The 54049-nt window shown below is 37.4% G+C and overlaps 3 protein-coding genes across 4 annotated transcripts in view; 1 reads left to right on the top strand and 2 right to left on the bottom strand.

The window, feature by feature from the left end:
• Positions 1-6311: 6311 nt before the first annotated feature.
• LOC107091361 (protein FAM53B-like) lies at positions 6312-36030 on the bottom strand. The gene is made up of 5 exons (XM_015385221.1): positions 35895-36030; positions 21445-21719; positions 18474-18528; positions 15852-16672; positions 6312-6762 (listed from the first exon to the last, which is right to left on the bottom strand). Exons 2-5 carry the CDS (start codon positions 21523-21525, stop codon positions 6406-6408), a joined length of 1314 nt encoding a protein of 437 aa, XP_015240707.1. The 5' UTR covers positions 21526-21719; positions 35895-36030; the 3' UTR covers positions 6312-6405.
• Positions 36031-39167: 3137 nt separating this feature from the next.
• Positions 39168-52118, bottom strand: mettl10 (methyltransferase like 10). The gene is made up of 6 exons (XM_015385188.1): positions 51977-52118; positions 51586-51651; positions 46569-46683; positions 46064-46171; positions 42973-43189; positions 39168-40647 (listed from the first exon to the last, which is right to left on the bottom strand). Exons 1-6 carry the CDS (start codon positions 52069-52071, stop codon positions 40547-40549), a joined length of 702 nt encoding a protein of 233 aa, XP_015240674.1. The 5' UTR covers positions 52072-52118; the 3' UTR covers positions 39168-40546.
• Positions 52119-52732: 614 nt separating this feature from the next.
• Positions 52733-54049, top strand: part of fam175b (family with sequence similarity 175 member B) — a 13752-nt gene continuing 12435 nt past the window's right edge. For both annotated transcript variants that reach the window (XM_015385213.1, XM_015385212.1), the window contains exon 1: positions 52733-52835. In XM_015385213.1, the coding sequence (XP_015240699.1) occupies positions 52764-52835 (72 nt within the window). In that variant the 5' untranslated portion in view covers positions 52733-52763. The remainder of the gene's footprint in view (positions 52836-54049) is intronic.

The following is a 54049-nucleotide window of genomic DNA, read 5'->3' as shown; positions in this document are numbered from 1 at the left end:
TATAGTATTCTAGAAAATACCAATCAACATCTACCCCAGGATAAATAGGACAATCCAACCAGAACATACTATATGTTGTGTGTACGTACTCACCTATTCACCTTACTATTTAACACTGAACTCTCACCTTATATTTTAAAATTAAGCAGATTCTTATTATCACGCTTCCATAGATCTGCTTCCCTGTCAGAGTTTTACTAAACAGCTGCCGCACACATCTAGGCACAAATGATTCATAAATTAATCCCTTTCACTTTGGAATATGCCTCCAGGGTACTACTGCATTTATGTTTATAAAGAACTGTAGAGGATCATAGATCCTCTTAAAGATATGCGTTTGTCCGAGCTCCAAGGAAATTGCATATTGGTGAGAAAAGCCAAACTCTTTAGTCAAGATAAAAGAAAAGAAAATCACAAGACAACAATCCACTCAGTGTTCTGAAACAGGAAACCAGAAATCACACACAGTGAGATGTAAACTAAGGGATGCATGAGACACCTGAAGCAATCAGCTACCTGAACACTTGATCAAGGAGCTTGAATTTGTTTTTAAAGAACTAATAGAGATTAAGCAGAAATAAATAAATTATTAACGGCTCAGCACTCAGGTCAAAATCAATATTAGTTGTGTTGTTACAGTAAAAGGTTCTTTTATTGCCATGTTTATTTTGGTGAATCAAAAGTGTCATGACTGTTGTTTCAGTGATCTAAGGTTCAGTGATCTTGGGTTTATTGACCTTTATTGACTGATGTCTGCTACTATCCTGGGCTTTTTGAGGCTTCATTACTTTAACACTTTCAATATTTTACAAGTGGAAACCATTAATTTTTGTAATTAGACAAAAATATGGTAGTATAAAGTAGTATGAATATGATCTATGTTTTTGTTTTTCTTTAATTTTAACTAACAATCTTACCTGAGATTCATGTACATATCCAGCTGCATTTACTATGATGCTCCTGAATTAAAATCAGTGCTGCCTCCAAAGTTCACCTCTGTTTAATCTAATCTCATTCTCAATCCAGCTTCTCTGTATCAAACAGGCAGACTCACAAAGACATATCAGACATTTTTCCCAGAGCTGTGAAAGCAATCACCCCAATTTAAACCCAAAAAAGTCCATTTAATTACTAATGTATTAAACTCATTCTAGCATGAGCTGCACTTTATATAAATACATCCTGCTACGTATACATGTACATATTTTTCTATTTATCTTCAGGGATGCCTTTCACTTGCTATTAGTGATCCCTTTCTTGCTGATTTAATAACAAGTGGTGGCAACATAAGCATAAATCCAGAAATAATTAATCAAGGATCCTTGGAACCTGAACATTGAGGAACGCATAGGTTAAGAAGGGAATGAAGAGAATCCAGCAAACAGTGACTGCAGAGGGGGAGTATAAATGCAAAACAAGACAATGGATGGAGTAATCAACTGATTGGGAGCAGGTGTGGAGAGAAGGATCTAGAAGGGAGCTACACTGCAAAAACTTACAATAAGTGTATTTAGCCTTCATTTTAATAGGTAAATCAGATGATTTGCCAATGGAATGAGTATTTTTAATCTTCAAATAAGAAAATAAGATATTATTTGCTTGAAAGAAGACAATGCAATTACTTTATCTTATTTTAAATGTAAATTGTCTTGTTCCATTGGCAAAGTATCTCACTTAACTCCTCAATTCAAGAAAAATGCATTTATTCTAAGAAAAAATGACATATTGAGATTTCATTTTTTTGCAGTAGGAGAAAGGACACTGATGCAACGGGGCAACAGAGGATAACCAAGAAATGCAACAGAAAACATCTTATGTGACACCTGACGGAAATCAAACTTTGAATCAGACTTTGAAAACACAGAATGACATAAATCAATGTGTAACTGAAAAGCCAAAGTGAAACTTGGAACAGAACCAAAGATCACAATCAGGAGATTATGACAGACACGTCAGGGAGAAGGCTATGATGAGGTTTAAGGCTTAATTAAAATCTAAAACAAGATTCCATGTTTTGTAAATTTGAGCTGTTTAATAAAATCATCAAACCTCGGGAAGAAAATGATCAAACTGCAAACAGCCAAATTCATCAAGCTGACCAAGGAGAACGTTGATCAGAAAGTAACCATGGTCATTCTGGAGGAGCTGCACCTCAAGTGAGGAAATCAGTTTTGGGATGAGTGTTAGTCATTCAATCTTTACAGAACCAAAAAAACACAATATAACACCCTGAATACACCATTCTAATACTAACACACTGGGGTAGCAAATCATGCCAAATGGATATTATTCTTCAGCAGATGTAAGAAAAAGATCATCAGAGCTGATGTGAACATGAATGGAGTAAAACAGAGAGCAACCTTAGAAGGAAACCTGTTCGAGGCTGCGAAACATTTAAGATTAGGAAAGATGTCCCAGCAGGCTGAAACCCAGAGCTGCAGTAGAAATGTTCAGATCCAATCTGAGCTTAATCTGATTTGCAAACAAGAATGGACAGAAATTTGAGTCTCTAGATGTCTAAAGTTGATAGAGACATACCGCTATAGTTTTATTTTTGTTGTAATATCACCAGTATGTGATTCTGCAGAGTACTGACCCATGTGGGCAAAATAAATATACATTCTGTGTACTTTGCAGATCTTTATATGTAAAATCATTTTTCTATCTGCCCTTCCTTGAAAGGCCTATATTCCTTACCTCCCAAGTCTGCTATTATGTGTTGGCATTATTTCTAACAAATGAAAACACTTTCTTTAAGTACCGTATATCAATTAAGTTTTTGGACCTTCTAGATGCAATGTAACATAAAGCCAAGCATTGTGGGCCTAAAATCCACAGATCTACAAATTCATTGTATAGATAACCAATTTCAATAAGCATAAGGGTACATAAATAATTACAGCGTCATCAATCTAGCAATCACTGAGTGCTCAAAGTAAAGTTAAAGCAAGTTTGCAAAGACTCAGACTCAGCCCTTTGCTCAGCCAGTGTTTTCCCACATGTAATCGAGGTCGAGCAGTAAATTGCTCTAACATGGCCTTTCCTGTCTCCCTCTCTCCATCCACCTCTGCCAACTACAACTACAATGCTCCCTATTTATAGTGTTTTTAATGCAGATATTAACTCTCTCCCCCGGTTTTTCCTGCTGCTTCCCCTGAGAGAGGAAGTGTGTGTGTGTGTGTATGCGTGCATGAAATACAAACCTAGAGGAGCAATGCGTCATTTTTATTTTTTTTATAGAAACATCATGCTGTATTTCCAGCAATGAACTGATGTCTGACAGAGATTTTCTTTGGTCCAGGTCATAAGTTGTATATGTGTCTGAATCTGTTTTCAGGTTCTTCTGAATGTGTTTGGGTGTATTGTGTAAGCCAAAAGCTGAGTGCTCAGATGCCGGAGTTCACTTTTCTCCAAGGGCAGTGTGGAGGAAAAGCTGAAACTGGTTGCAACATCCTGTTTTCAGCATAAACACTTTTCATCAAGGCTGTGCTTTTTTATCCCATGTGTTGGAACAATAATCAGTCCTCTCTCTGTTTGACTCTCTATCCCTGGTGTCCAATAATGATGATGATAGAAACCCCCCTACAGCCTGGATGCAGACATATGAGTACGTGCTGCAGAGGCAGCAGGTGCTGTAAGTTTGTCTGGCCTGACATCAGACATGATAGGAAATCCCAGAGAGGAAAAACCTCGCCTTGCTGACGTGTCTCACTGTCTGCCTTACTTTAGAAGTTTGGAGGTATTTTCTCCTTATGTCATCTCCTCTGGTCACTGCTAGGTTGCGGGCCAGGGATATTCCAAGCCTGGACTTCCTGCCTTTTATTTCAGGGTCATGGGCAACCTTATAGGAAAGTACTGAATGTAATCATCCCTGATCATGTGAATAAAACAGTAGCTCTGAATAATTGTTATAACTCATGAACTATCACCAGTCCAACCACTCTATGATCACTAATAGTTTCAGAATCAGTCACTTTTAACTCCATATGAATACACACCATTCTCTGATATTGAAAAACATCCCATCTTACTATTCTCACCCCAAGCATAGTGATGATCTGTGGGTGGACAGTGATTCAGTATTGGATAAGTGAATGCCAACACTCACAAATGTAGTGAAGAGTTGTGAAAGGTTGAAATTTGAGCCAAACCAGGATCAGTCCTTGAAAAAACAGTCCTTTTGCCAGGAGAGTCAAAAGTATTAAAATGGACTCAATTCTAAAGCCTCTTAGATAAAGTTTTTTCTCCTTCCATTTTGCTTTTCACATGCATATAGTGTCTGCTTCATGTCACCAACCCAAAATGACTTGTTAAAGTATCCGCCCCCCTTAGTTCTTATGCATTTATATAAAATCTAATTACTTAGGGCCATTCCAACACATGACTATATTTGATCTGAACCACTCTATTGTAGCTTTGGTTTTGTTTTTCACTCATAATTATTTGGTTCCTACTAGGATGAAAAAAAAAAACAAAACGTATATGCCTTTGCTTATTTCTAGATTTAATAATCTTAAAAGTAAAATTATCTTGCTGCATGGACAGATATTTTCACTTAGTTTGAATAGCCTATCCTTGGGATTTACTTTACTACCCCTTTTTCAAAGTATTTGAGGCTTTTTAACTCCATTTTTTACACCATCAGCTGTGATCACTGTTCTTGTCTATGCTGAAGAAAACCAAACCCATAGCACCCTGCTGTCACTTCTATATATTACCTTGGTGATTCCTGCCACACCCTTTTTCCATTTACATTGAAATACATGTATTTTCCATCTAATCAGAGAACCCTTTTTTACACACTCTCTTTGTGTTGCAAATTAAACAAGCAAAATTAGAACTGGATTCTTTTGGCTACTTTTTTGTAAAGATCAGATTAATTGATTGTATAAGTAATGATTGTCCAGTCAACAAGTTCCCCACTCGGGCTGTGGATCTCTGCAGCATAGAGTGACTAAAAGCCTCTTAGCTGCTTCTCTGGTGATCTTTTTCTATGTCCGGAGTGTTAGTGTTGGTTAATGATAGATTCAGAACATGTATTTTCTACTTTTGGATGGATATTGTTGTGGTTTGGTTGTTTGTTTTTTTAAACCAGAACTGCTTAAATTTATTCACAACCTTATCTCTGCCAAGGTCTTCATGAAGCTGTTTGATGAGACAGTGAAAACTGTTTACTACGGTAATTAGACCACTTTTAAAGGAAACATTTTTCTATTTAGGGGTGTCCGTGACAAGTAGGGAAGTCCCTGCTATACTTTAACAATAGTTTTATTCATTTATTTAAATCAGTCTTAATGAGATCCCCGTATAACACAGTAAAGCTTGTGGTTTCCATGTGTAAAAAAAAAAAAAAAAAAATTATAATGCAAGAGCCTTTGTTTTTACAAAGCAAATTACATGAAACATTACAAGCTAACCATAATCTGAAAAAAGGCTGCAGAGAGGTTTAAAGAGGGGAGCTTCTAACACCAAGGTTAGAAACGTGATGCAGGAAGTGACTGTGGGGGAGTGGGTGCAGCTTCTACAGAGCACCTGGAAACTCTCCCCAATTCAACTTTTGATCTAGAAATCTGTCCTGTGCAGAAATGAAACAAATAAATACATCAGACGTATGAGTGCAGGTTGTGAATTTATTTCCATTCTGTTCGAAGAAAGGCCATGAAATCTCCCTCCTTCTCAAACAACACATAAAAACCCCCAAAATGTAGAAAAATACACGCTGCTGTTTGAACCCAAAAGGAGATTCAGTGTTTAATTCAAATATACTTTGCACATAAACGTCAGAGACAGTGGCTTTAAGGTAAGGCATTTCTCCTTGAAGAGAACTACAACAAGCATTCAAAAGAAGGCACTTTTTGATTTTTTTTTTTTTGATTTCCAACTCTTCATAAAGCTTATGGAGCCTACATTCAAACATAAAATATTTATGTGTGTGCTCAACAAATCAGGGAGAAAGACAAGACGAAAACATCTGATAGAATACTTCTTTCTCCTTTTACTCCAAACCCTCAGATTACTCTGAAAAATAGCAAATCTGAGCTGAATACAGTTGAGCCCAGCTACTACTACAGTACTAAAAAAACCTAAGGTGAGCTGACTTTGGAAAGAGCCTCAGGTTGGAAAAGATTGAGAGTTAGGAGATGCTTTTTAAGACAGAAACCCCCCAATTTTCCGCTCCTGAGGCAGGTCAAATTACGAACTCATACAAAATATCAAAGGATGCTGCTTTTCTTTTGTTAAAGCAGAATGTTCAAGGCATATGTGAAATTCAGAAGCTAATCTTCAGCAACATACTTAATCTTTCATTTTCCATTACTTTCTTAATCCTTTCAACATTTCATCCCTTTCATATCATCTCTTTAGTCACCTCTTAAAACATGAAATGTGACATTCAACAAGAAATGTTCAGTTTCTTTCAATTTGCTCAAGATCTAGCTCCCCGCCAAGCTGGAAAATGTCCCTCTGCTTCCCGCGATCACCCTTCCAGAGGGTGCATTTACTGTCCTCAATGCAGCATTCAGGGGAACCGGACCGCGAGTCCACACTGCATGCAGAATCACTGTCCAGTTCCCCGTAGGATGAGTCCTCTTCCCCGTCGTCTGCGATCATATCCGCCCGCGACTTCAGCGACAGCTCTGAGACAGCAGCGAAGTCAGTCTCCGATTGGCCGGCGAAATCAAACGAAGGCGCGCTCAGGTTGGATTTGAAGCTGTCGGAGGATGAGAATCCAGGCCAGCTTAAGCTTTGAAAGGTTTGTAGTTTCTGGATGGAAAAAAAAAAGATTGGGAGAAAAATTGTGACTTGACGGAAACAATAAAAATGCTGTCACAGTTTATATTTAAACAGAGGTTTTTGTTTTCCCTTAAAGATGGGGAGGATTTGCTTTTTGTTAGGGCAGCTAAATGGGAGCTTTTCCTTTTATCAATAGCATGTGTAAATGTAAATGCAAGGGCACACAGAAGCCATTTGAGAACATAGACACAAATCTACCCCATCTGGGTTAATATAAAAAAAAAAAAAAAAGAAACTGGGATGAGCTACAAACCATAGAAAGTATGTTTTGTCAAAATGTGGTCTGGGATTACTCATCGCTAGAGCAAAAGCAAGTACACTAAAGACATTTTTATTCATATTACTCTACATTTCTAGGAGTTTCTGCTCAATGTTTGTCATGGGAGTACATCAAACGTGATGTAAAAGAGATTCAAAGTTGTGTGTTTCCTCTCTAAAGCAAACAAAGGCAGTAGCACGGTGCATGTAGGGGTTAATGATCTCTGGAGCGCCTTCAGACAGCAGATGTTCAAGGCATGGAGGTGAATAGAAATGAGGGTTGCTCCGCAAAACCTAATCTCACACAATAGACACCTGTAACGTTCTCTTAACACGTGTCATGGATTTTGCCGTTATAAGCTGGAGCTCTTGGGTTTTGGTGATGTAGCTGAATCTAAAAGAAGAAAGTAAGGCTGGAGTTTGCTGTCTGGGTTTAAAGTTTGCAGGATTAACATGCTTCATTCATCTGCAAACACTTGAGATGATCATGTTTAAGTGGGAGGCATTTTTGCTGTAGCTACACCAGTGGAGTGGAAAAGGGGATTTCTAAGCTCTGAAGCTCAGGCTTCAGCCCCCCAGTATTACCCCACTACTAATTATCGCAGCAGAGGAAGAGAAGAGGGCAAAGAAAAGGAGAAAGGAGGGGCAGCAGCTTCTGCACAATATGCTTTCTATAAAATCTAGAGGCAGACTGTGCTTTGAGTGGGTGTGGTGGTGAAATGGAGGAGCAGTTACATTTCTTCTATATAACAAGCTCCTAAATGCAGTTTTTAAATGACGTCTTCCCCATAGGAAATTTCCAAATCACAGAGGCACTAAATTTGGTCACATTACATTTAACCAGAGAAAGACACTATATTTTCCTCAAAAGTCTAGAGGCCAATCTTTCTGAGTGGATCATCTAAATCAGTGGTCCTCCTAATTGTCAATCATTCTGATGATATGTTTACGTAAGGCCGTGCTCGTTCTGTTATCTTTTTCTGCGTATGCACACTTTCAGCAGCATATGTGTGGTGAGCTGCGGTTTCAGACAGTCATTGAAGCTCACCTTTCTCACCGCGGTTCTTTGAAAATGGCCGAGGCCAAAAGAGAAAAAGTGTCTACGAAGTGTATGAGAAGAAAGGAAAGGTTTCAGAAGAGGCAGATATATCCCAGAATGCTTTGAGCGGAGAGCTCTCCTCGCAAAGCATTATGGGATTTGCTGTCACAGTGGCCCGCGGTCGCCATAGGCTGTCGCTACCCCACAGCGGCAACTGATAAAAAAAAATGGTGCAGGCACAGCACAGTGGAGGAGGAGTTAGGTGACCGACGGAGCAAAGAGCAGTGATCATCTGTCCGAACGTTCAGTTAACTGAGTTGGCTATAAAGCCCACTATATAATCCCAGCTCTATATAGTAATTGAGGGATATAGGGGTTAGGGCAGAAGTTCAAGCACAGTAAGCTTGTATAAGCTATGAGAACAGCAACTTTTAAACAGAGCGTGCAGGAGGAGAAATGGGCTGCTGCATGCTCCCGCGCACGTTTAATAGGCGTTCCCTCTCGGAAGAAGGTACACGGCTGTGCAGGTGCATTTTTTTGGAGGTCTTGTAAAAATATTGCGAAAATCCTCAACAATAACTTTTAAGTGGGTTTGCCACCATGCAAAACGGTAGTAAGAGTTGCAGCTAGCATGCAAATCCATGCATGCTAGTAAAAGGAAGCAGTTTTTCACAACAAGGTTACAATACTGTCCTGCAACAACGGATTCTGAAAAGTCAAACTGGTTCCAGAAAGAGCCGTGTGGCTGCAGGTTTTCTTTCCAACCAAGCAATAGCACACCAGACTCCAGTCATCTCATCAAGTCATCATGTTCAGATTGGACTCACTCAATGAGATGACTGGAGTCAGGTGTGCTATTGCTTGGTTGGAAAGAAAACCTGCAGCCACACGGCTCTTTCTGGAACCGGTTTGACACCCCTGGTTTAAGGTCGTGAACAAAACTGAAACCCTAAAATATTTCATCTACAAGCTTATGGTTAGTGCAAAGGAAAATCAAAATAAAACCACAATCTCAATCTTGGTTAAAAATAATCGCAATTTAGATTTTTCGTTCAGCCCTAATCTAAACCTTATCTGCTGCTAGATAAGAGTGGCAGTAATAGCTCTCATCAACATTTGTGTTAACACGCGATAAAGGCAATTTTATTTTTATTTAGCACTGCAGGGTTTCCGGCATCAACAGTCAGTGAACCATGCACATTAAAGACTTATGGTCACAAACTAAAGACTAGACATTCTTCTGAAGGATTTTTCAGGTAAACTCATAATTTAATCAACTATGAAAAGTCCTTAAGTGCATGAAAGATATTATAAGATCAACTATGAATATTTAATTGAGAACTGATTTGCCATCAAGGAAGAGACTGCTGATAATATTTATGCTTCCTCTTTCCCTGCTATGAATTCACCAGTATAAGCTGAAGGCACATACCTTAAGCATCAAAAGGTATGTTTTATGCTTTCTTCTTACTGCGCTCAGGTTATGTCTCTATTGTGCACCAGCCTGCTGCAGGCAGAGTGTAAAAGGAGGAGGTGTGGGTTTGCAGGTACATCATAAACAAGATGAGATATAAAGCTGCAGCTTCATAACTTTTTCATACTGCAAACTTTTCTTTTTGATAATTTAAGTAGTCCAAACTAAAAAAACAGAACAAATGCTGCCTTTAAAGAGAAACACAATCTTTGCAATGCATTGAAAATGGAAAAAGACAATTTTCTATTTTGTTTTTTCCAGACAATTCAGATTTTCCTATCTGATAATTAAAGTATGTAGATGAGAAATTTCAACCGTATTAAAACACCCCTTAAAATAAGAAAAAAAAACTGCTATAGGCACATAAATTTAGGATATATCATAAGAACAGATTTGTGTTGTGCATGTAATGAATGTAGCACTGGATATCTTATTGATACACCATGAAAATGACTAAATTAAATCTGTTTAAACTGAATGCAAATTACGTTTTTGTAAAAAGTTCACAATAAAGTTGCACAATACTCTCAGCTAGAAGGCTGTTTTGCAAGTCAGGCATTCAGAACAGTAAAAAGATAACATTGCTACAAGCTATACTGGTATAGAGGTGACAGGGTTGTCAACAGGGTTATAGTCACAAGACATAGGAACAACTAAATCATATCTAATGACAGTCTGAGTTAAGATGTCTTACAACCATGTTTGCAGAGAAAGCAGGAACAGACAGTTCAGACACCTGCTATGCTGAAAGCCTCTTTCTCTGCTAAAAATTACAAGGAGAGGTTATTGGGTTTGGTCCGATCTACATTTTTATGTCAACATCAAGCTAAATCCTAAAAAACAAATAACTGAACACTGAAAGGGACAACACGTAATACGTAGTTAATTTTTGTACATATTGTCACTGAAGATTTTAGGGTAGAATAAATCCTTATTGAAAAAAGGAAGGAATTCTTTCTAAAATTGTGAAAATAACCAGTAATCATTATACATTTTTTCAAAGCACACGTTAAAGGAGCACAATCTATAAATGTAAACATGCCATCTACAACACAGGATGGGAAGCCAGCTGCACAGGCACCCGCTAAGACGTTAGGCAAATTTTCTCCTGATAATTCAGGCAAACAAAAGCATGTTAAGAGAAAAGATAAAAGTCCCACACTGTTAACTGAAGAGTCATGCATTTTGAGCACAGATATAATCTAAGCATTGTTAAACTAAAATCGGTAGGAAATAAAAAAATAAATTATCTGGGTTTTAGTCTGTAGAGGACTTGGTTTTTTTTGTGAGTAATATTCTGGACAATCAAACATTTCTTTGGGTGAGATAGAGGCAAACATTTTAACCAGTATACGATCCTCGCAGTATGACCACTATGAGTCTACACAATATGCGTACATGGTATCACTGCATCCACACATTAATTCGTCAACAAAAATTCCTTATACCGGTATCTAAAATAGATATTCAGAAAAAAATATATTTTTTTTCTGAATATATATAAGGTATTGACTACTCTTGGGTTAGGATTACCAACCCTGACATGACAATTATAATGACCTACTACTTTAACCTGCAGTCTGCTGCTAGGCAGAAACGCGTGTAGTTTGCTAGCAACTTTCAAACCAGCATTATATCAAATGGAGTCATGGGAAGCGTTCCTTATGGTTTCATATTATGACAGTCCTTGTTTTGAAAAATATTGCCAAAAAATTACTATAGTAGTCCTTCTTGCAAGTGAAGAAAAAAAAAAAAGGGAACCAATCTTTAAAGTTATTTTTTCCCTTTATTTTCCTTTATTCGTCAAGTATCTTAAATTAAAATGTTTATGAATTGTGTTGAACATGTAACAACGCATCATCTTTCAGCCTGTTGACTACCAGGGTGCAGCAACAAGTGGAGGAGGGCCAGTAATTTATTATCCTTAGCTTCATGCAGCCAGAAAAAGCTGTTCATTACAGAAACTGCAGCTTTGAAAACCGTTGTATACCCAATGCCCAGTTGGTTGGGTGTTGAAAACAATTAGGCCTACATAACATGCATGACTTTACACAAGTAAAGCAGATTCATACATAGTGTAGCTGCAAGCATGTGCACTATGCACATATACGACAAGCTGAAGCATGCAATTGTTTTTACAGTAAAGATGCACCTTGAGACACCCAAAGAGGTGCTTCCACAAGCCTCCAGGACTTGTAACTCAACAATGATCACCATGTCTGCAATCCCAGAAATGAAAGGAGACGAAAGGAGAGGGGGGGTGAGAAAGAGAGAGCTTGGGCTATGTTGGGCCAGCAGGAAGATATAAATAGGAAAGAAGAGTTGGTCTGCCGCCTTCTATGCAGAAATAACATCTCTTAATCAGATGGTTTGTGACCCTGAGCTCATAGAAAAATGCACTCACATGAAAAGACAGTGAATTTGCTCAACAAATCTTGTTTTACCACCTGACACAACGATTGCCTGTCATTGTTATCAGAGACTGCAATGACCCGACTCAAGTTATCAAGTGGCCAGACTGACCCTGAAAAATCACTTTTCTGAAAAGCAAAGTGTACACAGATATCAATAATCATTCAGCAAGTGATCTGCACTCAAGATATAAAATACAGCTGCTGACAGTCTGTAACGTGCATCGTTCTGTGGAAAAGAAAAGTGTTGCTCCAAGGTGAAAGAGCAGCCAGGGATAAAAACAAGAGCAGTGAACTGAGCTGTGACCTGACACACACTGCTGGCAAAAAGGATATTCAAGGAATTCTGTTGGTGAGAGCATACAAATCCCCCCAGCGTTCAAGTTATAGCCAATTAGCATGACATGCATCCCCAGAATTCACACCCTGCTTCATTGACGTAGTCCAGTGAATCTAGAGGCCAATGTTCCACTGACAAAACACTCATGAGACTTGACCTGCCACAATCCTCCTTCCCACTGAACCACAAACACACCTTTTTATTTTAACTCTCCCAAGTTTTCTGTGCCAAACATTATCAACGGTTTCCCTCTAAGGTGCCAAGTTACTCATCTGCACACCTTCAAAACTAATAAATCCTTATCAACAGTCCGAGGCAGTGCCTTTTTAGGACTCTATTTGTGTCGGATAGTTTAGTGTGAAGCAAATCCACTTTTAAAGAAGCGCTAATGAAGATCTGAGCAACAGAATGAGTCAATGCCAATTCTGCTCTGAGGTTTTATTTCAAAACAGACGAGGATTCTTTAGGTAAGACATCATGTCAAAGATAAACACGACTCAGTTACCAACAACATGGTAGTCTGAGGTTTCAAATATGATTTCAAAAACTGAAGGAATTATGTTATACCATTTTTGTCAAAGCTGCTTAAGATATCAAATTGCAGGGAAAAAAATAAAACAAAATATTGACGTGTTTAGCTTACAAATTAAAAAGCACTTCAAGAAATATTTACTTGCATATTACATTTCAAGCGTCACGTGTTAGTTCTGCCAAACCATAATGTTTTAGATCGACTTTAACTTTTATTTCACACGCCTGATATATTTTTTTACTGATCAAGCTGCTAAAGCTCAGAAAATGTGTAAAAATGTCTTCCATTCCTAATCACTCAGCAGCTGCGTTTCCGTTACATATGTGTGCAAAACTGGAGGCTATGTTGACGTTCTGCAAAATTCAAATCATCCGATTATTAATTGAAAAAAATTATTGACAGATTAATTGATTTGCAAAATATTTGTTAGTTGCAGCCCTAATTATGTAGTTACTAATCTCCCAAAAATTACTTTTCAGTCTTACTTGGACTACATCCAATCCTAATATGTCGACTCGTTAGGCCTTCATAAAGATTGCATGAAGAAGCAATGTAATCTCATCATTGTAATCTCATCAATCACCGACTATCACCATTTTAAGCATGCACACACTAGCAGCCATATATAAAGGTCCTTAGTTTGTTTTGGTGGAACCTGGTAGAATAAATGTTAGCCTATCCAAAGGGTGGGGCTAGCGTGCACCTGCTTGACTTTGCCATAAGAGAATTTGTACCGCATTATGCCCCCATCCAGTCAGAAATGCTTCTTCAGCGCTTTGTGCAGTGGGGGTGCATGACCTCATCGAGCATTTAAAATCTTTATAACGGTATATCGCTTGAAAAAAAGGGTTTCTTACACATAAAACTAACCAGAATTGACCAACACTAATTTATAATACGACTTGTGCTTGACAGATATGCCCTCTCCTCCTGATTGCGCATATAGGCTAATTGTTAAGAGGTCAAAAAAAAGAATCAAACTTTCCACATTGCACTTGTATAAGTTGTTAAGTTTCTAGAAAAAAAAATGTATCCGATTGTTTAGTGTACAGGACAAAAAAAATGAATTTAGAGGCAGAAAAACACCAATTATTAATACATACAAACCAGGTATTAATAGAACTGGGATTGCGTAAAAGCTATAAAAATGATTAACAGTATTCACATGCATGCAGGGGAATAAGGGTCAAGGAAATCTTGAAATTCCATTAACCGTGGAAAACCTCCCTTGCTTAAACAATGCGGGTTTCAGTTGTGCAAGTAAAGAAAGATGTTCTGGCAAAACTGTCAGAACACCCAGTTCCTCAACAATAACCTGGAGTCAGCAAATGTATTGGAAGCGGAGATAAAACAGACTCCATGTGTTTGTGTACTCTTATAATGTGTGTATTTATGTGTCATCAGCATGCTTGTTTACACCCTTTCAGCAGTTGGCATGACTGGAGGAAACATGCCTGCTAGGCTCCATTACCAAGGCCTGGTTGATCCAGCACTGGCTGAGTCCAGAGGGCGACTGGCTGGGAACACGTTTACTTGTGAAAAAGGAAGGGAGGGTAGATGGATAAAATGATGATGGTTTCTAATCAGGGGACAGGAAGAGGACAAATTCCCCTGACAAGAAGTCTTATGGAAATACATTTTAGAGGCCCAGGTGGAAGTTGTACTCGGGAAAAGAGAGTTAAAACAGACACGGTCTGCATTCTTGCATTGATTATGCGGATTTGGTCCAGCATTTCAGCATTTTATGAAAAAAATAAATAAAAAATAGACTAAACTAGAGAAGATAAGCTCCTTACACCCATAAGAGCAAGATTTAAAAACAATGCATGTGATGAAGCAACTTATGCCGCTCTATTTTAGGTCTGTCCAGGCTTCATCTATACTGTTCCACTGCTTCCTTTGACTTTAGAAAAGAACAAACAAACTCTGAACATGGGGAAGGCAAGATGGAGATCAGCACATCCAAATAACCTAACAATTAATCACCTATTGTTTCTTTCACTGGCTTGACAGCAGACCAAATACACTTAAATTACCAAAACAATTTCATGTTTTTTTATTCTCCTACAGAGTTATAAAAAAAAAAAGATCATAACTTTCACGTGTGCAGGTGCAATGCAAAACAAACTGAAATAATACATCCTAAGTAGAATGCTGCATTATGTAGATTTGCTCAGCTTAGAAACCCTAAAATGGTTTTTTTTCAGGAATATTTAATATTGCATAATACTAATAAAGATATATTAACATGACAGAAATGCTCTATCCATGGGCTAAGTGATCATTGGCAAGAACTATGACCTGACAGCCGTCCAAAGCTGTTTGAGACGCTCCACAAGTAGAAAAGGCTACATGAGGTAATTGTTTTAAAAAAGATAGCTGTTTAAAGTGCTACATCCAAGAATATGAATGAAAAATTAGGTGGAAGGAAAATGAAAAAATGCAACCTGAAGAGGATTGCGAAATAAATTGCAGGTAGAGTGGAGAAGGTAGAGTGGAGAAGCCTAAAATCTAAATTGTTCACCAAGTTTCTGCAGTCAGTGGTGATTTGGGAAGCCATGTCATCTACTGGTGCCCATTATTGACAGAACCTTTCAAAGACGTTAAAACTTGGTTGAGATGCACTTGTATAGACCTAAGTAGTGTGGATGCACACAGGTGACGCCCCTACATGGGTTAAAGGGAAATTTCATTAGGAAAGCTTTACTCAGGTTGACCTAAACCAGGCTAATTACATGCAGATTTAATATTACCTAATGCTGTATGATGATTATCTTTAGTCAGAACACGGGGGAAAGCATTTTTCCCGTATGTTGGCTAAATTTAATAATGGGCCTTTTTTAGGATAACTTAGAAATTAGATGGAGACTGACACCAACTCTTGCTAAATGAATTGAATCATGTTTAACAGATTGTTACTAAACCTTGATCTTCATCCCTGTATTCTTTCCAATGAATCCATGCTTGTGTGTTCTTGTCAGTGAGTGTTATTATTTCCAGCTTACCTGAGTCATCTTTGCCAAATCCAGGGAGGGACGCTGCTCCTGGGCATCCTCTGGTCTTCGGCGCTTCATAGCAATCTTTTTGTCATTCAGCACACAGGGCTGAGACCTGCTTCGAGACAGACTCCCCTTTCCGGCACCTCTCCTTCCCAGCTCTGGGGTGGAGTCTGGCGAGCTGCTCTCAGATGCCTCTTCTTGCTGAAGCTCTGTCAGGCTGATTTGCTCGTGGGAAAGGGATAAAGGCCGGAGAAAGGCCTGACTGTGTGAGTGGTGCGAGAAAACTGAGTTAGGGGACACAGAGGAGGCAGTGAACTGAAGGTGAAGAGGCAGCTGCTGGTTGAAGAGTGGTGGGTCCCGGGTTCCCTCTGGGGCTGAGCTCGAGCATGAAGGCAAACTGAAGCTGGAGCTGCGCTGCATTGGAGGGAAATGGCTTGATCCTCCTCTCACGCTCCCTCCACTATGGTACCTACGCTTCTCCACAGATGTCCACACTCTGGAGCCTTGAGGCCTCCAGGATGAGCGGGACCCACTGAACTCATCTGAGAACGACAGGGAGCGACACTGCCGTTTGCTCGGAGGGGCCGCAGGAGTCTGGGTGCCGCTTATGAAATGTGTTGGGGTAGGGGGGGTCCCATGAGAGCTGATCCTGTTTCCCAGGGTGAGATCTCTTATCAGACTGGTGATAGCGGTAGTGCTGCCTGGTTCTTTGGCCCAGTGCAAGCCCCCAGGTTCAGGCCCCACATCCCACAGGCTCTCCAAACTGGAATCTCGAGCTTTCTCCTGGATGGCACAGCTTCGTCCCAGGTCCAACCATCTATCTGCCTCTGAAATCAATCATAAGCAACAGACTCAGCCTGACTGGCATAAACAGAGATATGAAAAACATAACATTAGCAATACAATGAACTTTATCTTTTACATGAGTAATACCTTAAATGACACAGTTGTATTTAAAGAAAACAAAGCTTTAAATAGATTAAATCATGTTTATATTGGATTGTTGTTTTTTTTTATGAGCAGCTAGTAAATAATCAGAAAAATCTCAGGTAAAACTTGTTTCTTAAGCATTTTTAGGATTAATTATAAATAAATATGATCCAAATAAAAAAAAGAAAATGTGGAATAGGAAACTAAGGATAAGTCTTTATTTCCCTTAACATTAAATAGCAGGAAGTTTGCCCACAGTTTTTAGGGAAAAATCTAAGGAATTCAGAAGATAAAAAAGCAAAACATTCCAGATTATTTGAAAATCTGACTGCCTCTAGTGCAGGTTTCAGAGTTATAATCCATAATAACCATCAAGTGATAGAACTAGACACAAGTATGCTTTGAAAACCCGTAAAAGTGGTAGTATTCACAGTGATCTCATCGTCAGCATGGAGGTCTACCGCACAACAGGAGGAGATAATACCCAGACAGTAAATTGCCACAGTTGCTTAAGATGCTAAGCTAAATAAATCAACTGGGGCTTTTTGTAAAGAGATCCTCTTGCAGACCTAAATCCTATCATCATGGGTACCTGGTCTTAAAGCTAGGCAGGCTTTCATCGCTTATTGAAACAACTGTTTTGGTCAGACTAAAAACATATATTGGAGGCAGTGATTATTTCGTGGAATGTCTGAAAATAACTCGACAAAATGATATTTAGATTTACTCCAAGAGGAAACCAAGTAGACGCACGAATGGGAGGGTAAAAGCGGGAAAAGTCGGCCGCTCTAATACCAGTGACGTCAACGCCTTTCTCGCTAAAGAGAAAAGAAGTGATAGTGCATGCTTGTGTTTACAGTGGCACGTCTTTTAACACGGGGAGTAATTACTGCAACTCTAATACAGCCTAAGAGAAATTGTTGACATAGGCAACGGCGTATTCAATTACAGCTCCCTCCCATGAGAACCCTGTGCAACGTTGTATGGAGGCAGGTGCAGCCTTATCATGAGAAGGGGATGAGTAACAGATGGAGAAAGTGAGAAGTGAGAGACCAAGCTAAACAACAAGACAGTTAATCAGGATCACTGAACTTCATAGTCGGACTTATCAAGGAGGCAGTAAATTAGACCGATGCTTCTAAAGCGATGTATTGGCACTCATTCATTAGTAGAAATATGCTTTTCAATTATGCATTTAATTCTTAGTTGAAATTCTTAGTTTTGTTTTGGAAAACTCAAAGAGAAAAGCCAGTGGGACGTCAGAAGTCCAAGTGGAAAAACAGCTTTGTCACCAATCATGAATTTGAAACTCTACACAGCTGCCTCCTAGAGAAAACCTGCTGAGATTCATGATTAAAATAGTTTATTTATAACTCTGATAATCTGAGTATAATATAATCTCTCAACTTTGAAGTTTCCGAGTTTGAACTCCAAGTAAAAATAGATCACATCCGTTTTGTTTTTTTACTGGGAGTTTTCCAAATGTTCCTCATCTATCATTAGGCTGTTAGTGCTCATTATCTCCTCATTTCAGCAGATTGACTCATATTTGCCTTAGAAATAATTAAACAGGAAGTAAAGGATCATCGCTGGTATCTGCTCCATAGTTTTTTAAAATGGAAATATTAAACTACTGTGCTGGGAATGCAAAAATTAGAAATTTTAAATATAAAGGCAGAAAAAGCAAGAACAACTGACCGACTGTTCCACAGGAGAAGAGGGTGGTCCCTCTGCTCATGGTGCGGAGATCACTCTGCAGAGAATAAATAAACAGTCAGTAAGACACTAAAACTAAAAAGTAGGAAAGAAAATTCCACAAATATTGCTCCTGAAATAAATATAAATATTAATATAAATTTAACGCATTTAGTAGCAATATAAACATACCCTGTGTAAACTTCTTATGTAAACATTAATATACCTGATGTTGGTTTATGTTTTGCTAAATTATTATCGTTTTAGTACACAAGCCTTTCCCATCCTTACCACAGTTTATTTTTAAAAGTGGGTAAACATTTTTAATTTTTAAAAACATAAACCACTCAGAGCCAAGGAGAACTGAGACAAGGAAGTAGTTCCTTCTCGGACCAATGATTTTAACCTCTGAAACAGTCATGTCTCTGAAGATTGAGGGAAAGAAAGCAGAACCAAAAAATGAATACATATCATCAAGACAACTGAAACCAGCAGCAAATTAAAACTACCCAGGTGGCCAAAGTAGTTTGGTGCTACAACAACCTGACTCACCCTATGTACAGTATTAATTAAATTCAGTGGCTCAGTCTGAGGACCACACATGGCTCACCGTTAGTCTGGTTGAAAGTGGCTATGTGGGTGAGTTCTCATTTGAAGGTGGATTACACATTCTGAACAAAGCCCAAAACGGACTAACCTTCAGAGTCTGCTGACCAGAAACTCCAGAAACGTGGAACGTCTACCCGTGGCATTAAATTTACACATTATACAATATCCTAATCCACATAAAGTCTTGGACAGATTTTCAAGCTAAGTTAAGCAAATGTTTGATATCAGCATGCCTTTTTAAAATGTTATTTTTGTGGAATAACAGGTGCTTAATATTGCGATTCCCATGCTCTCCTTTAATAATATATATTTTTTTAAATACCATGGCAAGTCCTATGTAATGTAACCACCGGAGTACAGCGGTGTGTTCAATAAATAAAAAAAGAAATAAAATAACAAAAAGATATACTTGTACATGGGTGATTCATTATAAAAATCCTGAAAAAGCAAAGCTGAACTGTGACAAATAAAAATGTTAATATCTCAGCAGTAATGAGTTTGAAGCCTTTTTCTGATCACTTGTTTAATACGGCCATGAAAGCAGCACTTTAGGCCTGATATCTGCATCTACACCCGAGACTGTTATTTTATAGCAAGACAAGAAGTAGCTCTTGTGTTGTTTTACTATAGTGTTGACAGAGATGACTAATAAAGACAGCTGGTAAGTGCAAGTATAAATAATTTGTAACCATTAACCACTAAGTGCAAAGGTTAAAGCTGTTTGGCATATATATACATATTCTATCTCAAGGCAGGTTTTCACAATTTTAAAAAATGTAGATTGTTTTTGACCACCCTTAATTTAAAATCTAAATTACTTCAATAAATCCAAAGTGAACTGGAATAGCTTTTACAATCAACATGGAGAAAGTGTAATTAACCATTTCAAAACTAAAGTACAGGTAGAGTGGAGAAGCCCAAAATCCAAATTGCTGACTAAGGCTACGTTCACACTGCAGGCCTTGATGCTAATATTCAGGGTTTTTTTTGCTAAATCCGATTTTTTTGCTTCGCCGTTCACATTTCCAAATATATGTGACTTGTATGTGATCTCCTGTGTGAACTACAGTCATACAACGCAAGTGTCCCGCATGCGGAGTAGAGGACGCAATGACATCACAGGTCAGCATGCTCTGTGTTTACGGAAGTAAACATGGATGGTAGTGCCGGAGCGCATCTAGCGATCTTTTCCAACCTTAAAAACTCAATCTTTTCAAGATGGTTAAACATAAATACTGCTCTCCGCATCATCTTCCACCATGGTTGTTATTTTTCTTGCCGCCTCTTCATAGCAGGACCCAGAATAGAGACCTTTGTTGGGTATTAATTGCGTTCAGGTCGGATTAATGCAACCTTGCTGTTCAGACACAGGTCGCATTTGAAAAGGTCAGATTCGTATTGGATTCAGGACCACATAGCCAAGCGGCCTGGGTCGCATTGGAAAACATCGGATCTGTTTTGTTCAGACAGCCACGAAAAGATCAGATCCAGGTCGCATATGGGCCAAAAAAAAATCAGATTTGAGTCACTTCAGGCTGCAGTGTGAACGTAGCCTAAGATTCTGCAGTTTCTACTGGTGGCGATTACTGACAGAACATTACAAAGACGTTAAAAATTGGTTGAGGTGCAATAAACAGCTAAAAAATAAATGGCAGAACTCAGACACATCAGATTTTGGTGACTGATGGAAGTGGAATATTTTGTATTATGAGCTAAACAGCTCAGATTTCCAGCTTTTTTTATTTTATTTGCAGATTTGGGCTGCGGCGGTGATCTCCAGCAGAACAACCCACTGACGACCTTTTATTATGCTCTCAGGTATGGATGTCACAACCATGGCGTCTTGAGTTCATTTTATAAAATATGTAATCTTAAATACACATTTGAATGGTTGAGGTTTTGTGAAGCAAACTTCCCTTTTTGAATGTTAAGTATTTAAAGCCTGTTTGACTTTTCTTGAGAAATGATCAGGGTAATTAAAATACGTAAGACGCTGACACACACATCCACCCACCTACCTACACACAAATAATCCAAACGGTTGAAGTTCAAACAAACACAAGGTCCTGTTTTAGCAATCTGGCCGGTCTACTTTCAAACTAGGTGTAGTCTTGATTTAGTGACACAGTTACATAATTAGGGTTCTAACTTAACATTTGCTTTTCATGAAGCAAAATCAATGAAGACTTTCAACTAAAATAGCACTTTATTTTACTTCTTTATTATAAGTGGACTACTAGCTTCAGGCCTTGAATACTCAAGATGGTGACAGTAGGTAGAGTATATGAGACTACCTCTGTGATTACTTCTTATACCAAATGTAAAAGTTTGTTTTCTGTGAACCGGGATGTGAAGTTTCTCTCACCAGCTGTCTGTTGGAGCTCTTGGACGTTACATCATTCGCACCCTTCTTCTTTTCCAGTGTTTTTGAGAAAATGATCACCATGGTAGCGCACAGCTCTGCTCCGGGGTGTTCAGGTGCAAGAAAAGGCCACGGGCGGCCATCTTTATATGAGGGCGGAATGCAGATTGTGCATTTGGGTGAAGCGGACCAGCAGATTGTGACCTCCCATCTGAAGAGAGCAGTGCTGATGAAGCCAGTCGAGGTAGGAGGGTCTCTGTTATTGCTTCAGCTGATCCCTGTGTAATAAATAAATAAATAAATAAATAAATAAATAAAGAGGCATGAGATTTAAATGAAAGAAAATCAATACCAAACAGGATGCACATTTTTAACTCTTTATTCCCTTCCTGCAAAGAGGTATGCTTAAACAGTTGTATCGCCTTCAGCGTTATTCGACAAATAGAGGCTTGTGAGGGAAACTTTGTCTAGCAGACTGTACAAGGTCGAGGCTTTGAATGAATTCGAATGAAATCAAAACAATTTTCCATGTTACCTATATAACCCACCTCCTCCCACAAATCCAGTAGGGCCATGCAGAAAATGTATGAAACAGTTTTTGCTGAATACAGCAACTCATAACCTTATAAATGTTCTAACCCTTTGAACATTTCTATTACACAAGCCAGAACTTTATCATATTTTATGGAAGTTTTATGTGATACAGCAAAACAATGCAGAGAATAATTATCAAGGGAGATAACATTCTGGAAGTAGGTAGCATCAACCTGCTCAGTATTAATCCAGCCGTCTTTCTGCAGGCCTTAGAGGTTTTTAGAGAACATAAAGAAAAAATATAATGAGAACCCATATGCAGGAGAACATTCTATTTGAAAATGCAAAAGAGTACAGCAAATCTCCCCATGAGACAAAGAAAGAGGTCCATGGTAACTCTGGAGGAGCTGTAGAGATCCTCAGCTCCACTAAAAGAAATGCAAGTGTTTAAGTCTATTCCACCCATGCAAAAACAACTGTTAAAAGAAAGCCATAGGATGCCTCTCTTTTAAGTTCTCCCTGAGCCATGTGTTAGAAACAGGAAAAGTTATTTCTAAAACTAAAGTTTTATTTTTGGCCAGCATGTAACACACAAGCATTTGGTAGGAAACCAACTTTATAAACTCATCGGTACAAACTATTTCTGCAGAGCATGGTGGTAGTTGAGGTTGTTTTTCTTAGACAGGAACCCTAAACTGATCAGAGTTGATGGGAAAATGTATGCAGCTAAATTTTAGATGTCATTCTGTTTCAGTCATGCAACCATTTTAATTCCACCTCATAATACTGCTCATAAAGAAGTAGAAAATTATTTTTTTTTAAATATGTAGAGGCCAAATAGATAAAGTCTACACTTGCAGGTGTAGTATCTGTTAATCCACAATGTAAAAATATATGATAATACATTCGGTTTAACACCCTAACACTTAGAAATGTTTAACCACCCAGTTACCAAAAGAACTTCACGCTTATAGTAGTGCTACTGTCCTGGTAAACAAAACACCCTGTAGTGTGCTGAACTGCTTCCTCATCGTTGTAAATAAAAGGAACGGTTTATACGTGGGAATCCCAACATGCTGAAACACAAGGCGGAGTTTAACTAATGCCAGAAAAAAACAGGACTCTCGTCAAACGACTACAGATGTGGTTAGCAGACCCAAGCAGTGGAGGAACATATATGAAGCGGCGGTCTCCTGCACCCGCATTTGGCAAAGCACGACTGCGGCAAACAAGCCTCTTAAAACCCATGGAGGGTAGATGGAGCATTTGTGGCTCTAATTTGCTTAAATGGGAGAAAGCTCATTCATGCTTTTCTCAGGAGAAATAGCTCCAGTAACTTGAGGCTTAAGGCCAACTCCTTCATCAACCAGCCACTAAGCGTACTGACAGCATCCAAATAGAGAATACCATCATAGCTCAGGTCAAATGTTGGGTAATGACAGCTTTCTAATGTGGAACAACACATGAAGCTAATGGCTCTTCCAGGCTTGCAATGTTACCCTGACTGTGTAACATGTGGTTTAGCATTAAGTAAGGGTTACTGCACTCCACATTCTCGGGTGTGAGGCTGTGCACGCAGTGCTGAATTAGCTTTGAGGGACAGCAAGTCTAGCAAAGAACACCCTAAAACAAAACATATGAGGGAATTGTTTACACGGGAACTGGATAAAACAATTTTGGACCACCGTTGAAATGTCCTTTACTACACAATGCCATCTTTGTCTGTTTTTTTTTTTTTTGTTTGTTTGTTTTTCCGCAGGCCTCATGACAACATAAAGAATATAAATGTTTCATGTTAGTTTGCCCGTTGAACCAACTGCTAGCATATGACTCCCATTATCTCCATTTACCCAAGAGAGTCAGTGGAGCACAACTGGCCTCGGCAGACGAGGGACGCTGGTTCTGGTGGAGAGAGCTGAAGGAGAGGGAAATGTTTTCCTGGCTCAGTTTTTTTTTTTTTTGCAGACTGTTTTACTGATTAGGGCCGACACCAAAGTTTTGGGTGGAGCAGCATAGCAGGGTTTATGTGTATACGAGAGGTAATCAGGGTGAGGGCTGAGGCGCGTTGTGATCATGCATGAAGGTTGTTACAGTGTGAGGTCAGGGTGCTTTGAGGATGTTCATAAAGGCTGAAACTGCAGCATATGCTTATGTGCCGGTACAGATTGTCTGTTTATGCTAACCTGCACTAGTTAGGAGACAAGCAAATAGGGTCATGGGAGAGGGCAAGAGGGAGTGTGAATTCAGCCCTGGAGCCAAGCCTACTTAATGAACCAACCTGTCATGATGAGGAAACCAGGGCTTAGTGCAGATGTGGTTCACTTGTGTTAGACCTGTGCTGATCAGATCACAACCATTATTTTTCTGTCGCAAAGCACCTAAAATCCGATGAATCACTTTTCCACTGATCCCTTTAACTGTGTGATTTCTCTGCGGTAGTGTGTGAAATATGACTACACAAAGCCAATCATTAATCTCACAAGCTCAACTGGACACCCCTTCACAAAAACTAGGATAAGTTAAAACTGGCATAATCAACCTTTTATACTACACTATATTATACTATTCCACAAAAGGCTACCCATACTTTAAATGGTGCATGCTGCTGCACTTTCTCACCAGCTTTCTGTTGAATTGTTAGAACACCTCATTAAGCATTTCTAGTTTTGAAACCAGCTACAATTACATCTGCTTGCATATGTTAGACTGCAGATGGCAACTCTATGCTCCAAGTAAGTGACTCAGGAGGGCACAAGAAAAGGGCAGCTAAGATAACATGGCTCTTTGCCCAGACAGTGATTTGCACAGGCAGATGAATAGAAGACCATTTGGGCCCCCAATAAAGTTCTCTGATTGGACGTTCGCTGTCAGTCACCCAGCTGGCTCTGGCTGCCGCATACTTGTGCGGAGCCCGTCTGGTGTCAAGACTTTGATCAGTGGCTTTGGTTGAAATAAAAAGAAAAGAATTCATTTCCCACCAAACTAGATTACGATGAGCAAACAAAGCACTGCTTGGGTGTCTTACTTTACACTTCTTCGACTTTTTCCATGCTTTTGTCATGGGCTGAATTGAGGATTGTTAATTCTAGGAAAAGACAGAGCCAACCCTCTTCAAGATAATGTGGCTGAGGTTGTAAAAATGGTCCAAAGTGGGCCATGACATACCACTGACTACTTTAGCCATCACCTTAGTACCCACATGCGTAGGAAGGCAGGCCTAATACTGCCCACTATCACACCAATAGCTCTTCACAAGTGCAAAAACAAAAGCCACGATCCATCACTTGAACATTCTGTGTTGTCAGTGTTAATGTTAGGCATTTGGGGTTGTGACTTTTAGAAGCTTTTTTTCTTTTTAATAAAAGGCCCTGTTCCAGACACAAAAGAACCTATCAAAATGGCTAAGGTAAGGAGTTATAAATGCAGAATCTTACTTTTGTAGGTAACTGGTACCTGTCCAAATCAGGCCAAAACAAGGAAACAGAAAATCAGGCTGGGATTGGTTTTGTGATTAACCTCAACCATCCCTTAATAACACTTGGTCAGCAACAATTTCCTTTATAGGGACATTTCTAAGATTTATTTTTTAAAGGCATAATTTAATGGTTCTATGAATGAAGTTTGTGCCTAAATAGGTAGACCCCTGCTGGTTTTAGCATGTTAAATAATCATTAGCATCCTACTAAATCATTAATCAGATAAAAATGTATTGAATAAGTGCAAGACATAGAATAACCAACATAAATCTGACCTACACTTTGTAAGATCTGAATCGAAAGGCAGTTATAACCATTTTATACCATTAGATGGTAATATTTACGACATTAATGAAATAAAATATAAATTCAGGTCATCCTAAGCATGGCTAAAGTAGTGACAGGCCATTGATTGTTAGAAATTCTTTTATTTTTATTGTTTATCTTTTCTTCTTAGTCAATAACTTCTTGACCTTATGTTAAAAGTTATACAGAAACAGAGTAAATGACAGATGTTGAAAAATCTACAAAAAGGAAAATAAAGAAAATAAACCTAACAACTAAGATGTCAAAAGTACTTAAGAAAAAAAAGGTTTCTACAAGTGAAAAGTTTGCCTTAATTAAAAAAAAACTACTCTTCAAAATGTGTAATGCACAGAAAATTTCCCAGTTTTGCTCACTGTTTGTATAGAGTGCATAAAAAGAACTAGTTAGGTTAGTTTTGCTCTAAATTAGTTTCAGACAACATAATATGAATTGAACTAAACAGAAGCCAGTCATATACGGCTGATTACTTGAAGCTCTGATATTTACAGCATTTTGAAATAGAAGTTAAAACATGACCAACATACACATTTAAAATGAATAAAAGGGGTAATGGATGGAGAGTATTGCATCTCACAATCTGAGTTATTTTCTATAATATTTCCCAGCTCCCGTCCTTAGTCCATGTCACTATCTTTATTTTTCTAGAAACAAAATGTGATTCAACTGAACAGGTTTTATTTAAGCCCTTCAGTTTCCCTCTTTTGTGCAGCTGTTACATCATACCACTATCATTATCTGTAAAGTAATGAGCCAATTCATACCAAAAAAAAAAAAAAATCTACTCAAGTATAGTAAGTATGTATTAATACTTACTTATTTTTACAAAATATTTATACTTAGTAACTTTACGCATTTGCTTACTACCGATTACTGGTTCCTGGCACACACAAAAAAAGTTATACATGAGTTGAGAAGGATACCCATCAGACAGATGCAGCACAGACTATAACTATTATATTATCAACTACTCAACAGAGCAAATCCTCTAAACCTTTGTTCTGAAATACATATAGCCACAGATCTGCACAGAAGAAGGCGAAATAACCAATCACCATTTTAGATCTGGGCCCAACCATTTCTTGAAAGCCTGTTTAAATGCAATTCATACCACCACATCTTATTACATGGCTGACACAGAGATACACTGACATAATTCGCAGATCTAAGCATACTTTGCGATATATGAGGCTTACTTCCCTTGTGGTAAGACTATGCTGCTGCTGAACTGGGTGTGGAGCACAATGACTATTACCAAAAACCCAAAGAGAGAAATCCCCAAATGAGCTCGACATACACAGCATATGTCACTCCTGCTTTAACAAAAAGAAGAACTCGTTGAAAGAGGACAGCAAATACTGATGATTACATTACATCAAGATTTATTACAAAGGACACCAATGTGGGAAATATGCCTCACTTTGGCAAGAAGGAAAACAATTTTTTGGTATTATAAAAAATGAAGAGAGATGTTGCTCTTCATTTTCATGTTGCAATTCACAAAACCTTTAAAACATATTTTTTCTTCTTTTGCTCAATTTTCTCCTGTTGTTTTTAAGGTATTATTTGAATGTTTGCAGTCTTTTTGATTATTTCTAATCCAGTTTGTGTAATTGCAATGACAGCATACAGCATGGAGGACTAAAGAAAGCATAAGAAGTCTCAGCAGTGGATTAATGCAATTGACAATCGCAGCAGGTAAAAGGAGAGACCAAACTTAATATGATTATCAACATGGGGGGGAAAAGTGTTTTTTTAATGGCAGCTGAACGTGTCTAAAGATCTGTTTTATGATTGGCTGTTTTGCAGATTTTTTATTTTGATACCGCAGGCATGTTTTAAAGAAAACCTTTGCAAGACTGTTTTAAGAAGTCACGAGAGTTTGATGTCTTAATTCAAATATCTAAGTCTCACACTCATACAAAACTGCCGGAAAGTGATTTGAAATTTGCAGCAAGAAAGCTTGAAACTTTAGAGAGCTTGAAAACTTGACGACTAAATGAAAAACCGACAAGGAGGTTTAACACCTTAGGGGCCAAACACATCCTATATCACACTGAGTGACAGAAAGTAACAGTTTTCTTCATCCCATGTAACAGTTAATTTACAGAATATTGTTGTTTTGCAGATGAATGAAACATGATTCATAAGAAGTTTAAATTGATGCTACATTCGAAGACCTGTTTTTTTGTGTGCGTGTCTCCTACTGTGCTCTTTAATCATACCCAGTCTAAATTACCATCATGCATGTATTTACACAGAGAATTAAATATGCTGGGTGGTTAAGGACCAAATTGGTCACTCTACTTATGATCATCTTCAATGATCTCATGCTGTTATTCTTGCAATAGATGAACATTTAGCATATCACTGGGTTTGAGCCTTGATTATTACACAAACATAATTACAGAAAAGTTTTAAGTGCAGAAAATATAAATCCCTGAATTAAAGATATATCTATCTATATATATCTATCTATATGGATGTGAACAAACTTTGATTTCTTAATCAATAGCTTAATAATTTGCCAATAGTTTTTTTTCTTCATTTACATCGTAGATAGACTGACTAAAAGTATTGTTGCCCTGTATAAAATAGTAGCAAAGTTAAACACTGTTTCGAGGAAGTGAATTGGTAGCCATAGCAGCCATTCACAAACAGACATCAATATTGGCAAATGGTGATTTGGAGAGGGCACGTGTCACCCAAGTTGCTAAAACGAATGTCTGGACAGCTCATCAGTTCCTTATCAGTGTGTGTGTTTGTTATAGGAAATTGCCCCAATGAGAAACGTTATTTGATTTAGGTAGGTGTAACCTGCAAACTAAAAGCTGTTTTTTAGAGTCTAAAATGTATTCAGGCTTTGATCTCTGTGTGTTAGAGCAGAAATGCGCCAACTGAAAACTTGACAGGCATTGGATCAGGTGTTTGAGTTCAAGTAAAGAAAGGTATGAGGCCTCCTGCCCCCTGGAGCAACTCTTTAAAGCCATGGCTACCCATACATCAGGTAGTCCACTAATTACACTGCTCCCTCCCAATCAATCCCTGCCATTCTCCATGAGTGTCTGGCTCTGGCTCCATTTTCCAAACACAAACCAAGGCCTTAATCCATCAGAGATGCATTACATGGGAGCCTCCAGTGCTCCTGGCAATCCCTTACAATTGTTCAGCTAAAAAAAAAAAAAAGAAAAACGGAGGGGGAACCAACTCCCGAGTTGCAAAACAAAGTTATATTACACATCCTGTCACAACTGATCAGCCAATAAAGTATCCTTTTATTGTTACATAACACCATATTCCCACCGTGGAGCTGTAGCGGGTTATGGGATTGTGTACAGATGGGAGTATGTCAGAATGAAAACTATGTAGCATTCCATCGGCCCATTCATTCATTCGTGACGAGGCTCACTTAACCACATGGACCCTCTGACTGCTCAGCACACTGTGAAACAGGAGTGTTAAACAGAACGAGATCTAACAGTAAGCTGAAGGTGTGCTCTAAGTTTTTCTTTTTTTTTCATTAAGGAGCCAACCACAATATCTACAGCTATAAATAGGGGAAATGTACAACAATCTGTGAGTGTTCTACATTCTGCACAGCAAAACAGGAAGGACCGTTTCTATTCTGTTGAAAATAGTATGTATTCGAATTGGTCAACTGCAAGCTTGGAATTTACCAATATTTTTTGTAGCTTTCCCTTCCTCTTACAGCTCTAAGATAGCGATGGAGAACAGAAAACTTAACTAAAAGTGGATCATTTCTATTATTAAATAATAATGAAGAAGAAAAAGAGAAATTCTTCTTATTCTCAGCAGAGAGGGACTAGTTTATAAAAATTTTCAGCTTTCATTGTTAATCCCAGCACAGCCTAAAAAGCATAGCAAGGTTTGACAAATTAAAAGCTAAAAGAATCTCTGCAACATTCCGGCCATAACATTCCTACAGTTGAAAGTCTATTTCTTGAGTTGCCAAAGAGAGTCAGAGTGACCAGCACTAAACTTATAGAGGACCACACCCCCATTCTCAACCCATTTACTGCATAGTACTCAGTCAGCTGACAGCAACTCTTCCCTTGCTTGGCAGTTAAAATAATAAAATAAAATAATTTCTAGACATGAAATATGGGGATGTTATAATGCTAAAGTTAGTGGACCAGAAGTTGCACTAAATGCTTTACTTCTATGATAAGAAATGTTGCATATTCTGTGAAATTAATAATAATAATCAGAAACTTTATTGATCTCACATTGGAAAAATGTACCCCTGCATTTAAACTATCGCCTAGGGGAGCAGTGGGCTGCCATTGTGGGGCACCCAGGGAGCAATCGGAGGGTAAAGGTCTTGCTAGGCTGACATTCCCCTTAAATTAGAATACAAATTTAAAAACTAATAAATTTGGAAGGTGCTCATTTCTATATTCATTAAAAAAGGATGGGAATAAGACCTAAATGAGGTCATAAACATAGAGTAACATCACATTTAGCCTACTAATATAACCTAAGTAATATAGAGAAGTTCCTAACAAAGAACAAATTTGCATTATGAATTCTTATAAAACAATAAGTTGAATACCTAAAATAAATATGACCGCATAATATGACTGCATTTGCAGAACTTTTGAGTAGTAACACACAAATAATAAGTACATGTTATATTATTAGATATTACACATTAATTCATAAACTATTTTAAGGGCCTTATAAAGACCAGTTTTGTTTATTTATATACCACCATTCAGGACAAAGGAAAGACAAAAGAACAAAGAAACATCCATATAAAATCATTGTATATAACAAAATAAAGGGAATGATTGTTGTTGTTCTATACTGAAATAAAAGCAATTAAATATAGAAATGATTTGCATCTGCAATTGGATTGATACTCTAAAGCTTTTGAGCACAAGTGAGCACAATCTTTGTTTTAAGATGTGTAATACAAATATATTAAAAAAGGGAAATCCATAACAGAATTTAGCTTTAGTCACAAAAGTCTTTGCAACACGTCTGTCACATCTGGATTTATTTCTCAGAAATATCTGAACTGCAGCCAGCCAGCCGGGTTGTAAATCAGTTAAAATGTTTATTCTACCGATGCTGGGAATAACCTGCAGCTTTGTGTAAAATAAAAATGTAAAACACGCAGACAGACTCAAACACAATATGTCACAAGAGTATAAAGACTGTAGATCATTACACGATTGGTAAGAGCAGGATTATCTGGTCACACTGGCTTTGTTATCAAGCCTAAGCTTGTAGAGAAAGACGCTGTTAAGGATGCAGCAAAGTGTCAAAAAAAATGACACAAACCAGGAAAACCAGGTTTTATTTCTAATGCTGAAGGTTTAATAAAAAGCATTTAGAGTTTTCCTACAGATGCAAAAATGCCTTACAATCTCAATCAACAAATGAAAAGCTGGTATATAATAAACTTGTAATTTATTTATCTCACTATGTTACTTCATCACCTGATCTCATCACACAGATGATACGAATCATAAAAGAAAAAGTTTGCTAAGGTTTTAAACACAGAAAAAAAAAAAAAAAAGTTATTAAGAAGAGAGTGTTCGATCAAGTGCAGAAAATAATGTTTGACTTTGAAATGTCAGATTAAAGTCTTACTCGCACTTACACTAAAGTGAAAATGACACCAACGCCCATAAACATCTGGGCTGTCTTTTCTCTGGAAAATCTAGCTCACTGTTAAATATTACAGGTATTTCTTGGCCAAACTACTGATCAACACTGATGGAAATTTGGCACCAGGCTTGACGGAAGTGCTGCCTTTGTTAAACCTGCAGTGGTGAGACGAGTCTGCTGAGTCAGACCTTTTTAAGACAAAAATAAAAAAATATATATATATGGTCCCAAAAAAAAGCTGGTTCTTCTCTCCAGCAAATTTCTGTTAACAAAAATCTTATTTATGTAAAACTATAAGTGAAAAGTAGTAAAACACCGGAAAGAGAACCTTAAGGCTCTAGTTTAAGGTGTTTTCCTGCTTTTAGAAATAGAGTAAAGGTTTTTATTTTCACAAATCTCAGTAGTTTCAAATAAAGACTATCCCTTTATTTTTAAAAAAAAGTTTAAATAAGTTCTGTCTTACCAGCGGATAAAAAACAAGCTCTAAAAATACACAAAATAAGGCTGTCTGTGCTGAACGCTAACCGAAGCTTTCAGTTCTCTGTTTCTAAACGGAGGCAAATGGGAGATGGTATCAGAAAAAGGGGGTAGGTATAGAAATGCCCGTCCCTCATTGAACCATCTAGAAAGATACCATGGGGTCAAGTTTCGAGGAAAGCTCATTCCAGCGTAGCCAGGAAATAGAGAGACAGGAATGCAAAACGCTGTTGTTCATAAACCGCAGAATACAATAAGAAAAATAAACAAAATGCAAAAAACATCAGCTCACCTGGACTATGGGGGGTTTTTCAGTAAGAAACAGGTTAAGCGCACACAAAGCATACAATAGCATCCCAGTGGATATGCAAAGGAACTAACAAAAACTATGCCTGAGGGGACAGATCCTCATTTGAGAGTCAAAAACTTTGCTCTACTTTATTTTCTCCTCAGACTCGAGATGCTTCCTCATGGTCACCATGTATAAACACAGGAGTGAGATGAGTGGATGGGGACATTTCAATTGCAACCCCAGAAATCCTTTCATCTAAGCAGTCTGCTTTTTAGGGGGTTGGGGGAGTTCCTGTGTATGCGAGTCTGCCTCTTTTCTTTTCTACGCCATTCTTTTCTTTTCTTTTCAGATGCAGGTCTTAGGCTCTGTGGGTGACAAGACGCCAGACTCTCAAATCTGTTATGTTAATGAGGAAGAAACATGTTCATTGGAGAAGGGAAGAATTCATATAAATACAGAGCATGGAGTAAATATACGTTGCAGCTTGTCTGGACTGGAGCACAGGTCACTGAAACGTAAATCTAACATGGAGACATGGCAAACAATCCAGTTGTGTTATCTTTGCAGGAACATCACAGGGCGGTATGAAATATAAAGAGAGACAAAAAAACAGCAATGGGTGGAGGTGAAATAGGCCGACTGGAATAAAGAATGCAAAAAGGAGTGGGTTGAAGGTGGCAGCATGTGCGTCAGAGTGCAGACAGAGTTTGAGCTCTACGCAGAGACGCTGAATGGACCAGAGGCTGGCTCAGCCACAGGCACACAGCTGCCCACTGGCAGAATGGAGCTCTAATAGGACCTTTTGCTTGCAACACAAAGGCTTTGTGAATGTTAGCATCTTAAGCACACACTGCAGCGCAGAGCGATCCCCTTAGAAAAAAAACCCAACCCACCAGCCTAAGATTGCTGCCATAAATTATGCTTCCAGCATGTCCAAAACAGGCCCGCTGTCTAACAGCGCCAGAGCTGTTGTCGAGTACAAGTGCTGCACGCCAAAGCTGCACTTCATTAAAGTGACTGCCAGTCACTGTGAACAATGATTTGCCAGGGTATCTGGCCACTTTTGAGTACCGCCGCTCAAAAACAAAAAACAAAAAAAAGCAAGAAGCAGTCTCTGTTAAATGGTTGATTGCATTTCCTTTACTAATTCAGTAATCAGATACTTCAAGGGCTGAGTGAGATTGTTCTTATTTTAGACTTCTGGCGTCACTCAGAAAAAACTGGGAAGACCGACATGAGTTGAACATCTTCATTCATTGAAATGTTAAGGTAAAACATTTTGCATATGATCAAAACTTTTTGCACAGTGGTAAAAAAAAACCTAAATGTTGGACTGGGTTAAGGGGGGGTAATCATCAGACAAACTGCAGCAGCAGGTTTGCAGATTCACATGACACCAATTTATAGATTTGGAGGGCTTGTTCTCACCAAGCTGTGACCAGACACGAGATTCTCACAGTGTGATAATGTTGATTAAAAATGTCACAGTTCGACTCTTTTATGGTATGTAAGGATTTCACAATGTGTAAAAATGGATTAAATGCCTTTATTTAAAGGAAACAACTTCTTTCTATAGATGCAAAACCATTAATGGTATAGTGGAGGGTTTTTTTTATCCCAGGTGGATCGTGAAAATAAGCGGTCCTAATTGTCGTTCATTCTGGTGATATGTTTACGTAAGGCCGTCCTACCTGCTCGACACTTTTTTCACTTACCGGTGTCGAGTCTGACGTAGTGGAAAAATTGTAAATCTTCTTTTTGAAAGTAAGCTTGTATGAGCGATGCAAACAGCAACTTTCTAAATAGAGTGTGCATAAGGAGAAATGGTGTCATGCACACTCTTGCACGCGTTTAAGGATTGTGATTAAAAGTGGAGATCAAAATTTTGTGAAAATCCTCCACTATACCTTTAAGATACGCATTATAATTGTTCAAAAAGCATACTCTACACAATATTATGTATATTATTTAAATATTACTGATTAAAATTTTGTTTTTTTAGATTGTTTTTTTTTTAATCACATTTGTGTGTGTACGCTCTTTTTCCCAAAAAAAACAATGAAAACCACACTGATTTTTTGGAACTGGGAAACATTCAAGAACAAAAGGACAGTTCCTGTGTATAAGTTTTTTCTTTCAGGCAGTGCAAAGCAACAGGTGTTGAAAAGGAGGAACTGTTAAAGACAATTCTGTTACTTTAAAACTTTTTCTGCCATCTTATTAAAAGTACTTTAATACATAATAGGTGTAACTTTTTTTTTAACAACCTGGCCTTAACTGGAATCTGTGACTCCAGATTCCAGAAGCAGTTTATTTTGGAAACCTCAGCAATGAGTAGCCATCAAAGTTGTTTTTTTTTTCTTTTCAAAAAGATAAGAGCTCCTCTGAGCAAGTTTTCTTCAACATGAACTATTTCTGTTCGCTGTAAGGAACCCCTATCAACATCTGAAATGCAATTAGACACTAGAGCTGGCGTGAGATTTAATCTTCTGCCTTTCTGTGGTTAAGTGTCGACCTTAAACTTGTAGCCATATTTACTATTCATGAGGGCCATTTACAAGAGCAGGATCTTTGAAGGAGCCTGTGACATTTCCTGTTTTGCAGACCAAATTTGTCCCTCGTCCTTGCACGTTATGGGCCAAGCACTGCTGGGAAGGAGGGGGGATTAAAAAGCATCCATCTAGGAATTTCAGATAATTGCAAAAAGAAAAAAAAACGGTTCTCTGTGAAGGTGTGTTTTTGGTATCCACCATAGATCAACCAACAGTCATAAAATGTTAAGCAAAGCGAAACATAAGTTGGCATGCTTACTTCCTAAACTCAGAAACAATGAAACTAAGGGGAGACGAGCTACTGAATGGTTTCTGAGTGCCCTCATTTTGATTATGATCCGAGACTGCAATAAAGAGGCTGCAAAATGACCCTGGCGTAGGCGGCTTGTTCAGTATAGCTGCAGATGATTCATTCAATGTATGTTATGGTTTCTTGCTCCTAGTGGTTTGCTTTCATATGTAACAACACATGTTTAGGTTATATATATATTCATATAGAAGTACAATCATAATAGAACAAAGCTGAATATTTGTAATTTGGCTGCAACTGCCTTCCCTTATCAAGAAGGGGAAAATAACAAAGCATATGTTTTGGCAAACTAACCTCAAAACACTCTTAGATTTAGTAATTTCTGATTCTTATTTGTAGAGGGGGAAAAAAAGAACTTGTACGTGTGGTGAAGATGGGGGAAGAGATATGCAACAAGGCTTCATGAGGCAAAGCACTCAAGCCTTTCAGTTTCTTCTCATCTGTGGTGAGGAGCTGTTTGTCAATAAGCTGCTAAACAACCACACTGTAAATCCACACACAGGTATTATCTGCAGCTTCAGTGTCATGGCTGTCTCTGTCAAATAGAGGATAGTTTGATGTTAAAAGGTGCTTGTTTACTGCACACCAAAAGCTGTTTATTAAGCTTAACCAGCTTCAATTCACTTTATTTATTCCTGCATCTGATATCAAGCAGTTTTATGTTTCTCGTTTCATTATGTTCCAGTTAAATAATATTGATAAATAAATAAACAGAAGTTTTCTCTCTAGTCCCACTAGGTGTGCTGCTTATAGGGAAACCAGCATGAGGAGAGAAAACTTCATGCAGGTTTAAAAGCACAAACATCATTATACAGCTGTTTAAAACAACCATGGGTTTGAGCAAATACTACCTGGTCAGCAGAGGCTTTTTTGAAGCTATGTCATCTTCATTAAAAGTAGAGAGAAGGGAGATTTCTCCGCAGTTGCAGCCGTCGGAGGAGCGTCCTACTAGCAGGACTGAGAAGCAGTGAAAGCAGCAGAGCTGCTGCCTTCAGACTCCACCGGACTGAAGCAATATCCGCGTGCAAACCAAACAGCACCGCGGAGGGGGGCCGGAGGCAGCCCGGACAAAGAAAAACCTAAAATACAAAAACACAGGGAAGAAGCTGACACATAAATGATTGATTGAAAATAAGAACAGTATTTTGTTTTTAACTAAAAGGGCACGTTTTATTGATTAAAACATATTTTATACCCCTCCTGCCCCTTTCCTATTGGTATGTTCCATTAAGCCGCAATTGTCTCCTCCCACTGGGTGCTGCTCGTGTGATTTTTACTATAAATTTTAGTCATGACGAGAAGAAAAAGCTTAGTTATGACAAGAAAGCAAAACTAGTCATCATTTTTTTTTATTCAGCTGTTGTAATATAGAGAAAACGTCAGAACATGATAAGTTAATTGCAGAGGCGTAGCCAGAACATTTTTGTAAGGGTGGCCAGGCAATAACCAAAAGATAGGCACCAAAACCTCTGTTCCAACAGGAAAATTAATCAGCAAAACATCCATATTCTCTAAATAAAGACAAACTATAATTTCCCACTGCCTTTGCTAACAAATAGACAAATATATTCAAACATCAATGCTTTCTAGATAAAAGGTATAGTGGATAAAATTCTTTAAGGTTAGATTTTTGGGCAAACATCTTTTCCATAGTCATTACTTACCTACTTTTATCAGTAATCATTCGATAGATAAATAGGTATTTATCTATGATTTCACTGAAGACACCTAGAGACACTTAATTTTCTCTTTACCCCATAAAACACTAAATCTATTTCTGCTTGAATTCTGTACTTATCATCTTTAACGTTAGTATATTGATGTGCATAATTAACCATAGTGTTTTTGTTGTCTAGAAATTGTTAATATATGAAAAATTATCTGTATCAGAGGGAAATAAATGGTAGAGGTGGCCAATGATTGGCTAAGGGTGGCCATGGCCACCTCTGGCCCCCGATGTAGCTCCGCCCCTGGTTAATTGCCCTTTATGTAGGCCGCAGACTGATAAGATTGCTGATTTAACATGTCCTTTTAGTCACACTACTTTAAGTCTCTTCTAAGGATACCATTTTTTTCCCAGGCCTGTTTTATGAGTTAATTTTTTTTCTAATCATGCATGATTGAAACACAGTGTGTGAACTTAATCAAATCTTTATGTGTTATTACTTGTGTCAGATTCAAGTTATTTCTGTGACCATTGTGAGTTTTTTTTCATTAACCGGGTGTACCATTAATTGTCTCCGTGTCTATATCATAGAGCAGATATTAATAGTTGTGCCTTAGTCTTTTAATCCTTAGGTGGATACAATATTGCATCTGATTATAGCAGCTTTGTCCATACCTTTGCGTAAAAAAAAAAAAAAAAAAAAAAAAAAAAAGAGTAAAATTTCTGTAGAATTGATTATTCCAAAACGACAGGATTCTATGAGGGTTAGAAATACATGATATAAAATCAAGGATACCATGCACTGGTTAATTACTCTTATAGCAAAGAACATAATTAATTATTTAGTCTTTTGTTAACCTGAAGTCAAACCTGATCTGCTCTCAGCAGGCCCCTTAATTCTTTAACCATCCATGTTTTTGATGTCCTTTAGAGGTCTAGTAAAGACAAAACACAATGTATGCATGTGCATGTACAGTAGCTCAGTGTTATTTCTTTGTGAGCCAAAAAAGCAAACATAATGGTTCTTGTGGTCAGTTCAAATTTAACACATTCTGTTGTTTTTTTTTTTGTTCCTGTGTTGATGGTAACCAGAGGAAACTAAGTCATCAGTCTCAGTAATAGGCCCGTTTCACTTTATGTGCATGGTTAACACATACTTGTTACTAACAGCATTTGTCCTCAAATCGACCTGATAGCAACATCACCAGGAATCACATGGATGGTCCATAAGTCTGTGAGGTGCTTTAATTTTTGAGATTTTCATTAGATAATCAAAATGCAACAAATGTAACAGCTTTTGGTCTAATAAAGTTTTATGAAATAGTAACAGGTTCTACAGGCCCATGCATCTCACCACCTTTAAGGGGCATTTTTAGGTTTCCCGTCTGAGATTGATGAAAACATTTCTTTAATGAAACTTAAAAGAAATTTAAAATAAATTCAACTATTAATAATAATAGCTTAACACACTGAAGTCACTGACATTTACTTCTGGTTTTTTCTATGTTGGCTTCAGCTCATAGTTATTTCATATTTCTTTCTGCACATTTTTTAAGAAGTTCCTGATAACTCATGTTTTATTAATAATAGTTACTTTTGCTCACATTTACTGAGCAAAAGAAATGCTGGTACTAGAGGCAAACACTATAAGGACCCGCTGTAATCAGGGTAGCGATTACCCAGAAAGGCAGTGTGTAAATGTTTCTCACCAACAGAACTCCAAATCCTGCTACGGAAAAGTTCACCGCTACATGCTGGAGCAATTCACTTCAGTCCACAAAAATCCTGTTAGCAGACCTTCAAACGTGTTTCCAGGGAGATGAGGTGAAAAATATAAATATTTGCAGGATCACACTTCAGAAGCTGAAACAAGAGCCCAGAATGCTGCTGGCAATACATCCAGTGGGTTGGGAAAAAAAAAACTTTGCAAAATCTTTCTTTTGTAGGTGAATTTTATGAGTGAAGTTTGTAAATGTATTTAATGAAACTCATTTATCATGGTGGATGTTTTGAAAAGGTCTGATTTTTTTTCTGCAAGACGGTGTTTAAAAATTAACTCTTTATTAAATGTGTAAATGTAAAAAAAAAAAAATGAAGTTTTAAAAATCTATGTAAGCAGGACTGCTTATTTAACAGGATCTCATACCCACATTAATATACATTAATGGGATGACACCCACTGCAAAGATTAAAGCATTAAATACACGTTCACAAAATAAAACCTGTTTAAAACCAATAAAATACCTTTTAGTCAACTTTTTGTTTGTTGTAGTTTTTTTATTTGATGTAGAAAAAAAATCTACCACTCAAAAAGCTGCAACATGCACCTGCTTCTGATAACTTCACAAAAAGCATTAGGAAATCAAGATTTCTGGTTTTTATTATTCAAAAATTACCTGGGTAAAAGTTTGTAGGTATGACTTATAAAATATTTATAAAATGCATAACAGGCATTTGTAAAATAGAAAAGAGAAGACAAGAATCATCAGGTTTATTATTAGAAATGTTTCTTCTATATTTCAAGCCAAAAACAGCTTGAGGTAATCAGTTTATTTTTAAATGATATGTCGCATTATCTTCAGAACTCTTATACCTTCTAATAATTCCTCTAAAAAATGAGGCACAGCCTTATGTATCCAGTCCAACCAGTTACCCCACATATATAACTGAACAGCAGTCTAGGCCATCAATCACTTAACAGTAGAGAAAATAAGAAAACTATCCCATTAGTCTGCAGACAGAAAAGTATAGACTCCAACGCACCAAGAAATCGCAGAAATATTGGTAGTGCAAACATAATGCACCAACAAAGTGGCATTTATGGGCAACAAATATCCCTGGAAGCCAACCTAATTTGAAGAAAAAAAAATCTTAACTTGTGTATGAATAACACTTAATATATTTAACAAAAACAACCTTTTTACAAGAAAAAAAAGTTGAATATCACTGTGGGAAACATCATTCCAACATTAGTTTAAGTTTTCATGACATGTTGAGAGAAATGTGAAACACTACCTGCTGCATAATTACACATTTGAAAACACTGAGCCTGCAGGAGGGGATGATTCCATTGAGCAGAAACTCCAAAACCCAACAAAAACATTTCACTTCATGGGAAAATCTCAGTGCTGTAAATGTGGGCACAACGTGCCTTAACCAGACAGGATACACAGTCTTGTAAATTTCCAGGCAGTAATTCTTGTAAATCTCGGATGTGTTTACTCAATAGTGTGTGTCGACGTGGACGGCTCCCATTGGGCCACTTGCCTGTGCAGCTTGCAATTAGCATCCAGAGCTTGGCAGATATTAATGATGCCATTTAGGAAGGAGGAGGGTAGAAAAGCTCCTCTCCCATAGAAGCCACAGCCTCCTGTTTATTCATGATGTTAGAAGTTGTTAATCATCATCCTCGGGACCCCCAGTGTTGCTGGTTTCCAGTTTAACCAATTAGATGGGCACCATTCTCTCCATTCTCACAATGGTTGGAGAGGCAAATTAAATTTATAACCTAGCGAGAGAGAATACTGGTCATCTCTGTGTTCGGACTCTCAAAGAAGTCGTTGCAAAGACATGTCAGGGATTACAGGATGATTTATGGAAGGAGGGAAAAAATGAATAGTTGAAGACTGGAAAAAACTAGATCTTGTTTCAAAAACTCATTTTATTAAACCAAAAACTGTTCTAATATTTAACATTCATTTGTTTTATTGCAACATACTGGGGTCAGGTCTTGTAGAACAGACTAATAAAATATTCTGCATCAAATAGAAACAAAAATGTTGAAAAAAACAAACAAAAAACAACTGCAAAAAGAGACAAACATTCACTTTAGAAACCTCAACTGTGTACTTTCTTGAAGATAAGTGCTGCCACACTGTTGCCAGTTTTTCCTCCAAACTGGAAACTAGGGGTAGGCAACTCCTGTACAAATTCAAATCCTGTTAAGAAAAAAAAACACACACAAAAAAAACAGATTACTGCCAAGTTAGGAATATCCACCAAAACACAGGCAAAGGCTCATTTTGTTATGGACCATAACTAAGTAACTAAAAGGAGGTTCAGCCGGCAATAAAGTGAGACAACCATCCGTCCACCATCTGTGCTGCTTCCTGGGGTCTAGTAAAGGCAAGCTGTCAGTGTGAAAGATGAGTTTTCAAGGCTGTTTGGCCCCCTGCAGGCTCTCCAGAGCGACTGCAGACAGACGAGTGACAGCTAGTGGAAGCTTGCCTATACTCAAACTGTACGGGCCGTTGTTCCCTGCTGCTTAACAACCTGTCAAGTAATTATTGAGACTGAAAATCTGTCTGAGAGTTTTTTTCTTTTCTTTTTGGAACAGAGAGTTAGACAACAGAACAGTTTGATATAAAGCTGCTGCATGCCAGAGAGACAGTTTAAAACAAACTAAACACAAAAACACTGATGTAGTCAGAGAAAATAAGAAGTATACTATTGGGATTTGATTGATATGCAGTTTAGTTCTAAAAACATTGAGCTTAAGAAAAAAAAACTAAATCTATTTTATAAATTCTACATCTACAGGGGTTTCTGCAAGCTTTACTAGGGTAAATTTAGAGGTAATCTCTACATTTTATCAAAAAAAAAAAAGATTTCAAATGTATACATCCACAGAACATCTAGAGTGGTGTAGAGTAAAACAATAATTTTATATGAATTACATAAATGATTTTTTTAAATCAATTTTAACCATAATATGTAAATATTCACTTATGGTTATGATGCCAATATCTACATAAAGGATTCTTGCACCAATAGGAATAGAAGTTTGAAGTCATGTGAGACTAAATTCAGATGTTGCCAGATCCTATTAGCTGTGAGAGCTCTGAGAAATAGCCTTTTTTATTTTACAGATTAAACCAAATAATAAAAGCTAAACTAATGTGAACATGGGTCAAGCTTCTGAGCGTTGGTGCTGACTTAATAAAGAAAAGGTGCTCAGAGGCCACATGGAGGTAAAAACCTTGCTAATGCTAATCCAGATACCATCAGACCTGGCAACCGCCTGGAAGACATTGCAGAACAAGAACGGTGAGCTCAGGGGCGCCACTTACTGGCAGGAGGAGGTTAGATTTATGGCTATCGCCTTTAATATTTTAAAAATTGATAGTAATACCTTCCTGCATTATGACAAACAACCTCAACCGCTGAAATAAAAATGTTAAGCTTGGTATATGCTGTTCCACTTGCTTCTACATGATTATAAAGCATCTATTGAAATGTATTCATACCCTTTGACTTTAATCATATTTGGAGGTTATAGGAAAGTAGTGCATAGTTGTGAAATAAAATCTGAAATTATGTATTAGTTTCCCCAAAATGTAAAAAAATATAATAAAAAAAAATTCATACAAACCTGAAAAATGTGCATTTGTATTTAGCCTCCTTATTGTGATTCTCCTAAATAAAATCCAGGTAAACCCAACTTTGTCTAATTAGTAAACATGGTCGACTTGGGTGTAATTTAACCTTAGAGAACCATTCTAGGAAGTGACAAGAAGAAAGCTATAATTCTAGTAAAACCATAAAAGGTCCAGATTGCAATCATCCACGTAAGGGAAGTGAGAAACAAGGTCCTCTGGTCAGATATTGAGGTCAACAGAACTTTATGGCCCAAATGCAAAATGCTGTGTGAAGCATGTCATTGGGATCAAACCAGCTCTACTGTGAAACATGGTGGTGACAGCATCATGCTCTGCGGTGCTTTACTTCAGAAACAGGAAAAGTAGATGGGAGCTAAATTTATTTAGACGACCCTAAATGTGCAGCACAGAGAAAAAAAAAAAAGTAATATCAAAATATAATTAGGTTTTAGAAAGTAACAAGTAAGGTTCTATTTTTATTAAAGATTTGTCTGGATGTTCAACTGATAGAGACATATTCTAGTTGGATCACAAATCTGTTTACATAGTGTTCACTCAGATTTAGAATAGTACATTACATGCTTTTCTGATTTTTATTTGTAAATAATGTAACTAAATATTTTCCTTCCACATCACATATTCTCCACTTCTCTGCGTTCGTCTATCATATTAAATACATTAAAGTTTCCTAATGTAATGCACTAAAACGGTTCAAATGGTATGTTTGTTTTTTTTTCTTTTCCCCAAAATACCCGTCTCTTTACCAGCAAGAAATCTATAGAATACAAATACTAAAATTTTATACATTATATCAAAACCTCCAATCAAAAATCCAAGAAGAGTAAAAACAAAATTTGATGTTTGAAGTCATTCATATCCTCTTACCGTCACAGAATCTCTCTAGCAACTGCTCTTTGGTCCAGTTACAGGAAGTGATAGCAAAGATGCCATTGTCTTTAAGAGCTTCTTTTAGGGTGCGGACATACAGTTTTTTGCACTCATTGTTGTTATCCGGGTTTAAACTAATGGCATCGAATGTTCCTTTGTCAATGCAGAAATCAAAACCTCCGAGTTCTCCTGCAGAGTTAAGGAAATCAGCCTCCTAAAAAAAAAGCAAAAGATCACAAGTTGAAGATGTGTCTATGATATATTATTTGTTTTTTTTCCTTTCTTCATTAAAAAAAACGTCAAAAAAAAAAAAAAAAAAAAAAAAAAAAAAAAAAGACCGCCTTAACTCTGAACTCTAAAGCTGCAAAACAAAGTCAAGTTTCTGCTTCGTCTGCACAGGCTTCAGAACCAACACATCCACTACAGAAAGAGAGAAGCCTTTCTGTGGGCAGAGCATAAAATCCCAGACCTCCGGTGTGAATCCACCAGCCGCGTACTTATAAACACACAACCACAATATATGAGATTTATGAAGGAACATCAACAGTGGCTCACTAGGTTTAGATACCTAGAGATATTTTCACAGCTGTATTTAAGCATGCAGAACACAAAATATTGAGAAGATGCTCAAACAGAGCATTACTACTGTAAACTGAGAGGGCCGTGAGATTAATTTAGAACTATAACTGACCTATTTAAGACAAACATGCTCTGATTATTTTGGCAACTTTCAATGCTGCATAAATGAGAGAAGCCAACATTCCTCTCTCACATGTTTGCACCACTATGCCTCCCCTATGCAGGCGGGGGTCAATATTGACTTTAAGGGAAACCCTTCTGCCCAGGCAGAGAGCACACCTTGATGGGTGTGTTCATGTAGAACATCGACGGAATATGCACATAACCTGCTCATGACACGCTTGATGGACCACCATGCATCTATAAACCATTTCTATTTGGGTTTAAGCAGACTTTTTTTTTTTTTTTTGAAGAGGGATAACCATCACTTCTAATGCATTTTCTTTGGTTAACACAGCTAAGGTTTCTCAGCCTTTTCATTAGAGCTGCACAGCCCTAAAACTCAGATCAGATACTGAATAACTAGCTGGTTCAAATATGGGATGAATGACGTCCATTCAGCTCTTCCACTTTTAATGTGGTTGTCAGTTTGTGCAAAAGAAGAACATGAGTACAGCACGACGCTGCCTACCACAGCTGCTTATGTTAGTCAGTGTTAGGTGTTTTTTTTTTAATGGAAAGTAAAAAAAGATTCATTTTGACCTCATGTTATCAGAGCACATTCTTCCACATATTTGCTGTGACCCTAATAAACCATATAAAGTCCCATATTAGCCCTACAGGACTTTATTTTCTCCACTTTTTCACTCATATTTTGGAGTGCACAATCGAAAGCTGTCCTGCAGACAGATTCTCTTGCCTGAGCTGCAGATCTCCTCAGAGTTACAACAAAGAATCACCAACATATTGCCTTGAATTAAATTTGGATGCAAAATTGTCAATGGAACAAGTGCAAATGCTAACAAAACTTTTCAGAGCAAAAATGCGTATAAGGTGTAAGGATCACAAATGTACCTTAAGGGCATTACAAAGGGATTACACTCCTTTTTTTTTATACTTAACAACTTGGGTAAGATATATCATTTTTGCACTATTACCCATATTCTGGGCAGAAAGTCCCCTTAAAATAATATATACTAGGGGTGAAGAAAAAAAATAAATTTGAGCTTAAATCGCGTTTCTAACATTTAAAGATTCAGTATCGATTCTCATTTTTTTTTTAAACTATTATTTTTGTGGCTGCGGATGTGCTTTATCAGGTACCGTAGTGTTTGGCGAAACCAATGAGCAGCTGTGAGCTATGCACAGGCATGCAAGCGTTAGCCTAGCAGGCTACAGAGTGGTGTGTAGTGTTGTGTGAGCTACTGTGTTTGTTGCCGCTAAAGTATGGAGGACAAAGAAAAAGAAATTCAACCACCTCCGCGGTCTTTAAAAGCAACCGTTTGGAAACACTTTGGATTTTACCTTCAACCCGGCCCGGGTAAGAAAGGGCTTGGCATGACTCATGCGATTTGCAGAGACTGCAACGGTAAAGTTAAGTATTTCGGGAGTACTTCAAATCCCTGTTCTCATCTCGAAAGACATCACCCAGAGTTGTTGGTAGAATTTACCTTTCGGTGTTTACATTATTGCAATAGGTAAATAAAACATTTACAATTATAAAGTCTTTATAAATGTACTCTTCTTTCATGCCAGCAGATTGGAATAGATCCTGAGAATCGTTTTGAATCACAAATTAATCGTTTCTGAATTGAATCGTTTGGATTTGAAAGAATCGGGGGAAAAAAATCGAATTGTGACCCCAAGAATCGATTCTAAATTGAATCGTGGGAATCCCAAAGATTCACAGCCCTAATAAATACCACTATCATCAGTGCACAACTGTGTTCAAAGCCATTCCTCCACACAATCTTTCCAGCTCTTCTGAATAGTCTGGTCACAGCTGGCTGACTCTCCTTCTGGACGACCTAAACAGACACTTTTTCTTTCACTTCAAGCAGAACACATATATATATATATTTTCTTCCACTTTAATCTGTTCCTCCAAACCTTCTTGCCGGCTGACCAAACCTCGGCTCATTTAACTCTGTGGCGGATGCTGCTGATTTTTCTTTACTCTGCTTTTTTTTTTATGCTGGTGTAACTAGGTTTCCTAATGACAGCTTTAAGATAAAGCTGTTTGAAACATCCCTCATCAGCAAGCTAACCTTAATAATCTAGGTCAAGATCTTTGTGTGGGGATTTTTTTTAGCCATCTTCACCGTTTACTGACACAAAACCAGTAGTTTGATCTCATCCCACCATATATCTGGGAGCCTTTTCTGGTCATTTATGATGTTTTGTGTGTGCGTAAAAACACAATAGGTCATTTAAACTGTAGGACTTTCTGAGGTAAGCATGGTAAAAGTTAAAGCAGCAAAGTAAAATTCGACTTATATGTCCATGTTTACATTTTTTTTTTTTTAATGACAGATGCCTACAGATCTATAGATTTAAAAAACAAGCTCACCTTCACAGTGACATCAGTCAAGCCCTCTGCCTGCAGGATGTTTCTGGCCAGTTCTATTGATGCGGGGGAATAATCTACACCTGTAAGGTTCTTGTATCCATGCTTCGCCTAAGAAAAAACAAAACATGCAAATTAAGATTAAAGGTAATCTATGAAATAAAAAAGTGCATGGCTTACTCAATTCTTTTGTATTAAAATTGGTGTATTCTGTTTTGCTGTATTATTATCCTAACCAAAAAAAAAAACATAATTCAGATGCATTACAACAACATGGTAGACATAAATTGCTCTTAGACACTTTTATCCTTTTAAAACCATAGTACTCTTTTTTTCTTTTACACGCATGTTGTATTTTGATGCAGAATGTGTAAAATATATTACCACCATTCACAGTGGTTTTGTTAGAGGAAAAGTTTTCACATCAAAATGAACCATCAACACTTAAACTATGTCTCTCTGTAAATTGAAAAAGTTGCATTTTATTTGAATTTGACTTTGCTCACACCAGTTCAACCAAGAAGGCCCCATTTCCAGTGCCGATATCAAGAATGGCTGCATCCTCTGGGATCTTAGCTCTGTCCATCCATCGCAGGACACGACTCATGCTTTCTTCACCAAACCTTTAAAGAAAAAAATAAATAAATTGTTGGCGAATCCAATTATACTTACTGTTGTGTTAAATTCAAAACCAAAAACAAAGAAGGTTTTAAACAATTCAATGTACTACATCAATAAATAAAAAGGCACAGTCATCCCAATTTAAAAAAAGGCTGGAGTAATATTTAAAGCGAAGCTAAACATGAATAATCCCATAAAAGAAACTACAAAAACACCATCTTTTTTCATTTATACTAATCTATTCAGTGGCACTTCCTGATTTGTTGAAGGGTGTGTCTTTAATAGGAAAGCACCTTTACCAAAAATCTGGGCTAACTATTTAAATATTGCAGCTATGGCCAAATATTGACATTTAGTGACACGTATTTGTCTACCCATTGATCACCATTAAAAATGGTGCTTCAGTTAAACACCTCATAATACTGCTCTGTTATCACCATCACTGCGACAAACCCAAACAAATGGAACGTCTGTACTCCTCCCAGAACACATGCTGCTGGCCCAGTTTGATTAAGGGACAGATACCAATATATTCAATAGAATGGCCGACACTGGACATTTTTATTCATTTATTTATTTAAAATAAACTGGATGGTAAGTTAAAATGTTATAAAATGACCTTTCACTTGTATTTATAACTTTTCCAAGATTGTTCAAGGCAAGGTAACTTTAGTGTAAGAAATGTTCCAATTTAGTAGAAAATAATTTGATAAACTGAAAAGAAAAAAAATGGACCTTCAACAGGAAATAATTAGCCTAATTTTGTGTCAGACAATGAACAAAATAAAGGCTGTGTCCTTTCTGCAATTTATATCATATCTTTGGTTTCACATGTTAATTGAATAGACAATACTTTATAACCTTTATTTCTAAACCTGATGTTGTATTATAATAAAATGAGAGAAATTATTTTGTTTTCCTAGATTCAAAATAGGGACATTTTGGGGTGAAAAATAAGTAGACAAAAGAGCTAAAAACCTTACACAGAAGAATGAGATTTCATTTTTAATGCTGGTGTAGAGCCCTAGAAATACAATAGCGTAAGAACGTGATAAAGTTAAAATCGATAGGCATAATTATTTTTATTGTGCAAGCGTTTATTTGATTTAGTAGAGTTAGTACAATTAATTTGGTTTATGACAAATTATGTGCTCAAACTACTTTTTTTTAGCTTTTGTATTTCATACATTTATGTCATGATAATACCCCTTTAAGAGGACACGATGCATGATGGGAGAAGAAAGTTCATGACCTTTTATAAAAAAAAGAAAACTATATAACTGCTGTATGCTCGAACCGTGGATTTAGTTAAATAAAGTTGCACAAAAACGAAAATCTATTTGTTTTTTTAGTTCTTTTTAAGGGTGCAACACTTGTCAATTTTGAGGTCAGATGGGTTTTAGGAGCATCTTTGACGTTCCTGAAGCACGTCCAGTAAAGAGTGTACAGATGCTTCAGCTGCTCCTGTGTTCAATGGCAGAGAGCAGCTTTACTATAGTTGCTGTGATAAGTGGGTAAGAAGTAGTTTTAATATAAGTGAGAAAGTCCACCTCAAAGCATCGTATGCGCTTTCAGTTCATCAAGATTACGATCCTGCGTTAAAATATTATTTCGCTGTTGGAACATACCGACGGTACGCTGTCACTGGAAATTGAGCAACAGCTGCCTCAGACCCAGTCCTCTCTTAAGAGTTTTTCACTACTGTTCATGGCGACTGGAAGAAGATTGTAAACTAATGTAGGCATTAATAAACTGTTTCAAGGGAGTGATTGTAGCACTCTACACAAGCAGGGCTGTCCGTCTCCCTGCCAGCTCAGAGATTAGCAAAAGTTCTAGTTTTTCCAACTCCAGCATCTGCTTCTTTTGCAGCGCGTATCGCGCCTCAGATGCTCAGAGACTCATGAGGCGCTGCTTCAGCTGCTCTGATGCACCAAGATGCACTGCTCGAGACGTGCTGCAGGACCTTCTCATGCACCTTGATGCGCGTCAACCATACGCTTTGCATGTAAACCAGCTGGTTCTGCTGCTTGAATCGCGCCCGGGGTGTATGTAGCATTAGAGATATGAAAAGAGCAAATTACATTTTAACTTTAGCTATTCAGTAAGAAAAAATAAACCTCTCAGAGGGGAAAGGGGATATAATGCAGCTATCAGAAAAGGCTTCTTTAGATGGAATAAAAAAGAACCAAAAAAATGTCAAACAGTTAACAGAACTGTAAAAAACAGAAGTATAAACATGAGAAATACATTATTTTTTTTATCTTGCTTTGCTAACAATAGCTTTTCACAGAGCATCTTAATTGGTAAAGTTGTTTTATGTATTCAGTAGTCTAGTTGTAAAAAAACAACAAAAAAAAAACAGAAGGGGCATGGTGGAATTTTTTTATTTGGAAGCATTTATAATATAGTCTTTTAACCTAAAGCAATATGAATGGTATGGTTGTTACATCGTAGGTACGCCGGTCATTGACCTTGACCAAGGCACCTTACAGCAGAACTGCAGTCAGTCCCTGGACTGACATGGCTATCACTGCCCCTACATAGTTAGGGACTAATGCAGAGGACAAATTTCCCACTGGGATCAGCTTCATAGTCATGGTAGGTCATTTTTTGAGTTTCTGTATTTTGCTCAGGCTTACTCATAATCCCACAGCCCGCGAAATGTTGAAAGGGCAATATTATTGCCATTACTGTTAATATATATAGCAGAAATTTTACACATTCGGTAATATAATGTAACAGGGGATGGTATGGGTGGATGATTTTTAAGACTTTTTTTTTTAGGGATGCACTGGTCCAATATTTTTTTCGGTATCTGTCCAGATATAAGGAAAAAAAACTAGATCGGTATCGGTGACAATTGACTCGATATAGGGGCCGATCTATTCCTTCTAACTCTATGCTATGCTCTGCCGTCATGCGGCAGCGCAACAACAGAACATGGCCATATTAACTATTAACACCACCAACTTAAAGGAATAGTACACCCAAAACATGATTAGCCTTCATTTTCTACTCACCCCCATGCTGAACAACACTCTGGAGTACTTTTTTGATATCTCAAATGCATCTGGAGATCTGGGAGGCTTCTTGCTGTCTGCTGACATTCAAATAATAGAGGTGCCCAGCGCCCGAGGCAGAAAGGTCCATAAAAGTCCACAAAAAACGTTTCAATATTCATCCATACTGCTCGTCCAATGTATTCCAAGTTTCCTGAGTGGGTAGCATCCAGAATTTACTCGAAACGAAGTCATTTAGAATGTTTTTAGAGCATAAACAGTAGTGTATAGGATTTCCTGAAAGCGCGCACATGCGCGATCACGACGCTACGGAAGCCGGCAGACCAAACCAGCGCATTCAGCTCGGCAAAGAACTCATGCTCTTCCTCAACACTGAAGTCCTCAGACATTTTTCTTTCGTTGTTTCTTTCTTTGCACAGGTAAACGGCACATTTCTTCTTCTACGCTTGCATTATTGGAAGAGCAGATGCTGAATGCGCACTTTCATCTGGTTTGGTCTGCCGGCTTCCGTAGCGTCGTGAGCGCATGTGCGCGCTTTCAGGAAATCCTATACACTACTGTTTATGCTCTAAAAACATTCTAAATGACTTCGTTTCGAGTAAATTCTGGATGCTACCCACTCAGGACACTTGGAATACATTGGACGAGCAGTATGGAGGAATATTGACACGTTTTTTGTGGACTTTTATGGACCTTTCTGCCTCGGTCACCATAGACCTCCATTATTTGAATGTCAGCAGACAGCAAGAAGCCTCCCAGATCTCCAGATGCATTTGAGATATCAAAAAAGTACTCCAGAGTGTTGTTCAGCATGGGGGTGAGTAGAAAATGAAGGCTAATCATGTTTTGGGTGTACTATTCCTTTAATGAAAGACCTCCAGAAGTTTCATAACAAGGAACATGCTGAGATTATCGGACTCGGCAAACAAAAAGGAAGCAGCGGGAAGCACCTAACTTCTCGAAGCAAAGGAAAGAAGTAACATTTTTCCATGTAACAGTATACAGGCCAAAAAAAAAAATCATAGAGGTGATACATGATAATAATAATGACACTCTTTTTTTTTTTTTTACATGTTGACGAAGTCAGAGAGCTTTTGGTTTAAGATTTTGTGCACAGTTGTTAAATAAATGAGTCATAACATTTATATTTGGGTTGTTTCCAATTTTTTTTTTTTTAAGAAAAGGGAAGTCAAATCATATGCACAGAAGAATGATCCCAGATTTTTTATTTTTTTTTTTACACAATAAAACAATTTTTTAGCTAATAACTCAGTGTTGTTTTTGGTATCGTATCGGCCGACATTAAACTTCAAATATCGATATTGTATCGGAGGTGAAAAAAGTGGATCGGTGCATCCCTACTTTTTTTAATAATTGGGATCGCATCTTGAGTACTGATTGAATGTATTTAATAGGGACAATGTAAAAAAAAAAAAAAAAAATCAAGAGGCTTTGCACAAAGTGTAGTTTATCCTGGTTTCTATTTTTAGTAAATACAGATGGAAAATAAGTGGTTTTCCAAAGAACTTGAATATAGTTGGGTACAATTTAATGTTATTCCCAGATCCAAGCTCTGATCTTTAAGGTGCCACCAGCATTTGTTTCTGATTCACTTCAATTTGGACAAAGTACCTCTTTTAGATAATTGCTGTTCCCTTTAGAGAAGTTTCTGATGAAAAAAAGGATAAATATGCTTGCGCAGCTCCTGTTTTTAGCAGTCAATCCTAAATACCTCAACATCACAGTTTATCGTTTTGTGTTTACCTTTTTACTAACCCCTCTGTAATACTAAAACTTAAGACACATGGAAATATAATATCATAATTTTGTGAAAAAAAACCCCTCTCTTTAAACATAGTGATCAGCACAAAAAGAAAAACATACCATATTTCCCCAATGTCTCCAATGTCTTTAAACGTCTCTAGTTCTTTTTGGTAGGCTTCCTCCCAACTGCAGAGTAAGAAAACCATTGAAAAAATGGAAACAAATACTCAAGACAATCTGTTGCATTATATACACATTAAAAAACTGGATGCAATTACATCATAAACAAGAGGATAAAACGGCCGTTTGTGAGCATGCTTAGGCTAAAAATAAATCAACACATAAATGCAGATGTTTAAGTTTCCTTTAGAAACTGGCAAAGGTTGAAACTTTGCTCTCTATGTGACAAACAGGCAGTTCTCTGAACTAATAGCATGCAGATATCTGCTAACTGATACGTTGAGTCGCCAACATGAACCATTGCGCAAACATTTGGACAATCGACACTTACTATTCTTTGGTCCCGAGTTTTGACGTTTCAAAATCATTATCAGTGCATTTATCTTCGTTTTCACAACCATGTGACTCCTCACTGGTGTCTGCCATGCTGCTGCAGCTTTACACTACTGCCAAGCCTACGTTTCTTCTTCTTTGTTTTCGATGGCGGTTGGAAAGCAACTTATTGATACGCATTACCGCCATCTCCTGGAATGGTGTGGATCGGGATGCTATATATATAAATTCTCCCACAAAATAAATAAATAAATAAATAAATAAATAAATAAATAAATAAATAAATAAATAAATAAATAAATAAATAAATAAAAATAAAATTATAATAATTAAGTTGATAAATCTTTTATTCTTTCTATCAATTTCGTTTTCTTAAGGTAATTAATTAAGTAAAAAAATATTTAATAGTAGAAATTTTGTCCAAAATATCTTGTATATTTAATTGCAATTTATTTTCTTGTAATCGACTAACTAATTCCCTTCTCTCAACAGAATATTTAGAACAGACTAACAAAACATGTTTTACTTTCTCTTCTTGAAAACAAAACTCACATATTCCCTTGGGATATTTTCCCATTTTAAATAATGTACTATTAACCTTGTATGATCAAAACATAATCTGGATATAACGCTTTTTATTTCTGTGTCTTCCTGTTCTCCTCATTGTACCAACTTTTCTTTGAATACTGTAAAGCCACCAAGCCTACATTTCCCATAAGGAAGTGCGTGAAATGAGCGTATCCGCGACCGTAGGGGGCATTGGGATTGATAGGGATGTTTCCATCATGGCGGCATCCATTTCAGGTTACACTTTTAGTTCTGTGTGTTATCACAGCGCCAACAGCAACTCAGATCATGTAAGTACTCAGAAGATAATCCCAGAGGGTCGCGGTTTAGTGCTCGAATGTGTCTTCGTAGTCTGTTGACGCGTATTATTGCTTATGTTGCCTTTAGTCTGTGTTGTTTTCCAGTGTCATTCTGGTTCCGTCTATCTACCGGCTGGTTTTCTCTGCTTTAAATTGTAGATAAGAATTGTCAATCTTGGGATGATTTAATGCATAACATTAAATAGTATTCCACATATATGGAGTCAAGTATTGGACATTATCTATATAAACACCTGCTTTATCGCTTTGGACTCCTAACGGAAAAGGGAAAGGTTAAGATCCAGGAAATATCCTGTAGTTAGCTACTTAGCATGAGAACCAAAGTCAGCTCACTTCCGTGTATCGATATAATTATCTGAACCTACTTCGCACTTTATTTCTTAAAAAGAAGAGTGCTTTATTAAAATAAAAGGTTACATAATAGCATTTTAAAACAGTAAGAGCAAAAAAAGTAAAGCATCAGGCTATGTTTTCTTGTCTCATTTTAGCTTAGCATGGTTAGCTTGTTAGCTAGTTCGTTTTTACACTACTTTTTTTTATATACCTATAAAGAATAAATAAATCTCGCTCTGTTTTCTGTATTTTGTTGATTTAAAGTGGTTGATTTAAAAAAAGGCCCTAATTGTCTAAGAGTTAACGTAAAAAACAACTTTTAATGACAATGTTAGCACAACAATGTTAGCTCCAGTGTTTACAATATTAGACTTAAAAAGTCGGCCTTGATAGCTGGTTTGTTCATGCCAGTCAAGGTACAAGTTTAACTGCATTCCTGGCTAAACACCTCCTAGCTATCACCTCTGCACAGTTAAAGGAAACATATAAAACTGGGTAAAATGTTCCTACTCCTTAAAAAGTTAAAATATTTAAAAAAAAATATTAGCTTTCAACCTATTATAGTAAAGCACATTTGATATTAAAATCTAATGTATTAATGTCTCACCATTCTCTGCATTAAATTCCAACCTCTAAAATATTTTATCCACTTGGACTTTTAAACATTTAAACAAAGTATATTATGGATGATTGTATTGATTTTTATGCAATGGAGGAGTAAAAAGTAGTGCAATGAAAAGAAACATGGACTCTGTTTTTCTACTCATCCACCTCAGTCTGTTATTTTAAAACAACCTTTTTCTACAGCAGCAGGTCTCTGGGATATGTAGGTAATACTTGTATATATGTAG

The sequence above is a fragment of the Cyprinodon variegatus genome, unplaced genomic scaffold (assembly GCF_000732505.1).
Source record: "Cyprinodon variegatus isolate N-32 unplaced genomic scaffold, C_variegatus-1.0 Scaffold333, whole genome shotgun sequence".
NCBI lineage: Eukaryota > Metazoa > Chordata > Actinopteri > Cyprinodontiformes > Cyprinodontidae > Cyprinodon > Cyprinodon variegatus.
Note: the sequence above shows the minus strand (reverse complement) of the source record. Positions and strands in the feature narration are given on the sequence as shown.

Bases quoted from the DNA above. Each gene is read 5' to 3' on its own strand.
- LOC107091361 (XM_015385221.1), bottom strand. From the start codon at position 21,525: ATGGTGATCATTTTCTCAAAAACACTGGAAAAGAAGAAGGGTGCGAAT. The intron at 18,529-21,444 runs GTGAGAGAAACT...TATTCTCTGCAG, and splicing joins AGAGCTCCAACAGACAGCTG to AGTGATCTCCGCACCATGAG. The intron at 16,673-18,473 runs GTCAGTTGTTCT...GATTGATTTCAG, and splicing joins CTTCTCCTGTGGAACAGTCG to AGGCAGATAGATGGTTGGAC.
- mettl10 (XM_015385188.1), bottom strand. From the start codon at position 52,071: ATGGCAGACACCAGTGAGGAGTCACATGGTTGTGAAAACGAAGATAAA. The intron at 46,172-46,568 runs GTGTGAGCAAAG...GTTTTTTCTTAG, and splicing joins GGGCCTTCTTGGTTGAACTG to GCGAAGCATGGATACAAGAA. The intron at 43,190-46,063 runs GTGAGCTTGTTT...CTTTTTTTTTAG, and splicing joins TGACTGATGTCACTGTGAAG to GAGGCTGATTTCCTTAACTC.